Raw genomic sequence first — 72,089 nt, forward strand, 5'->3', positions numbered from 1 at the left:
TATAGTTGTTCCATATTTCTGTAGAGGAATAGTGAAAAAGACCACCCAACAGTACGGGTAACAATGACGAACAAATTCGTCTGTTTATATAAACATATGTTCCTGCAAAATTGGAACGTTAACAATTTCAAAGAGAAACATTTCTTCAGTGCCTGGATTTAAAGCGACAAATTGTGCAAATAGCCGCAAATCGGCAATTTTTTGGCAACAAATAGCCGAATCGAAGAATAAAGTCATGTTGAGTTCTGTTAGACTATTTAATGAGTTATTTATTTGTTGAAAGAAATATTTTTGATTGAGGAGTGTTATCGGTTCGATGCCGAGTGTCGGCGTAACAGGTTTTGGCCTGCTACTCGGTGGCCACGAAAAAACCCCTGTGGGGGAAACGTGGGTGCAACCCGGACCCTCGGCGGAGGTGCACTCCCCCTGAACCGATTTCCATTATTAATTGAGTTAATTTAAATGGGTTGGGAAGGGTGGGCAAGTCTGGTGTAGCAGGGTGTGTCGCTTGACCGAGAATGAATGCTTAGAACTAAAGCAGCTCTATATAAAGGAGATTAGGTGAACATTCTTGATTGCATAACCTGACGTAAGCGCTGCAACGAGCCAATTAGCATATCGTACAAAAAACGAAAAGAAATTCCACATTTTATGTATTAAAAAATGTAAAAAATTAACCAAAATACTAAAATGGAACGTTAAAATAGTAGGCTAGCAATTTAAATCAGGGGCCTGCCAAATTATTTCGAAAAAAAATATTCGTACATTTTATCACAACTACATTCGAACTTTTGATTAATTATATTTTAAAGTGGACTGTCACTTTCGAAAACTAGTTGGTTCAGTTTCGTTTGGAATTGTTAATTGCAGAGGCTATTCACAACAAAAAACTGTAGATTCTTAAATCTACAGTTGGATGTACATTCTTTAAATAATCTACAGTAAAGTGTACATTCGTACAAATAATTATCTACACTTATAACAATAGTGTGACGTCACATAAATAGTTGAATAGCTCTGAAAAAAACGGAGAAAAAAGTTTTTAAAAAATGCGCCGTTTTTATGGTTAGGCCTATAAGGCACGTAAGCGTGGAAATATGTACATAAAATGTATTTTTTTTTAAAGACCATATACTCGGTGTTTACATCAACCCGATGCAAATTCCATCTTCTAGATAGATACACATGTATCATGAACAGCGCCCCATATTGTACTGGGTATCCACCCCATCCCACCCCTCCCCCGCTTGTTGAATTTCCACGGCAGGGCAATTTTGGGATTTTGGTCAAACCTCCCACCTCCCCCCCCCTCCCCACTCGCCGACACACATAAGCCACTGCATTGGATCATTGGCATTTATCTCAGAAGTAACCTAGCGAAATATTATCAGAAACGCTTATTTTGATATCGTATTGCCGTGGTTTTAAACACCCCATGAAATTAGATGTGAAAGAACGTGCAAGGTTTTTTTTCACTGTTTTCTCGAAAAGTGTAATATCCACTGAGCTGAAACTTCAAAAGGTTCAGTTTTGAACATTCTTCTTTGCATTTCGAGTGGTGTTATTATTGGAAACGGAAACAATGCGTGAAAAGCAAATGCTCCATGTATGCCGTTAAACCGAGAGTTTTGAACCTTCTTCTTTGCATTTTGAGTGGTGTTATTATTGGAAACGAAAACAATGCATGAAAAGCAAACGCTCCATGTATGCCGTTAAACCGAGAGTTTCGAGTGGCGTTATTATTGGAAACGAGAACAATGCGTGAAAAGCAAACGCTCCATGTATGTCGTTAAACCGAGCAAGGCATCGGTGTGGACATGCATCACATTAAACTTTCAGTGTATAATCTACTCTTATGAAAGGGCGGATCCAGAACACATTTTTTTTGGGGGGGGGGGGCAAAATTGTAGGTCCCCCAAAAAGTGGGTCCAGAAAATTACGACCTGGGGTTCGCTTAAGGGCCCCGAAATCCTTTGGGTTATAGATGCTCTGTGGTGCGATCCGTGGGGCAATTTCTGACCACTTTAACCAATTGTCTTTTAGGAAACGATGGTTGTGTACGCATTGCCTGCCTTTATTGCGACGTCACTTAAAAAAATAAATTGGGGTCGTTTTTTTGGGAGGGGGGGGGAGGTGGTGGTGGGAGATGGGGGCATTGCCCCCGTTGCCTCTCCCCGGATCAAGTCTTTTGGTGTCAAATAATATCTCCAAGTTTTAACAACGGACGGGCAATCATGATAATGTCCATAATGGCACCATGCATAATCATTATCACCATCAATATCATCATTATGTCAAGGCTTGTGCAATTCATTAATCCGGGCAAGCCCTCTTCCAAATTTTCTTTAATCTCCAAAATAGAAAGGCAAGTTTCAAAGAAAATAATCTGTTCTTAGTAATATTTGTAAACCTACGTAGGACTTCAAGACAGACATTGAACGGAAAATGTTTTTTCTCCGTTAAGTAAAGAAAATTCGTCAGGAGATAAAAACAAAACAAAAATCAGATTTGTGTAAGTTTTTGGGGTAAGACATCAGGTTCATCGTAAGCCACTGCGGAGTTGAGTACAGTTCGAAAAAGAATGATTTCCCCGAAATATTTTGTAATTTGTATTAATATATTGGTTTATTTGATTGGTTTTATTGGTTTATATAATACATGGTTTGTTTCAAATTCTCTTGCAACATCAGAGCTTCTGTTTTGCTTCGGATTTAAGTTTCGAGACAAATCCTGAATAGCATGGTGTTGATTCACGTGCAGTTCCCAATCCTCCTTACAGTAGGCTCGGGACCATGAACCCGGATCCTGGCCGATCTCTGGCCGTCAAAGGTCCAACTCCTGTCCGCTGCAGGAAGGGCTTTCTTCCGTGTAGTTTCATATTTCTCCAAGAATTCATAGGAAACAGCACGCGTTGCACTATCGTATCTGGGGCAATGATCTCGAATACACCATATAAAAAAAAGTTCCCTCCGTAATAAAGTTTGATTTTTACTCAAATGTATATTAAATTGTATTTTGAATGATTGAGTGATTTACTATTTTTTTCGGCCACAAGTGGGTAAGTTGCAATCTTCTGTGTGTGTGAGTTTGTTTTTGCATTCAATAGGGGACGTTGAACAAGCGAGGACATTAGGGTCCTCAATTCCCGAAGGTCCACAATTGGCGATCGTGTACAAAAACATGAGACATCTTCCTAAAAAGTTACTTACAAACAAGGGACAATAGGGGGTCCACGATTGAAGGTGTTTACTCTTTGTGGACCTGCGAACACAAGAAGTCCACAGGATGCAGGAAGTGTGAACGTTTTGTGGATTTGCCCACGTCCACACAAGGTTCCCCCTCTCTGAAAAATAGGTTTAGAGGCATTTTGGGGTTAGGTTTATTCGTCGCAAAATGAAGAGGAACACTCAAGGAAATCGTGATAAATCAGAGAGTTCACAGTGGGAGAAAAAATTAAGTTTTTTTTCCCCCTCCAATATAGGAGGATAGGGTCCCCAATTTCCGATGGTTCCCAATTTGGCGAAAGTGTAAAAAAAACCCCACTTTGTACGCTCTAACAGTGGGAGTAAAAATTAAGTTTTTTTCCTCCAATATAGGAGGATAGGGTCCCCAATTTCCGAAGGTTCCCAATTTGGCGAAAGTGTAAAAAACACATGGGAAGTCTTCCTAAAAAAGTAGAGTACAAACAAAAGAGGGACAATGCTGGGTCCCCGATTGCAGGCAAATACACACTTGTATTGTGTGAGCGGGCCGTCACCGCGTTATGGGCAAGTTGTTTATTGTGAGGCAAATTAGGAGCGAGTTGTGGGGACTTTCTGCTGTCCCCACAACGCCTTCGGTCCCCATAGTATCATGGGACAACTCGTGTGTTGTCCTGTGTTCTTATTCCTCCATGGTTGTCCCAACTACGGAATAAGACTGTCTGTGCTTGGGATTGTGTGTTGCTGCATGTGTTACCTTCAACTATCACCCCAAAACAGATTAGTTTTTGAAATTGCTATAATATTTGGAGCAGTGGAAACAATTCTTATTTTTTTTTTATTGAGACAGCGAATGAAAACATTAGCTCACGTTCTCGGGTGTACTGGTTCCCGCCCTGGCCCCTCTCGGATTCCTGGTAGGGACTGGGAGCCAGTCTGCTCGCAGGGTGTATAGCGGAGTACCCTATATCCTGGCGCACTTCAACGTTTCCCCCTACTTTCTTTATGCAGTGTTGCCAAACTTCTTTGTTGACAAGCTTCAAATTCATTCAGTTATGGTACTATTATCTTAATAACGCTGGCTGCTAAACCTCTGTGTTTGAAAACAACTTCGTTAAACCATGCAAGTTGAAAATAGTATAAATTCCTCTACCACTCGCGACGGCCGTTCCCCCTCCCCTCCCTCCCCCTTCTTACAAATTTCAAAGGAGAAGACCTTTCCTGTCCAATCTTTTTCCAACTGTTGACGAGTCCAGACAGTAAAAGTAATCATAGTATTAATAGGGATCTACTTATAGCACAGCATATCTAGGTACAAAACATGAGTTTGTTGTTGTTGCTATAATAGGCAAAACTGTTTTATTCGGTTAAATACACAACGTTTACCAAAAATACTGATACAGCATCAACACTCAGCCCGGAAGCATGGGGCAAAGCCATTATTTACATAAAGCAAACACATCTCGCCCGCGAGATGTCTAAAACGAGAATCGACGAGAATAAATCCTAACCAGCTTCAACACGCAGGCTCTATGTCGAGCCTATTAGTACTTTAATAATTTAAACTTTCGTAAAATCACTTTTTTTTTATTGGCCTAAATAAGTGGAACTTACAAAAATACTGACGCCGTGTTTTTCTACTCCACAGCTGAACCACAATACAGACGGAATGAAGGCCACAAGGCAAGTTTTTAACATTTTTTTCAGCCATAATCGTCGAAGGTCTAAAAAATAACAACTGTTTTCAAACAGTACTGTCTTTTACGCTGGGGGCGCTGTTCAGGTGACGCAGAGACAGAACAACAGACATATTGATTGTTTGTCTTAAAGGGAAGATACAACATTTGCAACATCAAAAAACGAAATATCAAATTATCACGAAATATCTTACTGGATGGATTGTTAGGGAATGACAGTCTAAAGCATCCTGTAAAATCGCGGCTCCTGGTGTGCTTAACTTTTCAAGAAATAGTGTATTTTTTTCCCAACGCTGGTCGGCCGACCAGCGTTGGAGAAAACTGTTTTTGGTTCTCTTCAAAAACTGCTCTTAACTTTTCATAATTACGTTACCCGCATTTTCTATGCAATATGTTACACACATATAAAGGAGTACAAGCCTGCCGGACTGATTCTCTGACCTTACAATTCCCCGAAGTCGACAAATTGTTCCGTTTCATCTTAGGTGAGGTCAGGAAACCAGACTACAAGAACATGATGTTTTTCTTGGTTTTTCCTGCATCTTCAAGCCCAAAACGTGAAACAAGTCAGTTTAACAATATTTGCTATGACATTTTAATTCCCAAAATCCATTTACTACTGAAAATTGCAGCAAATGCAAATGTTGTACATTCCCCTTAATAAACATATTACGATCAGATCCCTTTAGGTTTACTGAATTAATTTAAATATGATGATAAAAACCTCATGGGCAGAACTGATAACCACACACTGCAAAGCATAAGTGGAATGAACGCCAAATTAGTTTCAGAAGACCTGAGTCAAGAATGCATAACGAATCAGTCTATCTGAAGACTCTCACAAAATTGATTCATAAGCTCAAAAGCAAAGCCATAGTCAGACCCAGGACGCTGAGGGCGCCCTTGATCCCTCCCGCCCCGTTCGCCCCCTCCCTGGCCTCTTCCTCCAGGATCTCCTCCAGGTTGCAGTTCAGGAAGTCGGACCCGAAGTAGCGTGGGAATCCCGGGTCCACCGATTTGGACGTGTCGTTGTAGCGCCAGTACTTTCGCCCGCGGATGAAGTAACCGTTGCCTGGGCAAGGAAAAAAAAATTGCCAGACCGAAATTACTACGATCGCACAGGGCAATGCATGCCTCTCTAGAACTACTTTCGGGAGCGAATAAAAAAATAACGAAACCCAAATGCCGGGACCATTATTTTAGTGAATTTCTGCGTGTAGCACTTACGAAATCTGGGATATGAAAGCCCAATTCATAGGCTTTCTTTTAGTGCAAGAATCATTCAAATCACTCACGTAATTTTCATGTTACGGAATTTTAAACACAACCACCGTTTTTAAGCTCTGTCCACGGATCACAAAAAGGTGTTCTTTCATCAAATCGAACACAAATCACATAGGGATGTGTGAATTGCTTTCAATTTGCTGAGAGAACGCACACCTTTTTGTGATCCGTGGACACAACTTAAAACGGATGTTGTGTTTAAAATTCCGTAACTTGAAAAGTAACTGAGTGATTTTAATGATTCTTGTACTAAATAAAGCTTATGAATGGGGCTTTCATATCGTAGATTATGAAAGTGATACATGCAGAATTTCACTAATAGTCCCGACATTTGGGTTTCGTGTTTTTTTTACTCACCCTGTTATGTATAGCATTTAGCATATTTGTACGCAAGAAGTTTCAGACATGTTTACACGAATTGCCTACAGTCTCCATAAGAGACTGAGAACAATGTAAAAGTAGCTTATGAGGCAGCTAAAGACTGTGCTCCAACCAATTTTAGCTCCATGCTCAAACTAAGGAGAATTATGTGAGGACTACATCTCTGGTACCGTACGGCACTGTAAATATACCTCGTTCGCTTCAACTTACCGTCTCTGAAACGGAAAGCAGATCCAAGACTGCTGGGCACACCAGGGAAGATATCCTTGGTGCGATACGGCCAATTAGCGTCCACCGTCTGGGAGACCTCGTCAAACCTCCACACCATGTTGCCCTGCACAAACCAAGCAGATATGAGACGCCATTCACGATTGGTCGAAAGAATACCAACAAATTTCGATTGCATGCAGTCGCGTATGCGAACTGGGAATTGGTGTTAGAAAAAAAGGACACCAAGTCAAAAAGTGTCTCGAACTCAATCAGTGGTGGTTAAGAAAATCCATATATATGGAAAAAAGAAGTAGTAAAAATACCAGTGAGGGCGCAACACGGGCCAAGTTCGGGCAAGGACCATTAGTCGACTAGTGGTTGATTTGTGACGTACCTTACGCCTGCGCTCTAATATAGCAACGTGCGAACGTCTCTTGTCAAACGCTGGTCAAAAATACATCGCAAAACTTCTGGACCATGGCTCCCTGCTGAACGTTACGAAGGCGCGCGGCTATTGGTTACCAGCGATGCAACCAGCCCCAGTAGGTTGGTTCCAAATAGTCGACTAGCGTAGTCCACCACCGTCGACTAGACAGAGTTCGGGCTAACTTTAGTCGAACTATGGTTAACCAATAGTCAACAATAGTTCTTGCGCGAACTTGCCAACAACTGAAGCATGGAATTGTGTTTCGTTGGTTTGCTTGCAACGGTTTGCCCAAAAGGAAGTAAGGACACCAAAGATAGCGCCACCATCAAACTTCGAGCGCCGTAAAATCTCGGCGCTAGAGGGCGCCAATCCGTCACGATGAGTGTATAATACAAACCTTGAAAAAGTAGGTCTTGCTGAATTCCTTCCACGTCATAACTGCGTCGATGTCAGTCGGGAGGTCGGGTGAAAGATCACTGATGTACCGCGGAAATCCTTCTTGTAGTGTAATACCATCGAACTGCCAGTACTGGTTTCCTATTTGTTACAAAATTATAAACAGGATGAATTTTAAAAAAATGATCGGTTTTGATTGCGCAATATAAAGATTTGTTTTTTTATGGCCTGTTGCGATTTGATGGGTAAAAACTTTTGCGAAAATTGGGTCAGCATATCCTTGAAAATGTTCTTCTTCCTTCATTGAATGTTCCGTCATTGAATGATAAAGCAATTAAAATTTCCAGTGTTTTTCACTAAACGAAAAACATCTAATTGTGATCTCTTTATTTCACAGTATTTGTTACATTACTTTTACAATTTAAACAAATATTTATTCTTTGTTATTATCTCTTATAGTATGCTATCTATTTTTACAAATATTGAGAGTTTGAAAATACGTGTTTGCTAAAAATCGAATTGGGCTTTTGGTAGGAGCCTTTGATGTACGATCGCTGAGAAACGATTTTTACAACGGGCAATATATCGGAAGAGTTACCTTTGAAAAACAGTGATTTCTGGTCGTGCCATCTCTCGTAACCGGCGTCAATCTTAGCAGGAAGGCCGACCCAGAAATACTTGTTCTTGTCTCCTTCGGGATGCGAGATCAGCTGGCCTTCACGGGCGATTCTCCAGTATCGAGCACCCTGTCGAATAGAAGACCAATAAAAAAAGGAATCGATCATTTGACTCTGGCGCTATTTGAAAGAAAACGTCACTGTAGAATAATTCAGTGTGTCGCAATTAAATTTTGAGACTTTACTCGATGATTTTTTCACACCACAAAGGAGGTCAAGTTCAGTCTGTGTCAGACTAGGCAGGCCAGGTTACAATAAAAGGTAATCGTGTAGTTTAGGGCCCCGTTCCATATAAGATGAAGCACGAAAAGACGCTTCTGTGTTTTGGGACTTAATACCTCAACATTACGTTGGAGATGACAAGCAGGTTAAGTTACTTTATGTGTTTGGAATCATCTAAATACTTCGCTATACCGTGTTGAATATCAGCTAGTTTAATTTTGTGGAAAGAGGGCAGGGTTTTGATTTACGAAAGGAACTTGTAAAGCACCAGAGGTGTCCTAAACTACACCATTACCCAATAAAAAGCTGCCGTTGTTAGGTCAAATTTCGTTCCATCCCCAGTGCATATAGCCGGGACAAAAATTTCGGTATGGTTGAATAGGCTGGTTCCGATCCCACCATAATATTGTGACATTCTTACTCAACATAAACGAGGTCGGAACCAGTATATAGTTTGTCACGGCTAGACGTATTCAAATGTTAATATGGCGACAAGAACTCTGCCCTATGGTACTTCGAGGGTGTATCTCTGATAATGTTTGTTTGTTTGTCTTTTTACCTGTGCGGTTTAAGTAAGATTTGGTTCTTTGAGTAGGCTTTGGCTTCATGAATGTATGGTATCGATTATTCGTTATTGGTGGCCGTTCGACATCAGACAGAATAGAATCGATACCGATTCATATAAGGATTACATTTGGATTCCACTCTCACCCTGAAACCGAATATCTCTCCCCTGATGTATGCCATAGCCGTGAAGGCTTTGTTACAGGTGTCCTTGTTAGGCCTGGGCACGGTGACTGGGGCTTGGGTCTGGTCAGGTATTGGGCGGTAGGTTGGGTCTGGGTTGGGTCCAGGCTGCGGTCCTCCGGATCCTGCAAACATAAAGACAACATTTAGGTCAAAGAAATATCCATGTTTAAATAGGAATTTGTGAAGATATATTAAAAGTGGCGTGAACACCTGCCATCAAGAATGAACCAAAAAGATACTTTTTGTTTTTGAGTGTTCACCATTTGACGTCTTTCCTTACCGTAGATGGTCTGAATGCCCAGGATGTCGTCATAGTGCAGCTTAAAATTAGGGTCGTAACCAGGAAAGAATGGCTGCATGAGGGCGCCCTGCACGGCCGAGTGAGACAGGCCCAGACTGTGGCCTATCTCGTGTGCTGCGACTTGGAGAAGATTTGTACCTGGAAAGACAAAAGTAATCAACAACCAATGAGTTAATCAATCAATCGATCCTACAGTCAGTCAAGCCAATTGATAAATCGGTTAAATGATCAGTCAGTCAGTCACTATCTAAGTCAGTCAGTGGTCAAGTGGTCGGGGAGTCAGTAAGTTACAGAAACTAAGTCAGGCAGTGAATCAACCAATAGGTCAATAATTGGTAAACCAATCTTTAAGTGAACCAGTCAGTTAAACAGGTAATCAGCCAGTCAGTCATCCCATCGCTAAGTCAACCAACCAATCGTTCAAACAATCAGTCAGTACATCAACCAAAAAATCGGTCAGCCAGCCAGTAAGTCAGCTCAAACAGCCAAATAATCAGTCAACGGGGAGTCAGTCAATCAATCCGATCAGTCAATCTGCTCAATCGGCAAACCAGTCAGTCAGCCAGTCAACCAGTCAATAACTCATCCAGTAAATCAATTAGTCGGTCAGTAAGCCAATCAGTTAGTAAATTAGTCAGTCACACAGTCAGTCAACTAATCAGTCGGTCAGTCAATCAGTCAGTAAACTTACCATCGTACGTATCGATGGTGAACATCTCAGAGTCGTCGAAATGCACATCGCCGTCCAAATCATTGAATCCGCTGAGGGGCGGGTAGGCGTGGGCCAGGGTACCGCCTGGCCCGTCGAACGGGAAGGGGTCGCCGTGATCGTACGGGGCGAACTTCAGGTAGATATCGGCGTAGTTGGCCCCCGTGATCTCGTGGAAACTCAGCGGGGTGATGTCACTCCAAACCTTGAAGGCTTCACGGATCGTGTTGGTTACCTCGCTGAATGAAAGCTCCGGAGGGTTGTTGAGGATTCTGAAGGGTACCGAATGAAAATGAAGTTATTGTTCGCGTTGTTAGTATTGCCAATTTCAAATATATAAGCTTGACCAGCCTCAGCTCAGCTATTGAGGGCTATACTGGGGTGTATGACCGAGTGGTTGGGGTTTGTGACTCATGATCAGAGGGTCAGGGGCTCGAATCCAGCTGCTGGCCATGTTGTGTCCTTGGGCAAGCCACTTCACCCCCACTTGCCTCTCTCCACCCAATAGTATGGTACCGGCATTAACTGGGGAGTAACCTGCGATGGACTAGCATCCCATCCAGGGGGAGTAGAAATATTCTCAGTCATTTCATGCTACTGAAACCGGAGCTAAATGCCAGCCTGATGGGCCACATTGGCTCGTGACTGACTTTACTTCAACTTTTGTACTTATTTCACACTTTCAATGAACTAATTTACTTCGTTAAAATAACACTAAAATGCAGGAATTTATTTTGTAAGAATTGCCGCCCATTTTGTCATGTATAGATAGGCCTATAAATGTACAATGTTTTGGGGCGGCAGCATTAAACCCATCTATGGTCCTTTCTCTGTGTTAGACCCAGCCAGAGATTGTGTTGCTCTCTCTCCTTAAGTAAGGCACTTTTTACTTTATCATTTCTCCAAATATTTCTCAGGGGCAAAATGTGCATTTCTGTTCGCACATTAATAACTTGCCACATGCTATACATGAAAAGATCCAGTGATATCAGTCACCCGCAATGACTTCTTCAAAGCATTCGACAAAGTCGGACATAAATGAGCAAATGAGGAAAGAGGTTTTGTATTCTAATAAACGCTGTTATGTATTCAAGCCCTCACCTGTACGTCAGATCCCTCTTGTGCCACCGGCCGCCGGTGTGAGCGTACCGTCTCAGCCGGCCGCCCAGTACCGTACCGTTCACGCTCCGTCCCGTGGGGTCCGGCACGCCGCACCTCGGCATCTTCATCGCCCGTAACGTGTCGTCGTCCACCGTGCCCGTCTCCGGTAGGTTGGCGTAGTACTGCACGCGGCGTATGGCGGACTGGACGTCGGTGATGGTCGCGATGTCTGCTTCTTCGGAGGCCGGGGTGTTCAAGTAGCCGTACCGTGTCAGAAAGTTCTGTAGGGGTTGGGGATATTTTGCATTACAAAATATCTCATTATAATTCCAATTAACTGTGACGAAGGTAGTTCCTTTGACAATGTTCATTGTCCTTAATTACAAGTACCGTAACTAGGGTCACATTTTTGTAGGGGGGGGGGGGACATTTCGAGTTCACGACCCACATAGGCCTACTTAATTGACCGATCCAGTAAGCTCCGCCCAGTGCGCACGTGGGCAAATTAACACGTGCTCCTCTCCAATGCGTCATACGCGCGTGCACGCATGTCGGGTTAGTGCACGCACGTCAGACATAAATTATGGCTGTGATTGGTCAGAACACCATGGGGCGGTGCTTACTGGATCGGTCCATTGTATGCGGGTCATTCTATAAATTTGGGGTCATCTTTTTTTCCCCCTGTCTGTCCCTGTAACATCTGACATCTATGATTTTATAAATCTGGATGTACTCCTTGATGCAGTCGTCGTCAAAGAGTGATTATGAATAGCAAACTACCAGCCCAACAAATTAAAAAAATCATTTGAAGTCATTATTAATGATATTTACGGCAAATTATAAATTACCAAGGTAACAGTTACAGGAAAAATGTCACACTTTGGACAATAAATTTAAAGAATGGCCCATATTTAACAAAATGTACTAATATGGAAATCTTGGAATGCGGTTTATAATTTCAATGAAGTGGGTACATCGAAGAATAAGCAGCTTGAAATTTCATTAATAAGATCATTTAGTCCTTTACGCGACATGGCACCAAACAACCAAAAAAGTGCAATCTTTCCTGTAAGTATGGTGGTTTCCTTTCCCTTTTTTGAAATACAGGAAGTTATCATTGGCACAATGTGTATGACTCACGCACTATAAATACTGATTTATATATTTAGGAAAGGAAATCGGCAGAGGGGAATTTTTTTGTCAGTGACCCTTGGTCTCTATAGCAACAAAAAGCGTGTCTTCCATGTACAATTTAAGCGCCCTACTATGAAAAGGAAGTACAACGTAATAAATCAGCACGGAAGATCAGCTTGTTGAGTTCAAATTAACCAACTGATAATGAAAAAGAAACAATAACAAAGGTCTTTTGTAGCGATGTAACAATTTTACAACACGGCTTGGCACAGTCTTTGCGGCAAAATAAATAACAGTGTTAACTGTGCGACAAAGATGTTCTGTTTACAATATGCGAATTTATCGTCGCTTTTAGCACAGAGTTGTACTCTCTGTGTTGTAAGCCTAATAGACTTACTAACTTATGCAAAAATGGTCTGAATGAGTTTTGCTTTGATCTGATTGAGGGGGAAAATAGATTTTGACCCAACCACAGCTCAGAAAAAAAAGCTTGTAACTCGGCAGCGAGGAGAGTCAGCTATGAAGCCCGGGAAAGGACAGGGTGGAATTGCTTTTTCGTTCCCACGAATTGCTAATTCGTTCCCACGAGTTACCAACTCGTTCCCACGAATTACTAACGCGTTCCCGGATCCACGAGTTAGCAATTCGTCCCCACGAATTAGGAAATCGTGGGAACGAAATAGCAATTCTTGCGAACGATTTAGCAATTCGTGAGAACGAATTAGCAATTCGTGCGAACGAGTTAGCAATTCGTGCGAATGAAATAGCAATTCGTGCGAACGAGTTAGCAATTCGTACGAACGAATGAGTAATTCGTGGGAACGAGTTAGCAATTCGTGGGAACGAATTAGCAAATTGCAAAAAAAAAATCCACCCTGTCCCTTCCCGGGCTTCATAGTCAGCCAATTAATTTCGGCTGAAAGATTATTGGGCCATAGGGCCTATACGAATCGGATGCTGCCCGTCCTTTCGATGTTTCCATGCCGACCGGTTGAGCCAATGAAAATAGGCCTAGCCGTCGCCAGGGGCAGTAGCTTGGCCATCAAACGCGTTAACCTCGGAAAATTTCTGTTAAAGCTGCAGAGGAAGTCACGAAGTTAAAAAAAAATCTTTTGACCTCTCAATGGTGTTTGGGTGAAAAGTCATTGGTGTGCGATGTCCGCAGGCTTTTACGGTTGGGTCGCAAATTACCAAGAATTGCGAGAATGGAAGCGAGTCAACTCTACTTTTTGATAACTCCTACGTGCATATTAGCATATCCATATCTGATTATACTACGAATGTAAATACGACTTTATCTATCACTGGACATAAAGTATCCCATCCCAAGCACAGCAAACACTATTACATAGGCCTATCTCATGATCTCTTGATAACATTCTTGGGTCGCTCTAGTTATACAAATGACGCAGATGGATTTTCCTTATTCTGATGACATTTGACAATGTACGTAAAAACATAAATATATTCACAATCACAAAGGTACCACAAACAAGCAACTGAAGCAACAAACTTTGCCACAGGGAGGCAATTACTTTCAACATCTCTATAAATTAAGCCAATGTGTTCTCTCAAGGTTACTGGTTGCTGAAGCAGCTAACCGTTAGCAAACTGCCGGCATGTCAGCAAACTCATAGTGGTACCACGAATTCTACCTCAATGATGGAGTATTTATTTTGGAGCATTTCTCATCGGGCACTCTTTACAAAATCCCGGCTCAGATTCGACCCAAATCCAAAGATTCGACACTTTTACAGGTCAAAATGACACTCCTCCGAGTCACCTTTCCGGCCATTCGACCCAGAAAAAAGTATCATTTGACACATAGAATTGTCTTTTTTTTTACTATAAGAAAATTCAACTTGTCTTTTTCACATGACAGATTGTCATGCAGTGACGCAGAAGATCAAATTGGACCCAGATTCCGGGTTGTCTTTTTACATGACAAATTGTCATGCAGTGACGCAGAAGATCAAATTGGACCCAGATTCAGTTGTCTTTTTACATGACAAATTGTCATGCAGTGACGCAGAAGATCAAATTGGACCCAGATTAAGTTGTCACTACATGACAGATTGTCATGCAGTGACGCAGAAGATCAAATTGGACCCAGATTAAGTTGTCTTTTTACATGACAAGTTGTCATGCAGTGACGCAGAAGATCAAAACTGACCCGGATTCCGGGTTGATTCCTTCCTCCACGATCAGGCCAGGAACTTTTAAGAGTGCACTCTGAATGTTTTGGACACACTCGAGTGTGACAAAAACTCTCACACTGCAAAATCAGTAGTGTTAATTTAACACCATTCGGTATCTATATAGGACAACACCAGTAAAATTTAACACCAGATACCAATGGTGTAAATTTAACACTCCAGTTTTTGCAGTGCAGATGCAAAATGTTGAAGAATGTAGAGTCATTTGGCTTCACTCTCAGATGCAAAATGTTGAAGAAAAGTCACCATTGAAACTTCAAAATTAGCGGGTGAAATACTGAGGACACTTGTCTTTGCCTCATGAAAATTTGGGAGAATTTTGTCGGCTAAAAAGTGAGTGAAGTTGGCCTGAATTTTGTTCCATGTTTGTCAGCACTCAATGTCCCAGTCTGGCCCTTTGGCAATGTACATATATGTGCATAGGGCCTACGTCACTTTATTATTATCATTATTATTTATTCATGCCACATAAAAAAAAAAATACATCACACTCAAGATACGGGCATTGGGAAAACAAAAGCAATACAAATCACTATGGTCGAGGACCTGTCATCCCACATCCAGATGCGAAATAAAAATTAGGTCACTACGTCTTCAAAGAAGGTTGATTTAATTAACATGTACATTTAAACACACCAAAATAGCTGTCAGTTTACAATATTTTATCACTGGGGTTGTAACTTAACTTCTTAAGTGTATGGGGCATATTAGAACCGCCCCTAAAGCTACAAAATACTACTGAGTAGAGTAGTAACCTGTAGTATCATTTATTTCCATACAAGTGTGCACAACACGTAGTATACTTTAGTCCTTGACCCCCAAAGAGCCTCTTTAGGGGGTTGGGTTTATAAGCGAAAGCAATTGACAGAAACTTAACTGAGTGACCCGTCACATATCGATTCGCAGCCATCGGGGCTCTGCTGTCAAGATGTATATAGTGCTCTTCTATCTGTGCCCCAACAAGACAGAATACAGCACTTATACTACTACTTCTAGTGAAACCAAACACTTAAAATAACTAAACTTACAAATGTCGTCTCAGCCACCTCGGGGTCATCGGATATACTGGGGAAACCCGTCACGAGAGCCGCACAACAGACGAGCAAAAACACCCATCGTAGCTTCTCAGAAGTACTTGTTAACATCTTGAATCGCTCACAATTGTGTTTATGAAGCTTACATGCACTTCCAATGAATGCTAGTCCCTAAACTTGACAAGATTATTTTACTTTTGCCTGGACTGTTGTTCCCTAGCGCGAGTTGGACTACAGCCTTTAAATTTGAGTGTGTGAGCGGTTGTGCGCGGTTTATATAGCCGTGAAATCCCCACTATACGATGACGCATGCCACCGGAATTCGCCAGTCACTCATTGCTGTATGCATAGGTAGCACTTGACATGTGTGGTGGTCGTAACAGAAAAGTTTGTCACAACGGGGGCTGGTTTTGGAGGCCGTCTGTTGGCGCGCTGTCATGTCTGTCGGTGACAAAAGGCTTGACCAACTTGAAAGAAAAAACACTGTGCAATAAAAGATGCTTGGGGGCTTGAGTGTTGTAGCTTTAATGCTACCCACAGACCTATTGATATGCGTGATCGGATCAACAATAATCAATCAATCCTACGCAATATTTCATGAATGCATTTCTTGGCGTTTAGTAATAACAAGTCTCAGTGTTGATTATCAATCCGTTGAACTTTTTTGTGTGTGCAAATAAATGACACCTACTCGTGAACTTGATCAAAGATCTACTTATATTCTTAACTATTACCTACGTCTCAAAACAAACTTCCGTTTGATTTGTTTGGCAATATAGCCCGAATGACACCACATTACACCATGGGGTGCTGTTCATAATACAGATGTCCATCTTATGCAATAATATAAAATAATATAATAATGTGGCGCTACATGTATAGCGATTTATATTATACCAAAGGTCTCTAAGCGCTTCACAATATTGGGGGCGCTTACGTGCCTAACCTTACGTCAAACAGATTTGTACTTTTCCTTCGTTTTTCATTCCTTTTTTTTTGCTGGGAAGTTCGAGAAATACCGCAAAATCAACATTTTTTTTGGGGGGGGGTGGACAATGGCCCACCCCCCTGGTCAAATGGCGGGGGATGTATCCCCATCCCCACGGGATTTACGCCCCTGACATGGACTCATCAGGATGCCCACTACACTCTTGCTTTTGTTTAAATGAAGCTTAATATATTTTTAGGCATGTGGACAGTTTTTGTTTTGTTGTTAGACTTTGTTGTACATGTAGCTATCCTGTAAAGCCGTAAACAGACAATATTTTATGCTTATGTTAACCACAATTTACACAGAAAACAAAATGTAGCCTTTGCCCAACACACTCTTCCCATCCGTTTTCAGAATTCAGCGGAAGATTGTTTTCCGTTGCGGACAAAGCAAACTCCTTAAAAGTCCTGTCAAGTGAAAAAGGGGCTTTAAATGTTAACAATGACATCATGCAGGACAGGGATTGGAGTTGGTACGGATGTGATTTTAGTGTTTGTGGTTCAACTTGCGGTTAACCAGGGGATAAGTTGACATAAAACTGTCCTTCACACAGAAAAGCTGAGAAATAAGAGAATGCAATGGCTCTGAAATGTGATACATGTATGTCATGTCTATGATATGAAGTGCTAAAATTAATGAGGGTAGCAGTTAATTTACGAAATATACAAATAGATACGTCATCATAGGCAGTAATCTTTTTTTGTCCACGAACAAAGATTACTAATCAAATCAAAGACAACTTAAATCTATACTGATTGATTTTGAGAAGACAATTGATTGTAATCAGCAGAACAGTATCTGTTAAATTGGTAGAATCCTCCAAGTGTCCAGCCCCTTTTCTTCTTTTCAGCTTATCAGCCAAAATTTTCTCTCTTGCATCACAACTACCAAAAGGATATGAAAATGAGCCTAGTCAGTGTCGGTGGTAGGCGTACGTTTTTTTGCGAAGTTACAATCGCAACTTCAAATCTGACCAATAATCATACACTCCAGATTTTTCTGGGAAAGTTGAGGTAACAGCAATTTTCATCAGTGGATACGTTAGTTTTTAGTAAAGAGCACAGTAAACGAAGAATCACTGAAGTAGTTTGCAGAGGTATACAGCTGCGGATTATCGCGTAAAACCGACTTCTAAGAGGAAAACGTTTTTAAGTTTTGAATTTTTTGATCACAAAGTCTGTGTCTGTATGCGTGTAGGATGCAATTTAAGAATGATAAAAACTACCTTTTATCAAACTTATAGACTTACTTAGCAATCACGTCTATCGAAAACACTCCTAATCATTAAAACCAAGCCCACATGTACACATTAAACGTTTCCAGGATATGAGGTGACGCATGTTTGCCGATTACGTAACATTCTGTGACGAGGTCTGTTGTGTCTCTATTTTGTTGTAGTCCGTTGCTCGGCAACGTTCTAGGCCTGTAGGCCCTAATCAGTTCCAGCCAGCACATTTTCTTTCCAGCGAATTGTATTTATGTCGTAGCCATTAGCTTGTAAAACATTGATCAATCTTGTAAGGAAATGTAAAAAGTGCATTTCTGTTTATGTAAGCAAGTCAAGCAGATGGAAGAGGCATTGTAATAATCCCGACCTTGGCGGTCATGCTTTTATTAGAGGGTTGCATGGGGCCGATATGAACGCGAATTGAACTTATATTATTTTAAGGGATGTTTTTGTTGTGTAGTGACCGAGTTTTTAACTTGAACTTCGGATAATTTGAAGGCCCCATCAGTATCCATTCTGATATAAGGCCATGGATAGTAAGCTTGGAGGCGACGCATGAACTGTAAATAAAGGAATCCTCGGAAAGTGCAACGGCCTTGGTTTTTTTTACCAAAAAGTCTTGAAATTCCTCAGTTATTAACACGGAATTAAAACCTGCATTCAAACATATGCTTCTCGGCCATTTAATTTTAAATTTTTCCCAGTCACAAATTGTTTCCAATTCAGGAACTCCCAACCCAAATTCTTCAATGCCATTTTCTTGGATTTCATCCGGGCACGAGGTCTGCCGAGCAGCGACAAGCAACGTGGCCCGGCCTGGCCGCTGCAAGGCCTCGCTAGCTCGGGCCGGGGCAAGCTTCATGGTCTCGCTTGCGGGGACAACCGAATGCAGGGTAACGATCTGCCCACCCAATGTGCACTCCAACTTATCCAACAGTCCGTGGTTTGCAACCGATTAAATAATGGAGGGACTTTCTCATGCTAGATAAAGGCGCCTTCAGAAAAACCCACAAAATTATGAGTCATGATTTCTGGTTTTAAAGTGGTCCATTATGGACTGAATTATAATTATGAACAAAAACAGTATCAATTTTCTGAAAAGGGTTGAAAACAAAACGGTACGGTTAGGTGTCCGGAATGCCCTACGGAATAGAAATAACTACAATTTTGAAGCACTATCTGTTATTCTTTGGCGTTCAGTTCTAAAGGCGATGAACTTGTGAGATCACGGTCGTGCATGTTAGTAGCTAGCTAACTGGAATTGTTTTTAAACAAACAAACAATGGAAATATTCGAATTGTGGCCAAAAATAAGAATACCAAACTGAGTAAAACCATGCGTATCAACATTAGCCCAAGACCAACAGAAAGAGTCCGTGGCTTGACTATTGAGTGTTTGGTACCAAGATATCACAAATAAAAGTGCACGAAAGAAGTAACTTTTAAAAGAAAGTGTATTTCTTAATTGAATACACTCGTATTTCTTTAGTTTTTGCAACTGTTTATTTGTCATTTTTTAAAAAGATTATTTCCATGGCCATTTCGATCATTCCCCAACCCCGATCTTCACGCTCATGATGACAAAGTACATAGCCCGATATACAACCAACAAAAGAAGTAGTTGTAAAAATGGAGCGGTTTAATTTTTTTTCTCGAAACACTTCTAAAGAAATCTTCTGAACATTTCCGCAAGAATTAGGTAACGGCCATGCACCATTTCTTATTCACCCCCGCCGGCGCAATGACCGCATCGTTCCATCGACAACTCGGAGTGACTCATTTCACGGTCTCACTTTTACGATACACATTCGGTACTTTAAAGTTGTCGACAGTGGTTGAAATGACCGCGAAATATTTCACGATTTACACGGTGTGTACCGCAGAGAAAACACTTGTGGTGTCGCAGAGAGTCTAATTATTTCGTAATTGAAAGTAGTGGGATGACGTTTTCTATAACTGTTTATTTGTGAAATCAATTATTATTTTTTTCATGGCCAGGGAGTAACCTTCTAAATCCCGAATCATAAGATTGAAAAAAGTTGGTCCCATTGTTAATAATCGTTATTTGTTTCCGCTGAATGTTTATAGTGTAAACCAATTAAACAGTAATTGGATGGACCGAGATGTTTGCTTTTCAAGTAAAAAAGTGTACTATTTGTCAAAGGTACAACAATATTTAGTTTTGTCATCATAAAGGAAAGACGTTTCGATGTTAAAAAAGTAAAAAAGTTGCACCTGTATTAGAGGGGTCAACTGATGACTTTTAGGAGAAATTTCCATCCGAAGATGATCACCCCTTAAAATAGTCCTGAAGCCCATCGCCATTTTGAAAAACGATGCCTACACTCCATTGCAAAATAGAGCGCTTTTAGGGCCCCAATTTCATCCAAATTGAACGGAACTACAAGCTCACAGTCCTGTGCACGGCTTCCACCCATATTTTTTACAAACCGTCCTGTTCATGGCCCACAGTATGCTCAAATACTGAAGATTTTGAGGGCATGCAAATCGTGATTTGGCCGGCGTAGGCAATTACGGACCGATTTACTGGTCTACAACCTATAGACAATAGACTTTATTCACGGGAAGCCATTTTCGATCGTGTTCCCTGAATCTAATTAATTGTAAACTGTTGAATTGAATGGGATGGTGCCAGACTATATTTTATGATTGGAGTGCGTCCCAAGCCTCACTTTCATTATTTTTTAAATGTGGCTTAAACATTAGGGAATGTTTAATCACAAAATTTAAATTCTTCATCAAGTTGACTGGGATTAATTTTGTAATAAACTGTTATTTCATGCTTTATCAATACTCACAAGTTCCAAAAATGAAGAGTTTACCTCGCTTTCAATTTAATATGGCCGACTCAGGAATAGTGTCTTTTATCTCTTGACAAGAGAATCGGATCAGGCCTTATATGAAACTTGCATACCCTGTACTTTTCTAAAAAGTTGATTTTTTTGTTCTCCTAACGACTTTTAAATTTATATATTTCTTTTTAGCGCAAAAAACTACTTTAATCTGATTTTGGGCGTCTGCAACCCTCTGAGCGAGAGCTTTCATTTTGCGCACAATTGAACCCACCCTGCGAGAGCCGAATTATTGTCTGGCAGCCAATAAATCGAATTTTGTGAAGAAACTGATTCATTAGCTGAACGTCGGTGAATTTTCTGTTCGTTCGATGTCTCATTCCTAAGTGAATAACTTTTGTATTTGTAGGAAAATAGCAATTGAAAAAAAAATCTATTTTTTTTAGGTGAATCTCGAAAATAAGCACGTGGAAGACATCTCTAATAATATCCTAGTTCCGACTGCCCGTTTACTTTTCACTCTTGTTTGCTTCGTTTGTAATGCACACTTGTTTGTCGTTGTTTTTTTTTGTTGTTTTTTATGGAGGGGGGCTACGTTTTCAACCTCCGATATGCTACACAAAGTTGTATCAATAGCTGTTTTCGTGTACTTAATTAAAATAATAAACAGGTTAGATCAAATCTTTTAGAAAATGATTGATAAGAGTTTCATTTAGAGCTAAAAACGTCCACGGACGTATCATGCGGTCATTTTAACGACTTTCAAATCAAGCACAAACGTCTTGAGTTACCCCTATTGTTTGTAACGCCTACGAGTTTGGACATCCGATCACAAACTCGGACGGAGTGGCAATATCACGTGACCACCTTTCACTGACCCAATTGTCTTGATCCCTGAGCCTTTTGTCATTATCGTGTGGCCTTTGTGTACAGGAGACAGGATCCGTTTGCATGCGATCTGATTGTTTTACCTCGTGTGGTTTTGTTGATGTAAACCGAATGGCACGATATCCTTGTCCTATGATGTAATATCCTCCGTTTATAATAAGTTCATTATTTTCCATCCTTTGCTCATGCAAGCAGATAACAGATGTCCAGCTGAATTTGAAATAAATGATGTGGCAAAATTCACATATAAGGTGTACCTTCAAGCGGTCACAGACATGTGGTGTATATGATTCTGAGAAATTCGAAATGAAGGCTTTGGGCCGGCTCCCGTATATGGAATTTACAAAATAAATATTGTAAAGAAAATTTCTTGTTAAATGCCACAAAGATTGGTAACTGTGATTCATTTTTTTTGGGGGGGGGGGGAGCGCGGGGGGAACAGTGTCTATATAGGGCAAACCAATTTAGACTGAAGTTGCTGGGAGACTATACCATTCTCCATTTAAAGGGAATATACAACATTTGCAAACATCGAAAAATAAAACTACCAAGTTTTTGCGAAATACCTTAACAGGATGTTGGTAAATGACAGTCTAAAGCATCCTGTAAAATTATGGCACCTGGTATACTGTCATTTTCAAGAAAAGTGGTATTTTTGTATCAATTTCCAACGCTGATCGGCCGATCAGCGTTGGAAACAACTGGCTTTTTTTCAAATACTAGCCCCAATTGACCATTGCACTTGTTTGCAATCGATTACAAACCTATAAACGGGTACGAGCCAGCTAGACTGGTTCCCTGACCTTACAATTCCCCCAAAGTATGTTAACTGCTCTGTTTCTTCTTATATGGAGTCAGGGAACCAGACTACAGGAAAATGATCGTTTTTCTTGGTTTTTATAGCATTTTCGAACCCAAAACCTCCAAAAAGTTAGTGTAACTATATTTGCTTTATATTTCCAACCCCCCAATTCCATCCATTTCTGAAAATTACAGCAAAAGCAAATGATGTATATTCCCTTTAAGATCTTCCTTGGAATTAAGTGTTGATTTATCCGAAGGACAACTCGCAATTAATAACTCAGTGAAAATGTGGCTTTGCTTGTCCCAAACGAAGTGATCAAACGAAGTAATATCCCCCCCCCCAATTTTCTGAACTTAATTCTGCGTAGTTCACTCCCTTACCTATTTCTAGATCAGGTCTAGCGTCAATTACTCATTAACACTGGCAAATTTTAGTTTCAAACGACCATAATGTACATGTATTCCAAATGCCAACTGTAATGTATCGTCTTCTAAAATGACGTCAGCCTCCTTTACCTCAACATTTGTGCCAGCGGTCCCCGAAGATTTATTACCTTCTTAGAAACGAAAGTTGCGCCCCTCGTTCCATTAATCATAAACTTGCCATAACCGCAGGGGAGGACTCAGACTTTGTGAATGTAAAGTATTCCTATTGTCTTACGTCGACAAGATGTTGGATCGAACATTTTAAAGGGGTGGTTTCAACAGTCTCACTGCAAAACTGCCAAGGAGGCACTAGAATGGAATGTACAATATTGCCTTTGCTGCAATTTACAAAAATGGAGGTTTGGTATGTTATAGCAAATATTGTTAAACTGACTTGTTTCACGTTTTGGGCTTGTAGATGCTGGACAAACCATGAAAACCAATCATGTTCTTGTAGTCTGGTTCCCTGACCCACTTAAGATACAACGGAGCAATTTATAGACTTTGGGAAATTGTAAGGTATAGAGAATCAGTCTAGAAGGCTTGTATCCCTTGACTGGTGTGTAATCAATTGCAAATAAAATGCGGGATAACTAAATATGAACAATTACTTAGGAGCAATTTCTGAAGAAAAAAAACAGTTGGCCGACCAGCGTTGGAAAATAAAATTTTTCTTGAAGATGTCAGCACACAAGGAGCCACGATTTTACAGGATGCTTTAGACTGTCATTTCCTAACAATCCAGTAAGGTATTTCGTGATAATTTGACCATTTTTTTCCCGGTTTTTTTATGTTTGCAAATGTTGTATCTTCCCTTTAAAGTAATTGGCCTTCGCACGGCGGGGTGTTTATTGGGGCAGTTCTTTGGTCAATATCGGTCAAACCATCTCTACTTCTCACAAAATCGCCATATAAAGGAATTTCATTGATTTTGTTTCTCCAACTTTTAATTTTAAAGGGAATATACAACATTTGCAAACATCGAAAAATAAAACTATCAAGTTTTTGCGAAATACCTTAACAGGATGTTGGTAAATGACAGTCTAAAGCATCCTGTAAAATTATGGCACCTGGTATACTGTCATTTTCAAGAAAAGTGGTATTTTTGTATCAATTTCCAACGCTGATCGGCCGATCAGCGTTGGAAACAACTGGCTTTTTTTCAAATACTGGCCCCAATTGACCATTGCACTTGTTTGCAATCGATTACAAACCTATAAACGGGTACGAGCCAGCTAGACTGGTTCCCTGACCTTACAATTCCCCCAATGTATGTAAACTGCTCTGTTTCTTCTTATATGGAGTCAGGGAACCAGACTACAGGAAAATGATCGTTTTTCTTGGTTTTTATAGCATTTTCGAACCCAAAACCTCCAAAAAGTTAGTGTAACTATATTTGCTTTATATTTCCAACCCCCAATTCCACCCATTTCTGAAAATTACAGCAAAAGCAAATGATGTATATTCCCTTTAAACTAAATGTTCATTTTTGGTCATTGAAAAGAAAGCTCCTTATTATTCAATCACGTATTGACTCAACGCTCACATAGGAGTATACTAGAGCTAGCAGTAAAAGGTTTTAAGGCATCGCATTTCAAAAATAAATCATATCAACCAAAGAAATTGTCATTTTAGACGATGGGACACATTTACGTCATTTTTGAGTAAATTTTTGCGCATGGTTAATGTTTTTAATTAGGATTTGTGAATTAATTCGTTTCTTCAGATCCGACAGGATGTTAAAATGTTATTAGATTCGAAATTATTTTAACCTTTAAAATTAAATGCATGCCTTACTGCATCAGCTGTTAAAAGAGAAACAGTATCCTCAAATACATTTACCACGGTGACTAATTTTTCCCTTGAGACGCTTGAAAAGTATATGATTTAGAACCTGCATGAGGTCAGACACCTGACCCTATAAGCCTCGGAGCCAGACTGTACCCCGTGGTTGTATTTTAGGGGTGGGACTTCTGGTTCAGTGGCTTTCATAGATTTTTTTTCAAGTTTTGCATGACTGTATATACGACTGATGCATGTTCCATTCTTGTAATATCAAACAAAATCAGGTCTAGAGAAATTGTAATTTGCCAACAGATTCAGTCTCATTGCCCCTTTTAGTCTGAAATGTCACAAACACAAGAAATTGTAACTGCTTCATTGTATAATTAGATTTAGTAGCAGTTTTGTATGCCGACATGCACATTCTTTTCCCTTGCTTCTCATAATTGTATAAATTTCATAAATATCACTAATGTTTGATTCAATCAAGTAAATGTGGATTTAGTGTCGGTTAGACCATGGAGCTATATATCTCCATGGTTAGACACAGACTCGCATAGTCCTGTTGTGACTGTGAAACGACAGTTTGTCACTCAAGGTACAGGGCCTGCAATTCACACGAGAAGCCTTGTCGATCATCAGTAATCAGCTGTCGTAACCACAGCCTTAAGACCGAAAACAGCCGTTGGCCCTGTCCAGCGCGCCTACCTGTTGCATACCTTACCGTTTACACACCGCCCGACCTTTGAGGGTATCCCACGACTTTACCATGTCTCCAATTTCATGAGTCACCACTTGGCATACAGCTTTGCTATTGTATTTAGAAAGCTCCACCACAGGGAAATCCAGGGTTCCATAGCGCCCCATGCACTGTTTCTGATTTCAAGATAATAATTGGATAAAAGGGAGTTTCTAAAAGGTAAACTGAACTACAATGACCTCCTCTTGATTCGTGAGATGGGTGCACTTATGGTAGCAGACCAGTAAATAAACTTCCATAGACCCTAATGGTAAATGCTCACACTTCAGAAATTCGGGAAAAATACTCACAACTCTCCAAGGTGTTCAAGACACACATCAAATTAAAGCTTATTTCATCATCTTTCATTTTCTTGTCAATTTTCGGGGGGTTAACTTATGACTTTTAGGAGAAATTTCCATCCGAAGATGATCACCCCTAAAAATAGTCCTGAAGCCCATCGCCATGTTGAAAAACGATGCCTACACTCCATTGCAAAATAGAGCGCTTTAAGGGCCCAAAATTCATCCAAATTGAACGGAACTACAAGCTCACAGTCCTGTGCACGGCTTCCACCCATATTTTTTACAAACCCTCAAGTTCATGGCCCACAGCATGCTCAAATACTGAAGATTTTGAGGGCATGCAAATCGTGACTTGGCCGGCGCAGGCAATTTCGGACCGATTTACTGGCCTGCAACCTTATGTGATCGCATCCTCTGGCAAGACTTTGTGGTTGATAAGCATTTCAGAGTAGGCCTAGCCTATTGACCATTATCATGTTGTGGCCATCTCATTTTTTCCTATTCAAATCAACGTAAACCAAAGCGAAGCTGGAAGGAAAAATAGTCTTGTTCCTGATTTTTGCACAAAAAAAACCAGTATCATTAGATACAGGGAACATGACTGAAATGGTGGCAGCATGATAAAGGTCTATATTCGTTCATCAAGAAATATTGCTGGGAGTCCATGATTCTAATTTTTATGAACTTATGCCTTTATTACATTTGAATAAAGAATACTTTCAAACAAGTGTAAGAAGTTAGACGAGGCAAGCGTTTCGAGTTGGCGCAAGTATAGGTCTACAGCTCAAAAAAAAATCCTATTTCAATTGAGGGGTAATCTTAATAGAAGACATATTTCTCCTCAATTAACTGTACGTTTTGAAAGTTCACTCTTCATTAGTAGTAGTTTCTTTTCGAAAAGATTATCGATGAAAATATAAATCAAGAGAAATCTAGAATAAAGCAAGCTTCTCGAATGCAATCATTAACCTTCAATTAGTAGACTCCGTATTTTTTTCAGACTTTTTAAACGGAACTAGTTCCATTATCCTTCAAGCTCGGAAGTTTTTTCACTACTGCGCTGCGCATGCGCTGTGCAAGTGCATCACGGGTAAATAATGCAGGTTCATTCTTATCATCATGATTCATTTTCATGTGATTCTGGCGCTTTGGGTAGTATTGTGTCAGAGATAAAACAAATTTCCAGGGGGTACGGATGCGTTGACCCTCAACTGAACCAAGGAAGTTAGTGTGGTCAGAGCGTCCCGAGGCCGGCTGAACGGGACGGTACTATTTCCATTCCCTTCCGGTCAAATTAGCGTCTGACAAGACTCGGTCAAAGGGAAAGACAATGAGAAAATGTGACCTCGTCTACTGTTATAGTTCTACAGCATTGGTCGATTTGATTTTTTTCAGCATCAAAACAATACTTGCAGTAATCGTAACCAGCCCACCACCGGAGTTTGAATTTCGCCAAACGCAGGCAGTTCGGAGTCTGCGCGTAATCACATGATTTAATATCGGATATCATAATTAGCCGGAGGCCTTATTTCTGCCTGAACGCCCGTACGTATTGTTTATACTGCCCTCTCGCGATGCACTGCAGTAGTGCAGCTATTCTGGAAATTAACGGCAAACGTAAGCTTTGTAAAAGAGGGCGCACTTCGTTTCACCTTCGCCGCGCCGCTTAGCATGGCAATTCGAGGGACGTTTGCTGAAAATGCTTAGAAAAAAATATTGTTTACATTGTCACTGTTTTTATGTACGATGAATTCCGTCTCTGTTAATGTTTACACATTGATTAACAAGCTCCAACGAGAAGTTTCAACATAAAAATTCAGTTTCAAATAGAAGTTTCGTCAAGGTCGATCCTCAGTGGATGAACATTGATTGCCTAATTCAGCCGGTTAATTAAACACTACATAAATTATTCTGTCTTTACATTACGAGACTTACATTTATATTTATGTATCTGTTGACTACTTGGTGGAGTTCACATGTATTGAAAGTTATATTCCTCAGGGTTCTTAACTAGCCCGCGGGCATTTTTACTCTTATAGAGTGTCCCATAAACAACAATGCGCATACATCTAAAACGTGTATCCTGAAGCAATCTTGTCAGTGTTTTGAATAACAGATCTAATAATTTAACCGTAATCAGTTAATACAATTAGACACAAATTGATACAGGTTTGCTTTCTGAATGTATTGATTTATTTCTTTTTGTCTTTTCATCTTTGCCGTAGCCCAATAATAATTTTTGACTCGCCAGCCGGGCTACTTAGGAATAGGCCTAGTTTGACTATAGCCCGCTGCAGTTTTGACTCATTTGGCTAGCGGGCTACCGCTCAAGTCGAACCCTGTATTCCTTCTTTCCAGATTAAAAATTCTGGCAGCCCGAAACAAGTCAAGCTTTTATTGCTACTTGGTCTCCTGCAGACTTCGGAAATAGACTCGACGGGACGCCATACTCGTTTTCCATTGAGTGAGTTACCTGATCCAAAAAAGGACCAACTAACACTATGGGGTTTCTATAGTACACGCTGTTGTATGACTATAGATTGTGTCATATTTAATATCCCCCCAATATAGTCGTAGACTTGACCCAAGTCGGAAATAATGCGTGGTGTTTCCCGCAAGACAGCGCATCGAAGTGTATCTATTTGATATCAGAGTAACAGCGCCCTCCAGCGTAAAGTATGATGACGGACATCACAGATTTTTGGTCAGTCGTGAAAGACGATTATTATAAAGGAAAAGTCGAGCGAAAAAGAGGCGTCTCATTTTCATTTTCATGAAATTCAAAGACAGAAGGTAGATGTCTGAACACTTTACAAACCCTAATCCAGACAGGGATGGCCCACAGTTACCACTGGTCCCAAAACTGCGAACATTGGCACCCACGTACGTCCCCGCGCATCAGCAAAAACTACTATCTTGTCAGAGTCAGGAGCAATTCCTTGACAAACTTCAAAACCTGCCACGAAAAATATCAGTGATTCGCAGCATTCACCATCAGCAGTTGTGAACTTTGTAAACTAATCGGTTAACTCAGGGTTAAAGGTTATTCAGTATAGGTCACAGAAGCTCATTCATTTGTCAAGGCAAGAAACGGTCACGTGACTGAATAAGCGTCTGACAGGATAAGCCGAGATAATACATGTATGTCTACAGGGGACTGCACTGGAGAAGGCATCAGTCACAATTAAATCCATTATTCTGCAATAATCAAGATCTTGGCTAAATAAATTGTAACAACTCCCTAATCCCTGCCGACCTCGGCCGGTGAATAGCGCAGACAAGGCCGGCCTGACTTCGCCTGGAGGAGAGGGCATTACACGGGGGACGACAAGTCGCACTTTCCGCTGTGGTCGGAGGAACAAGTGGCATTCTCGATGACTTTCAGTTTTGTCAGACACGTGTAGAGTCTGTCAGGAGTAATCTGTGATCTGTTACTGGACTTTATGTCGACATTTTGAGTTTGTAAGTTGCACTGGATTGTTGCAGCAGGGGTGAAGTCCTTCAAAAGTTCGTTTCGTCTTGCGGAAAAAAACAGAGGAACTTGATAACCTAGTATTTTGGTGTCTCGAGAATCGGGGATGGAGCTGAGAACTGTGTTTTCACTGACGCTGCTACTCCTGCTCGTGTGTGTGCATGAAACGGCTTGTGGGAAGAACAAAAAGAAGAAACGGAAAGATAAGGAAAATCTGCCAAATGTTGCCGTGAGTACATCACTTCATGATCACCTTTCAGTGATACGACTTCTTAACGTTCACGAGCCCGGTGAAGTGTTTTTAACTAGTGGTTCTTTATTTTGCTTTTGTTGTTTGAAAAATTTAGATTATTTGTGGTTCTCGGTTTTGTATTTCTCATTTGAAAATATAGATTTCTCAATTTCTTCCAATTATGAACGAATCTACAATATTTCCAATCGCAGGTTTTCCAGGGAGTTATCGCCTCATGTGCTAGGCCCTTTAGTTCTTATCTTGGTACAGGAAAACCACGTTGGCAGACGATTGCTACATGTCGAGGGCATTGATCTCTGTGCATGGAAATGAAAATTGCAATTAGGTCTAAGTTCGTAGTAAGTGGAGGACGAACATTTTTAAAAAAATCTTTTGTATCAATAACCGATGAACTATAATTAAGATTAATTAGTTAATTATCTATGTGCATGTTTCAAAAGTTGATATAAAGATAATTAGATTATCGGTGTCGCAACTTGCATATTTGGGTGAAGGTTGAATGCAGCTACGTGTTATTGGGCACCGTACGTGTTTATTTGTTTGCGTGTGACTAGCCAAGGTCTTCAATCACACAACGGTAAACATACAAGTGCTTGCGAGTAAACATGTCAGCGCTTTTACGACACGGCCGAATCATTGCTGTTACAGTGACTGACAGTGTTTGATAATATTTACCGCTTGGTGTCAAGACAAGGCAAGGCAATGCTGGTACCAGAGTGCACAGAATTCTATTCAAATGAATCGGAACGGCAAAAAAAAATATAAATGTAGTGATACTGATAATGGTGTACAGGTGTATATGGAAACAAAAATCAACTTCGCCGTTTTGGATGGTGACTTGACTTATTGCCTGCAATGTATAATGAAGTACATAAAATAAGCGGCGCCAGACTAATGCACACTGCTGTATATTGCTGCATAATATACATGAAAAGTCACGAATAGCAAAATAAAAAGTCTCTTCCTTCCAGACTTTTAAAAGTCACAATTAGCCGAGGTGACAGTTAGTCACTGTGATAGGTAACCAGTCTATTCACAAGGGACAGTTAGTTGTTAAGTGAGATCAAGCGCGGATCCAGAGGGGGGGGGGGGTTTGGGGGTCAACCCCCCCCCCAGCTATGTCAAAATGTTGTTTTTTCGATAGAAATCCGACACCCCAAATGTTTTTGCTAGTAATAATGTCCTTGCCTTGCACAAAATACGTACAGAGACAGCTTGGTTAGGGGGTATACGTACATTATTCTGTGATATAGTGTTAATAATCGTCCCTATTGAAAGTATAGTACGAGCCCCCCCCCCCTTTTTTTGATTTACGGAGGCCAAGTGTCCGGAGAAAAAAACCTGTCTACATTTCAGATTTTTTTCCGATAAAAACCCCACCCTGCGAAAATTACTGGATCCGCCCCTGGTCATATATTGAGTCAGTCTGCAGTCAGTCAGTCGAGTTCAGTTAATCAGTCATGTACAAAGCAGACACGTTGGGGCTAGCAAAAATGAGCCGTTTTGCAGCGCATATGATTGCAAATCACTCCATTCTATCTGAGAACATTTCAACGGAATCTTATTCACAAATCGATTTGGCTAAACAGCAAACAAAAGTATTCCATTCTCAGCAATTTTATGTGAAATTGGCCCCCGATAGAGCGCTGTAACTTGACCACTGCATGATTGGTGTTTTCTGTGAAACTTTCACTTTCGACATACCGCAAGTAATAACTAGTTCCTAAGTAAAAAGAAATCGACAAATAAGCTGTTGCCATTTTCCTGAGAAAAAAAACAACCTTGTAATTATACGGACTGATATTTGCCACACAATCTCCCTGGTGTGTTTGAACTGGTTTCCGATCGTCTTTGCTGGCCCGTGCTGGGACGGCATTCTACTCCAACCATCCTCGCCAAACTGACCCAGTTGTGATCGCAGAGGGTTGTCTCCTTAACAGATCGTGGGAAAGGTCTCTTGGGACCAAAGACTATCGCACTTCGTCGTAACCCTGGCCTACACAAGTTCAACCGCAAATCGAAAGACCTCATGAGATTTGACAAGACGTTCCTGGGAAAAGATATCACGTTTAAATTGAATTTCGAAACATGCCTCAGTCAAGTTCATGATATAAATGATTCCACAACATTAATTGTTAAATCAGCTTTTTCAATGTCCTCACTGTTTTGTGAAGATAAAGAACAGAACACGAGTTGTTGTTTCTTTCACGCCCATTTCTGCTCGGACGAAATCGATTCACGTTGCTTTTAGTTGACCAACACCCGAAAGCCATGCTTCAGCTTGGTACACTTTTCTCAATTATGGGCGTACAAAGCCGGTAAACACTGGGTAGGCATTACATTCACTGTGTGGACTTCCGAACAAAAGAGGTTCACATAAACCAGGTAGAGGCGACGTTGTGTGGACTTAGGCAAGTCCACACAGTGTTTCCCCATTTCTGGAAAACACTAGCTAGGATTTTTTTTTGAGTGGGGGGGGGGGGGGGCACAGGGGGCATCAGATTGGGGCACATATCGCAAACATACTATTGCAGTCTTTCCCAGTTGGCCCCATAATGCCTCGCTATATCCATTGACATAAGAAATCGTAAACAGTAAGGCTTTGGCTAACTGAAAAAAAAACATTTTTGGTTGGGGAAGGAAAAGGGCCATTATCAGGAAAATTTGTGGGGGGCACCCCGTGGCTTCGCCACTGCTGAGCTTGGCTTTGGCTGTATTCGCCGGTTCAAAAGTGATTTGAATTTATTTAGCTCAGTCGCTCGAGATGAATTTCTCTTTAACTTGGCATATGTAGCAAGATATGTGACACAGGGAACCCCACCTCTTTTTTTTGTTGGTCATTGTGTTTGTGTTGGTCATTGTGTTAACAGCATCTAAGGGGTGCTAGGTAGTATAGTCTAGGGTGTGTATATGACTATAGGGACAAGGGGGAAAGACCCGTCTGTCACAGATCGTGCTGGGTCACAACTTGGCACATTCCGTCCTTGTCCCCAGAAAGCCAGAGCCATACATCAACACTTCAAACTATTTGACCTTCCTTGCACCACCCCTGGGCTATTTTGCTTGGTACAGCATCACCTCCATCTATGACGTCACAGTTACCCTACTACGACTTCCCCAACAATCATACTTTTGTTGGACAAAAAACGATTTGGACAGTATTGCGAGACCGCGCTGTTTAGGGATAAGAGCTCCCCTAATGGGCTTTTTGGCAACTCATTAAGCGCCCAACCTTGGCAGGGCTTACCTAAAATATGTTGGTCGTTCACTTGTACGATGTCTTGAACAATCGTGAGCCCTTCGCCCTTGCGTGACCGGATCTTGAGACTCGATGTTTGTTTGCGTCTATCCTTCACTCGAAGAGTCATAATGTTAATCACCACCTCCCCCGGCGTACGCGTAGCGGGCGAGGCGAAGCCTCGTACTTGTAAACGAGGTTTAATGACACTTGTCGTTGACCGACTTTCGACAATCGATTACCCATTAACGTAACGGTTCATTAATGTAACTGTATGAATGGAAAATGTTTCCATAGATGGAAACAATGTATTTGCGTCTAAACATCATAACCTCGGTATTTATTTCATTCATCTTCTATAATTTGTTCGATCTCATTCTGGTATAGTCACTGGCAAAAACCCCATAACATAGAAAGGCACGTGATTTGTGAGTAACACCCTATAATTTGAATTGAGATTACTCCCCCTCCCTTCCCAACACGCCCCCTGCTTGGGATTTAGAGAAAGTACAGCTTTTTATTGTTTGAAGCTCAATAAACCGGGGAGTGTGCATGGCCCATATGGTAGGGTTCGAATCCAACTGCTGGCCCTATGTTGTGTCCTTTGGCAAGCCACTTCACCCCCACTTGCCCCTCTCCACCCAGGAGCGTAAATGGGTACCGGCATTAGCTGGGGAGTAACCTGCGATGAACTAGTATCCCATCCAGGGGGATTCGCAGTCGTTTCATGCTAAGGAAACCATATTGGCTAGTGACAGACTTTACTTACATTAAGTGCCTAGTTCCCACCTACTATAGTTGGACCCTTGTTTCAACTTGGTGGCATTTTCTGGCTGGTCAATGAATTGCCATGATGAAGCCGGCCTAAAAACGGGACACAATAATAATACAGGTTTCACTTGAAGTAAGATGTGGTTTGGGAATTCCTTTACGTTTTTGAACATATTAAAACGAAACAAAAATACATTTTCTGTATATCTTCTTGATTGTATGTGAGTCCTCTTGCAGTTGTCTGATTTCAGGTGTATTTTTTAATGGCATCATACATGTGTGTGTAATGTTCCTTTATGCCTAAAATTTCAGGTAAAGATGCCAGAGTCAACTTACATCCTTGATAAAAGAAGCGAGCGGATGGGATATTATAGCTTCACATCAGACAACCAAAATCTGTCAAAACATGCAAGAGATCAACCCAGTTATTATTTCATCAAGTAACAAATCAATTCAATTAATTAATAGATTAATAAATAGTTTTATTTCGGCTCATTTTGCAGAGTTACTTGGTGAAGTACGGCTACGTCGCCCAAGGCCCCGACGGCGCACCGAGCAACCCGGCCGATATACCGCGGGCAATCAAGTAAGTTTTACCCCGTCCAGTTTGCTGTCTTTCTTTGGGTTTCGTTAAATTAATTGGACAAAAAGATCCTCATGAATTATCGTTGGGCTGAAATAATTCCAATTTTGTTGAGGTAATAATTCCATAACTAAACGTGTGCAGGAATGTTCGTCCTCTCTCATTCAAAAGTGTATGACTTTTATATTGCTTGAACACTAGAAATTTAAAAACAAATTCGGTTTAGGGTGCAATTAGAAGTTAGTTCAGGGACAAGTTCATACATGCACATAATACCTATGTCCCAAACTCCCCCACTTTTCGAAATACTTACATATCTGAAATATGTCAGAATTTTCTCCATTATGCATCACCCTCTTGCAGGGGCGGATGATTGCCTTTCAAACTGGGGGAAACTACAACAAAAAGGGGCACTTGCTCAGAAAAAAGGGGCAACTTCCGTCGGTGTGAAAGTGGAGGAAAAGAATATGGTCCCATTCATTTCGCTATAAACCTATATGACGAGGAACACATTATGAATACGTTGTCCATCTTGCTCCTTGTGTTTCTTTTACCTAGTTATAGAGAGGCCATTATGTTTTTATCGCGAGAGGGGTCACTGGTGCTTTTGATGGCCAGTTCAGTGACCGTTTTATTCGCGTGAAGTGCACTATTATTTTTAGGGGCCAGTTTTCCATCTTGAGAGGGGGCACAATTTTAACATTGCGAGCGGGGCACTAATGTGCTTTCGAGGGGTAGTTTTCAATCTCGAGAAGGTGCACAATCTTGCGAGAGGGGTACTTGCGTTTTTGAGGGGCAGTTTTGCACTACAAGAGAGAAGACAATTTTATTTCTAGCGCGATCATATGCTTCCATACGTGTGCGTTTGAGGGGCAGTTTTGTTTTCATCTCGAGGGGGCGCACTTATAACCACAAGAGGGGCACTTTTGTTGGCATTGGAAAATCTGGGGGGGGGGACAATTCCCCTCCCCCTGCGCCCCCCTCCCCCCTCCCCCCCCCCACCGGTTCCTCCGCCCCTGCCCCTTGTCTTCGAAACAAATTCATATCTTTGCTACCGTCTTTTGTTTAGGACGCTGCAGAAGTTTGCCGGCATTCCGGAGACGGGGATCTTAGACGATGCGACGATCGAGCTGCTGAGCAAGGAGCGATGCGGCGTGGAGGATATCATCGGCTCGGCTAAGATGCAAGCCAAGCTGCGGAGGGGATCAGAGCCGGGATTCAGTCGATACAGTACCACGGAAAGAGAGAAGCGATATAACATTGATGGTGGGTTTTACCGTTGTGGTAACTTGCTCTTTTTTATCAATATCATCGAGAGGTCTTTCAAACCTCGGTTTGTTTTGGTCTCAGGTTTCCCTTCTTTAGCCTTTAGCTTCGTTATGTTCAGGCCTTTGAATGTAGGCTCTTCGGCTCCATGTAGCTCAATGTGTGATGTGAGACCGACGTTTGGTATTTCCGTTTAATTCCATGTCTTTTCCAAACAGTTTTGTTCCCGAGATAAAACCACAAGGCCGAGATTATTAGGGTGCAGGAATTTTACGGTGCGCTGTGTCATAGTAATAAACCTCACATTAAAATTCCTAAGACTTATAATGGTAACGAAATATCCATATTTGAATTTTACCGTCTCGGTGTAGGCCTACTGACTTAGCAGTTAAGAGTAATGTCATCTTAAATAAGGCGGTACAATTATAGTTCGCTGTTTCAAATCCAAATCAGACATTTGTTTGTTTAATTTAATAAGGAAATAAATGTGTTCTGCGTGATGTGGCGCAGAACGCAGCTGTGCCGGTGTTTTGTGAATTTAGGACTATGAAATGCTGATTCACTGGTAGTGTTGCGCATGCCCACGTTGGGATTGTGAACGTTCAACCAATAAAACGGTAAAGGCACCGGATTTTAGTCCAAATTTCATGTCACCCTGGAAAAGTGTTTAAAACCAGCCAGTCGGTCTTTATCATCCATTTAAATCCTGCCACGTGCGCGTGACGGGCTCTCGATCAGTAGGAATGGCTAAACTGTATTTATGAATATTGATTAAACGTGGAATTAGTCAGTTTCCCATTGCAATTTATTTTATTTCAGTGACTTCATTATAACTACAACCGTACTAAGTTGATTATCTGCGCCAGCAATCCACGCAATACTGTCTCTCAAAAAAATTGGACAATGTAATTTTCATTAAGGCCTGCACAATCGTTTAATTTTAATTGTGTAACTTGAAATCTCGCACACAGGAGGGAAGTGGCGCCAGACCAGTCTGAAGTATTACTACGAGAGCTTCGCTGAGGATATCAGCCGCAACGACATGCGGGAGGTCATCAGCCGGGCATGGAAGGTCTGGTCTGACGTCACCCCACTGACCTTTACCGAGGTTGGGGTCAAGTCGCAGGCGCACATCATCATCAAGTTCTCACGGGGTAACCATGGCGACGGGGAGTACGCCGCCTTCGACGGCCCAGGTGATAATTGTTGGGGAAGTTTGTGCTCCCTAAGGGGCACATTTCTCACGCAGTGCCAAAGCTTCTGCATTGGTATTGCACCAGTTGTCACTGTTGATCCTTCTACAATACCCTTAGAAATAGTGGCTTGTTGCAGGAAGAATTTATCGGAAACACAATTTGCTCCTGATCTTCGACTTTTTCCCTTCTTAGAAAGAGATTAGTGGATGACACAATGTGACTGTCAACCTCTTCTGTGAAGAGGCAATTGGTTTTGATAGAACAGGTTGTTAAAGTTTTTGACGCTTTCGGGCAGTATTTGGCATTTTCCTAAAGACAGAGTTTTGTTGTCCGAAATGACGAGAAAACACTCTAAAAACAATCAACATCTCTTCAAAGAAGATACTGATTGTCACAATAAGTCGACCACAATCTCATCTTACATGTAGTAATAATTTGCCTATGCAAACCTCACACCCCAAAACGGCATCGTTTTCTACGGCTACGACTAGGCTATTCAACGTAACTGTCTTATGGCGAAAACTGAAGCCGTAGCCTTATACTTTTCCTCCCTACATACCGACTCCAGGAGGCACCTTAGCCCACGCCTACTTCCCGGAAAACGGCGACGCCCACTTCGACGAGGATGAAGAGTTCTCGGTGGCGTCCACTGAGGGCGTCAACCTGTTCATTGTGGCCGCTCACGAGTTCGGTCACAGCCTCGGTTTGGCTCACTCCAGCGAGCAGGGCGCCCTCATGTACCCATGGTATCAAGGCTACGTGCCGGATTTCCAGCTGCCCCAAGATGACATCTTCGGCGTACAGCAACTATACGGTGGGCATACACATCCTCGGCCGGTATTCTTGAATTCTGCTAAGCTTGAGATAAAGTTCAGTAAAAAAAAAAAATACGTTAAGTAAGTATTGTGCAGCATAGCACCAATCAATCACGTGATGCTAGACCCGAAGGAAAATTTAAAGATTAAGATATTGACGCAATATTCAACATCAAATGTCACGACTCGTTGCTAGAATCAGGTTCGGCAACGTCAAATTTGACAACAACAAAAACATTGCTGTCGGACTCCAGTCCCGACTCGGACTCGACTCCGGACACGGACTCGACTCCGGTCTCGAGTTCATTTGTTTTGGACTCGTAACTCGACTCGGACTGGTAGCCCTTTGGGATCGGCTTAGCCCGGACTCGGCTAGTGGCTGACTCGGACTGTCTATCGGACTCGAATCGAGTCAATTTTAAAACAACTGTGTTTAAACTGGATAAAAACATTAAAAATCATTTTGTTTAACTGTCCCTTGTCTGTTATCTGATCACTTTTAACTCTTGCCTGGGAAAAGCTCCTTTAGATACCACTGTACTCGAAAATCACTGTATTCTCAGTATACTCATGCGGGCACGTATTCTGCTATAAAATCATTTCGTGATAGGCTCGGACGTGGGACTTGAGAGGGACGCGGACAAAATTGGATTCGGATTCGAGCATTCCCGGACTCGGCTTCGAGCCTTCGTGGACTCGGCTTGACTCGAATGAGGTGGACTCGACTTCATCTCTGCACAATAATTGCAGCTTGGGATAAAGCCGTTTATGACACGGCGATGTCCCGTCAGGGCCACCATATTAACATTAAGTGTATACATAAACATACTGTTAAAAGCCATTTGAAACTATACGCGAAATGCGAACTTGAAGCGACTTTGAAGTCAATGAACTGCGTTCAATTTCGCAAAATCGCTGCTCGTACACAAAATAATCGTTCTCGTTGGCTTTCGCGCTGAAAATGAACCGGTTCTTAAGTTCGGGTCACACTTCAGGCAAATGCGATTGCAGAGCGAAATTAGCATAAAAATCGCGCCGATTTTTACTGGAGTTGACGGTAGTACGATTGTTGAAAAATCGCAGGGCAAATGTTTTCCGTGACGTGAAATGTTCACAGCTTAAAACGCCAGTCCAAATGACACATTTTTCACGTTTATGTCACCAGGCAAACCCCAAGTGGACAGACCAGGGACACCAATGGATGGCGGCGATGGTCCCCGCATCAAGCCGGGTCGCCCCAATGCGTGCACCAGCGATTGGGATGCAGTTACCATGGGTGAGTGTTGCTATGGACATTTCGCTGGTTCCTGCATGCTGTTCACCATAAATTACGTTTACCAGCGTACATGACTGGCAATATGGCACCCAAGGTCCTCTAATTTGTCGGCATTCGTTATCAATTTCATAATTGATGGAATTACTTCTGCAGTGAGTCCCTACTCACAATAAACACGGTTCCCCTTAAAAAAATTCACCTTTCTGAATAAAAATTTAAAATCATGCAATTTTTTTGTGATGAGCTAGGGAATGGATACCTGACAAAATCAGAACCAAAAATGATGAATTCGTCTTGTTAATCGATACGATACCAGTGGCACAATACTCTTCTACACTGTCCCAGAATCATCCAAGTTAAAATACATATCTGTGCGCGGTGATCGTAGAAAATAGAAGGTTTTGGCATCAGCCAGAGCGAATGCTAGTACACATGCACATGTGACATGAATGCATCTTACTACTGTATACATTACACCCGTCCGGATGGCGCTCAAGTTTACTTAATCCTAAATTATCGATTAGGCTCTATATCTTTAAGCCTACAGATGCACGTACAATTCGGAATGGATTTGGTTTAAAAAGCGTCATTATAGCCGTAACAAAACGTACTTGCCTGTGGCTTTTAAAGGGAACTACGGCCTGGAAGTGCCCGATTGAGCAACGCGTTTTGAATGATGTTTATCAGAAAGAGCATTTTAAAGTAGGAACACAACCATCCTTTAAAACTGTGCATTTTGTGATATTTCGTACTAGAACGACCCAGCCCAAAAAACCCAAGCTATAGCCTATCCATAGTTGAGATTTCAGTCGTAAAGTGCTCGTCTTTTGGGGACGTGTGAGAAACGACTTTTTTGTGGGGGGGGGGGGGGGAGATTTGCGTTGGACAGGAAAAACGGTGCCCCTTTAACGTTGTCTGTACAGGAATGCACCGAACCCTAGTTGTACCACCGTGCCGGATTTGTTTACAAAATCGAGGATGACTGGGTTTGTTAAAGCATTTACGACCATTTTACGGGAGTTATTTAGAGGGCGTGTCCAAACACTAATTTTATGACTGACAGTAGGCTTTTCCGATTGTTAAACTGTAAGACAGCACTAACAAAGAAAAATACAACTGCAGAAAGTATATACATGATAACATTATTGCTTTATTGACGTCATTTCTCATTGAAACACTCGTGTTTTTATTTGTCTGTCCCAATGTATTTCTTCGCAATATCGTCATTGAAATGTTGACTAGTCTTTAATCATCACTGTCTTCCTCGCTGACGTCTTCTTCATCTCGTTGGGACAGTCCGTCAAATTTCATCTGGTGTTTAGGCATAATTCTGCTGAGAGCCTTTTGTACGTCGATGCCCTTAATGATTTTTTTCTTCGAGATTGTCCTCAATATCTTGATGAGTATCGTTATCTTTCAGATGTAGGTTGCTTGACAGAAAATCCTTGTACTTGTTAAATGGATTCGCTTGACTGCCCAGAGGGTCTTCCTATCGGCCTTTTCCTTGGCCTGATCTTCACCCATACCCTCGTTGATGTACTTTTCATGTTTTTCGCTCCACATTTCATGAGTTGCTTCTTTGGACTCTTCCAATCAGTCTCGAAAAGTAGCATTGTCTTCTAATTCAGAACTAGACTCATCTTCATACGATATATCGTCGTCGTCTACACTGAAAAATTGCCTGGGTTAATTTACCAAAGAAATGGTGAAAACTGGAACTTCCCAAACTTGGGTTGTTCTATAACCAATTGTTTGGGTTAGAATTTCTGCTACATTCAACCAAAACTTGTGGTCATTCAAGACCAAATTTAATTTGGTCTTGTATGACTACAACTTTTGGTTGAATTTAACATAAATTATAACCCAAACAATTGGTTACTGCTCATTTCTTGCTCATTTGCTCAATCCTGCTATTTCACTTATTCTCTGCGCCCTTTAATGTTAACAATAAAGTACATGTATTTGCAATGATAACACGTTTGAGATGGGTCATCTTTTTTATAGTACTCTTCTTTATTTCAAAATATCTTACAATACTATACACGATGTTTTAATATCCACAATAGGAAAACAACTGGAAACATTTTAATCTAAATCGAGTCAGCAAACAGACATTAGGTAAATTACTGTAAATAAACATTAATAATTCAGTTGCATTGCGGTGAACAGTGTACTCAGGTAGTTATTTCACCCGACTTAAAGGGAAAATACAACATTTGCAAACATCAAAAAATAAAACTACCAAATCATTTTGAAATACCTTGCTGGACTGTTAGTAAATGACAGTGTAAAGCATCCTGTAAAATCATGGCACCTTATATACTGTCATTTTCAAGAAAAGTGGTAATTTTGTATCAATTTCCAACGCTGATCGGCCGATCAGCGTTGGAAAAAAACTGGCTTTTTTTTCAAATACTGGCCCCAGTTGACCATCGCACTTGTTTGCAATCGATTACACACCTATGAACGGGTACAAGCCAGCTAGACTGGTTCCCTGACCTTACAATTCCCCAATATATGTAAACTGCTCTGTTTCTTCTTAAATGGAGTCAGGGAACCAGACTACAGGAAAACGATTGTTTTTCTTGGTTTTTATAGCATTTTCGAACCCAAAACCTCAAAAAGTCAGTGTAACTTTATTTGCTATATATTTCCAACCCCCCAATTCCATCCATTTCTGAAAATTACAGCAAAAGCAAATGATGTATATTCCCTTTTACAGCCGGGAGACAAACATTGTTTACAATGATTCGTCCATGCATCTCTTGTGTTTCTCTTTGGAATTATAGCCTACTAGACACGTATCACAAAAGTAACCCCTGTTCACAAATGCCTTCATCGATGTGATCAGATCGTAGTGGTTATCGTGCAAATACAAATATACGGTGTGCCGTCCGACGGGCCCTTTGAAAATACACGCATTAAAATGATCGGCTGATAAAACCATAATGCGATAATCGGGAAGGACGTCCTGGAATTTCCGTATCTCTTCGAGACCGCACTGACCTTCTTCTACATCGGCCTTAGCGTGCAAATCTCTAGCGAGATATTCTTGCTCTTTGCGACTTATTTTGATTTGTTTTAGTTTTGGATGTTTTTCTTTGATGGCTATCCCAGTCACTATCGCCCTGGCACAACACAATTCCGTCTTGTTGTCTTTGATCTGAATGACGGACTTCTTATCCCGTAACATGTCGTGAATTTCTACCAGGCCGTTTTTGTTGCTTGTCTTTCCCCCCTTTTGCAACCGCATGTGTACGAAATGGATGTCTACCCTGTCATCCAATCGAAGATGTTGATGCGACTGCAACACTTGTTCTATGCGCGCCAGAAATCTCTCTACCGTTAATTCGTCTACGCGTAAAAACGGCAAGGAAATTGGATAATTCAAGTAACTGGATTGAAACACCAACCTGACTCTGTCTTCACCGGGGAGACCATCCGTCAACCTTGCCAAAATACTCTCAAAAATAGAACCCAGGCGTGGTAAAAACTCACGTGGTGATAACTCGTCTAAGTCCCTGAACTGAACTCTATAATCATAGGTCGTGGCTTGATATATCTTTACAAATTTCTCTTGGACTTCTACAATATCGTAATAATCTTCTGGTCTCTCCACCCGAATCCTCTTCCTCGGCGGCTGATTCTCCTCGTCCTCTTCAAAGTCTTCCTCGGCCGCTGCCCACGGATCATCATCATCGTCTGAGCCGTTGTTGTTACCTTGCTCGTCCGCTTGAGAATCTTGCTCAGCTGCCGTTGCCCTCGGATCATCATCATCATCCGAGTCGCCATCGTTGTTACCGTACCCGACCGCTTGAGAGTCTTGCTCAGTCTTTACCATCGGACCGTCCGAGGCGCCGTCGTTGCCGCACCCGTATTGATACGGTACGTCTTCTTCTTCATCTCGGTTGCCTTGTAAAGTCAGCTCGTGCAGCCGATTAAGAGCAAAAGCCATTTGATCAGCATTGAGTTCAACGATGTCCAGGATATTCCTGAATTCTTCGTACGTTTGACAATTTTGTATTTCTCGGTAGATATCCATGATTTACCGCTCGGTTTGTGCTGTGTGCATCTGATGAGAGTTTGTCTATCTATCTGTGAAGATCTATGGATAAATGTACTCGCTCACAGCTATACACGTTTACAGTCCATTGTCCGGTATTGATCCCCAAACAACATCGGATTAACCACCAATCCATAGTCCACTGACCACATTCAGAGTTTTATACGGCAACGCTTCCCTTCTATTATTGTCGGGGGATTATCCGACCAGCTGTACGTTCACAGGGACTCGCCCAATCGAGTGAAACTCATATCTCGGTCTAAGGCCAAAAAAAAACAAATACTCGGTCTCTGGTCAGACCAAAGTTCCGGAATTGATGCGGCGACGCGGTTTTTTTTTTTTTGCTTTGCTTATTTTGTTCAAGCTTGGATTGTACAGACAAAGTGGGGTACTATTTTGCTTTTATTGGTGTCCTCATGTACATTGGTGTCCTCCATAATTTGCCTTGGTGCCCTCGATCATTTGCCTTGGTGCAATTTCCCATTCTTGGTGCTCTTTGGTACAAACATTCGACGAGGTGCGGGAATAGAGGGCGCTGTTGGAGCTACCGCGGACCATTTTGGGGAAAAAAAGATTGACGCGCATGATTAAAATCGACGCGCGCGCTGACCAGAGACCGGCTATTTTTTTTTTGGCCTAAGGTCAAAATGTACTATAAAATTTCATATTTTTCCACACCTTATGCAATCTTTCCCATAGAAAAGGTCAAACTGTGCTCAAACATTTTAACCTAACCTATTCCATGTTCATCCCATCCATACAAAAGTTCAAACTGTACCGAAAATTCCCACCTCCTTTTAATTAATATTTATATCTGTATATACATAAATTTACATATTTATGTGACCTTTCATATTTCTTTAGAAAAGGTCAAAGTGTGCCATACAGTTCCCCTAAAACTACTAATATCAAACATTTTGAGCCGACGACACATGTTCTTGTCTCCTTTCAGGTGGAGATGGGCGTGTCTACGCCTTCAAGGGGCGGTACCTGTGGGGCATTAATGACCAAGGCGTGGTCCATGGCTACCCTAAGAAGATAGGTCTAGTGTACCGCGGAGCCCCCAGCAGTATCCACGCTGCCGTCACCACGTTTGCTTACAGTCAACCCAGGACTTACATATTCAAAGGTAAACAGATGTCGGCATGTAGCTGCTATTAAGCAGATATAGCTCAGCAACTACACCGTGCCTGACATTTTGACTGGTTATCGGTTTTTGCTGAACAATAGTTCTGTGTGTGGCACAACGTTTTGCTTGAGAAGACGAGTCAATGGCCAGCCTATAGCCTGTCATGTGATTTAATATATCAGGTGACTGTCAAGCATACATGTTTAATAGGGTCACTCTGGAAAGAAGTTGCATTTTCATTTTCGTGACACGCCTGCATGTTGCCATCTAAGACATTGCTCATGTGGACCATTGACGTCATCTGCATGTCCCTTACAGCCCAATTCGCTTCAAATTACACTCACAGAAGGCAAAAATCAAATGGTAAGCAATGCTTTTGGTAATAGCAGTTCTGTTAGATATGGCCACAATTTGGTCATACAACAAAACGCAAAGTACATTGAAAAGCAGAGTTAGCTGACAAAGGAGTTTATTCCAAAACGCGATAAAGCGCCATTTTGTTACCTTTTAGAATCCCGCTCTCTCCTGGCTGCCCAAAGTTAGTTTTGGCGGCTATTGTATAGTTAAACACAATTTACGAATACAATCAAGTGAAAAATGAAGTTAAAGAAACAGCTGTTATATTGATTTTATCTTGTCCTCCTCCTCCTCCTTCATTATTGTTGGATGAAGCCCTCCTCAAGCAGTTTCCATTCTCTTCTATTTGTCATTCTACTCCATGTTGCCGTGTTCATATATGTGGTGATTTCATCTCTCCATCTCCTGTTTTGTCTACCTCTTCTTCTTCTGCCTGTCCTTGGTTGCATTCTGTGAGTCTCTTGGTCCATCTGTTGTCTTGTCTTCTTGCTGGGAGCCCTGCCCATCTCCATTTCATTTCCTTGATCTTCTCTACTTTCTCTTTTAAAGTTTCATAAAAGTGAAATTTTAAAACTTTTTTTTCCAATGGACAAACCGCGTTTTGAAAACAAACTCTTAGCCTATTTAAAGTTTATGACATCTTTCCGTACATTCTTTTTGTTTGAACAAAGTGCTTTCATACCTGTCTTCCATCCTGTTTTCTCTTTAACCAAGTTTCCCGTTTTTCACGCATTTTCTATCCTACCTTTTGTTGTATTTCTCAGGAACAAAAATGTGGCGATTCACCAACTTCGTTCTAGACCCTGGCTACCCGAAGAAGACTGCCCCGCGCGGCGTACCGCAGAGCCCCAACGCTGCCTTCGGCTGGGGCGGTAATGGTAAAATATACATATTCAAGGTACGGCACTAAAAAGGAAGCAATTTTCAGTTGAAAAAGGTATCCACATTTGTAAAAGGTGGCATCGTGGTGTTACGGGTTTTTTCATAACCTTTTAATATAGTAAGTTGGATACTCGTACTATTTACAATCAATATAATATAGAACTTAAGGAACCTTTTGATATGCTTCCCCGCGTATACGGGAGATGATGCGGTCCGGATAAGTTGCTGATTACATAATCGGGCTAACTATCGGCAATAATACATCTAACATTAAAACGATGACATGCAGATAATCCGGGTCTGTCGAAATCGTTATTATTTCTAATGGTCCCGGGTTCTTATACTAATCATGTTTGCACTTCGCATGAATAGTCAATTTCAGCAATTAGTTCTGTTTGCAAAACGTTCTATATCGACTGCTGGCTATGTCAGCTTGTAGTTAGTTCAAATCAACGATGGTGAAGACATAACTGGAGTCTCTATGTAAACCATCGATTGGTGACTCAGTTCCCAGGATTTCTGATGAGTAGCCGAGTTCGGGCGGTAGATCTGTTCTTGACACGGGTATATTGTTCTCGCGCTCGAACGGCGGGAGCACGACCCACGAACACTGTACTCGGAACAGGATCACACGATCACACACCATGATCACACGATCACACACCATGATCGGTCAGGGTTTTGCAAGAACAATATACCGCGTCAAGAACAGACCGCCCGAACTCGGCCATTGAAATCAGTATCTATGGTTGATCGCATTGATCGAGTTACCTGGTACAGTGAAATCTTGATAAGTCAAACCTCAAGGGAACAGGTTCAAATTTTGACTTAAGCAGAGTTTTGAGTTAAGCTGGGTTGATCATTGTTATATTACTGAAGGGAATGTATTCTTTGTTTGACTTAACAGTTGCTTTGAGTTATCAGAGTTTGACTTGTGGAGATTTCACTGTATAGTGTCTATATTTGGTCCGTACTAAAATGTGATGTTAACCAATGCAAATCAACTTTCATTTTATCATCGTTGGGGTAACAGGGGGCGCGGTACTACGAATTCAACCCAGATCGGGAAAAGATCGTCGGTGCCCCTGAGAAGATCGCCACCAAGTGGCCGGGCGTGCCAACCACGCTGGACGGCGCCCTCCAGTGGCGCAACGGAAAGACCTACTTCTTCAAGGGCGACAGCTACTGGAGATTTCACGACGCTAAGCTCAAGGTGACGCGGGAGTATCCGCGCTCCAAGGCCCTGTTCTGGATGGGGTGTGGTGTGGAGGAGGGGCAGGTGCTACCGGAAAGACTGGAGATGCCAGAGGGCCCGGCAAAATGAACCCCATCAAATCTTACTGTCATGAGGTCAATGTAACCACAGAGCCGTTTGTGTCATCTTTACGTCCCCTTCTGATCTCAGAAATTCAGGGATCGATTTCTATGAAATTTAAAGTTTCGCAGAGACATTCATGCTTGGTACATAATTATGCAAAGCTGTAGTTAAAACAAACAAATAAGCACTTTTTGCAATAATGGTCATTAATGTTCCACGCTTTTGTCCGTGAATGAGTGCGTACCACGCTTTTGTCCGTGAATGAGTACATTTTCTTGCTTGTGAGTCGGTCAGTGGAAAACAACATATGTTACAGTACCCGTGTCACCAGTCTGACGTGATGTGCACACGCGTCGAATTTTGTGAATTCGGGGTCAAAACCTCAGCAAAAAGTTAGTGTCAAAATAGGCTCGGCATGAAAAGGAAAATTCCCCTTGGGTGATTCCGTGCCGGGCAGTTTTCTAGTTATGATAGGCCGACTAATAACTTTGCATGCAGCTAAGTTTTCCTTTCCTAGAGAATATTGTGACTTTTTCAGAATGCTTCTCAAGTTAAGTTGAACTGAACTAATGTTCTGCTGTAGTTATTTTTTTCGGGGGTTAGCTGAACTTAAGTTAATTTTTTTCGGGAGTGGTGGGTTCCCGTAGTCTATGTGTTATCCCCTTGCACAGCAAGGGTCTATGACTTGCAAGCAGATTCGGCGATTAAATTATGCAAAACAAGACTGTGTCTTGACCTCGAGATTCTGACAATTCAGCGGGCGCCTTCTATGGGGTCGTCCGCAACCCGTTGATGTATTACAAAAACATGACAGCCAAATTGACCAACCAAAAGCTTAGTCCCAATTTCTGATCGAATTGACGTCACAAATTTCTAAAGTCGACTCCGGTTGGCTGGCGCGGGGTTGCATAAAATTTGCATTGCTTGCATACATTAATAAGATGTTGGTTAGGCTCCGTTGGACATTGGGTGATACTCAGACTAGGTTTCCCGTCCGAAATCCACCAAATTCATGAGCACAAAAGTGCCGGCCAACCAACAATGGGGTCGTTTGGTGACATTACAACCATTTTTTGTGGAGTTTTTAGCGAGTGTAACTCGTGTCATTCATTGCAGGACAAATCTATAATTGGTGTGAGCGTAGCCTTATTATGGTGGTATGGACTTATAGACATTTTATGATTAGTTTGATGCATTAATAATATATATTTTTTTGTAGAACTTTTATACACGATTAATCTTTGTATATTAATTTTACTTTCAACAGAAAACCTAAATGGTAAAAAAAAACCGAGCAAATGCTTATTTCAGATAAATGTCGTTTTGAAGCGGCCAGATAGCCTTTGTCCATTTCCATTTTGTGGTTTTATCACATAATGATTTTGGTCAGAATCAACGAAATTGTGGGTTATTTGCGCTTGTATTGGGTCACTCCTCTCCAGTACTTATGCAGTTATTAATTCCAAATGTGCTTTTGTGAATATTTACAATCGTTAATCTGTAACAAGCGAATGACGATTGACGAACTTGAACATTCGAAATGAAAAATGCCGCAAACTTGTCTATACGCTTGTGTAATAGCGCCCTCTGTTGATTTTGCTGATGAATTTTCCATAGACATAAAGAACCTATTCCCCGTCTCATGATGTTGAACAGCGCCCTCAATAGCAAGCTATCGATGTACGACGACTCGTCAACTCGGTGTTGAACTAAACACCTATGCCACACGATATCTCAAAAACTATTTCGCCTAGAGGTTGAACATGACCGGCAACATAAGCATATTTACCATTGAGAGAAAACACACAGATTATCGGCGTCAATATAATTTTTAGTAATACGGACGAAACCCATCTAAAGTGAAGTCACAGTCTACAGAAAATCGGCTTAACTATTATAACACAAAAACAATCATACCTAGCCTATTACGTTCCACGATAACTCAAAAACCATTAGTTTTATTGGATTGAAATGTTGCCTAGATGATAAGCATAACTGGCAACACAAGCCTGTTTAACATTAAGAGAAAATATAGAGTTTATCGGCGTCAATATAATTTTTGTGACACAGACAAAACTGCCAAAATGAAGTCGCGGTGTCCAGAAAATCGGCCTTATACAAAAACTATTAATTTTATTGGAGTGAAATTTTCCTATGGGTTGAGCATGACTGGCAACACAAGCATGTTAAATATTGAGAGAAAACATAGTTTATCGGAGTCAATATAATTTTTTAGGAACATGGACAAAACCCATCCAAAGTGAAGTCACGGTCTAGAGAAAATCTGTCTATAGGCCTACAGAAAAAACAATCACACACGATAACTCAAACACTTTTATTTTATTGGATTGAAATTTTGTCTAGATGTTAAGCATGACTGACACTACAAGCATGTTAAATATTTGGAGAAAATATAAAGATTATCGGCGTCAAAATATATATGTTTGTAACACTGACAAAACCCATCCGAAGTGAAGTCACGGTCTACAGAAAATCTGCCTAACTATGGCGTACGGGGAGTGAGCTCTCTATTCTTTTTTTATTTATAACTATATGATTGTAAAACCCCTTTGTTGATTATAAAACTTGTAAAGAGAATTAGATATAAAATATTTACCAAATAACGAAAGAATATCAGTCAGTACAGTGGCGGATCCAGGTTTGGCTCGAGTGAAGGGGGGGGGGGCTGGGTGTAAAGGAGGAGGGGGTTTAGCCCCTATCCCCCGTCCTTAGCTTCCTTCACTGCAATTATGTATTTCCCTTTGGGGGGGGGGGGCTACGAAAACAACAAAAATCTACCTCATTTGGAGCATGGAATACACGCCTTTATAAGAAAGATTGACGCAGTATTTTCCTTGCTTTGTCGTTGCCGAATGTTCCACTCTGTTCGAGTCAACTTCGCTTGGAGTTCGCATCAATATTTATGACGTTAAGTCCTATATTACTTCTTTTTTATTTCTCGGGGGAAGCTACGTGAGTCTCACCATTAATCACACTGATTGCCTTGTCCGTAATGGAACCCCATTCTTTATGCCAGTTCTTGGCCATCGTATATTATGATCATTTATTTCTGAGTGGAACTGAGCAAGGAACAGCCTAAGTTACAACTCCTTCAACTTCAAAGGTTCCATGTCTGTTACCGCGGTCGTAAAACGGCTGGATTCGCGACCGCAGCTGATGACTTATTAGAACTTGTGTGTGTTGTCTAGTTACGCGTTGCCATGGAGGAATATTTCTCCATGGTTGGATGATTCCCAAGTTAACTGCTTGGGCTAAGATAATTAAAAGGGGTGCATTGTCATTTTCTCCCGTGTTGCTGCCATGGCTTTTAATTTGGCTTCGCCTTCTTGAAGTAAAAAGGGTTAGATGATTGATATTCTTGGTTGAATGCATAGCAGTTCTTGCTTGATTACTTTATGTATAATTAAAATTTCTTGCCTGTATGATAATCTCTGTGTATGTTTTGGCCAGCCGAGCAGCTACGGTGAACGTGCTTTTGACGTCCAAGTTTCCAACGCGGATACTAGTGATGTTGGAGAACAAATTCCCTCACCTTCCTCCGAAATGTAGGTTTTTCTCTCCCTACCTAATTTCTAGGGTATGGCCTTCTCGGAAAATTCACCCGTGAAAATATATTTTAAAATGCGGGAGGAAAAAGTCCCTATTGTGAAATACTGGCACTGTTGATTCCCAGTACTCCTCACACTTCAAAGAGCGCAAAAAGGCTAAAGAGGCAAAAGCAGAAAATGGCATTGCTGTAGCTCTGATATTCTTGTAAATTGTGTTCTTTCGTAAACAAAAAAGGTTGTTCGCTTGTTGGTTATTGGTTGTTTGGGTTGATTGATTGTTTGTGAGTGTGTTTTTTGGGTTTTTTTTATGGGGGGGGGGGCTGCAAATAAGCGTTGCATCGTTGCAAGACCCCTGTAAAGCCACGCCCCATCTTTGGTGAAAAAACGGTGGTAAATAATATCACGTCATAAAAATTAGCATACAGCCGACTGCAGCTATGATTGCACTTTTTCTCACGGGTTATTGTGGTTGTGTCATGTTGTTCACATTTTTCTTCTAATTCTAAACCCTCTCGAAATTCCAGGGCAGCTCTTTTGCCGCGGTAGCTAATCTGCGGTTAGACGTTTCGGTAAACCATGGGTAAACCATGGGCGAATTTACGAGGGCCTATCGATCGCAAGTGAAGCTCTGAGGGGGGATGAAAACAAACTATTCCAAGGTACTTTTCATCCAGAACGTCAAGAAATGTAAAGTACATGTATTACAAAACCCAACTATTCCTAATTTGTATTCTTCTATATGTAATTGACATCATGTTTGCATAATGCGTAGGCTTACCTGATATTGTGGAGCTGTAGTAGAAAGCTATTCAGTCCTCATATTATAACTATGTGATTATAATCTTTGGACTTTCTACCCTAACGAAATTCCAGAGAAGCAGATGTTCATTATATCAAGGCAATTCAACTCTAAAGAGCTATAGGGGTCATGTATTCCGATCAGTTTTCCCCCTGGTATTTGGTTGTATATTGGTTTTTTATTGCTCTCCCCTTTTAGAGTCGGTGCGACACCTGCCAGAATGGAATAGTCCAAAGGTGCGGTGAGATACGATAACAAAAACAAGCCTGCACGTGGTGTTTTTCCCAGAACGTATAGTTCACGCCATAAACGTTTACTTTCGATTTTGGTTTAATTTAACCATAATTAGTGGTAAGTTTCAAAAATTAGTGAAAACATTTCATTATAAAAAAAACCCGGATAGACAATTTAAATTGTGTCATAATTGTCTTCATGTGCTTCAGCATACATGAACTACATGCTATAAATATTTGTGCAAATTGAATAAGCGCACAGTGGTGTGCATTATGCGTAACACGCATAGCAAGTGCAGTGTACGTAAATGTATGTGGAAAAATCAGCTGTTCGATTGCGTGCACTGTCGAGCTGTCATCGCACTGCACACATTGCAACACTTCTGAAGTGGGCCGTCAAATGGTCAGATCGCACTCGCTGACATCCCTTTTCACAGCCCCTTTCCAACTACAGAAGTTTTCCGCAATTTTAGTCATCTAAAAAAGACAGAAACATCACAGGATTGCGAAGTAACAAATCGCCTTCGACATGCCGGGGCACAAGTGTCGGTTTCACGAGAAGGTAGCGCGGCAGTACATCTGTCCGATGTGTCGCCTGCCGATGAACTCCCCGGTACAGATCACCACGTGCGGTCATCATTACTGCGACACCTGTCTGCAAGAATATCTCAGGTAGGATTTCTGTTTCTCGATGGGGGTTTGGTTCGGGTATTTGATGCATGATCTTTTTGTTTCGTTTTTAAGGATTGATTTTAAGTAAGGTAGTTTTTTATGTATCTTTTTTGGATTCATATTGATATTGATGTTTATAATTATTTTGGGGAAGGGTTGGGAAAATAGACTTTTGGAAAAATCGTCCTGATATGATGTTGATGCCGTATTGTGGTTTGGTATGAAATCTGTGGGGGTCGTGACATTTTTAAAGGTATTTTTAAAGGTAAATTGGGAGTGTTTCTCGGTCGCAAAGTCATTTAAAAAAAATATATTTGCAAAGACTGATCATCATTGAGCAATATGACAAATAATCTGGTGTCGGGATAGTACATTATGCTTTCCATCTGTAATACTGATACTCGTTTTGAAGTACCGGTTCCTCTCTTTAGGCAATTGTGTAGTTACGTGTCCCTCTTTAGTTTTTGTCAAATTCGAGTGGAGGATGTTTTTATCTTTCCAAAATGACTTGTTCAACCCCTTGCAGAGTCTTCTTTAGTTCTAATGACACCATTTTATGTCATTTTGAACAGTTTCTTGCGTTTATAATAATAGAAAATGCGATTTTCGTACGCGTGTTACGGTTGGTGCCATGCGAATCACCACATTTTTGTGTCGCAGTAAATTCGTGTTGCATTTTGTCGTCTTCATCGACAAAAATTTCCCTAAAAAAAATCAAAACCCAGGCCTCTACCGATACACTTATTGGTTTTCAATGTTGCTAACTATGTTGGTAAGTCAAATAACCTAAAAGTGGATTTTTGTTCTCTTATTGGAACAGGGCCCGTAACTACACATCACCCATATTTACATATGAAATCTAGACGCATCCCCCGCAATATTTGTAATTCTGTTTTCCATGGCTGGTTGCTTTCTTTTTCTGCAGGAATTTGCTCATTTCTCGAACAGAAAAGGTGTTTCCTTTATACATTGCTGGTGTGCGGCACCACTGTATTTATTGTCATTTTTCGTTTTTTTTTTCAATTCGGTCACAGAGTGTGATCCCATACATGCAAGCGGTGATGTCAAAATAAGTGTCAAGATTTTGTAGAGCTCTCGCTGTTCAGTCAGATTTTGTGGCATTCATATCAATTGTGTAGTTTTTACAATATGGTGAAGTCACAGGTCAGTGGCAAAAAAAACTTGCTTCAATTTAATGCATTGCAGGTGGAAAATAGATTCTATTGTACAATTGCAGCAAAATTCGCAGTATTTTAACACCCACGCTCTTCCCAACAATTTAACCGAACCCCCCCCCCCCCAATCCTTTAAAATTCATCAAAGCATTTTTGGAGTAGCCTATTCTGTAAGATTTAGGGAGTTAGATGTAGAGTACATGTAGAGCCAAACCACTTTTACTTGTGGAGCTTGGTGTCACTCGAAAACAAAACACAGTGTTTTAATACAATTAGTTTCCTTCACAGTGGTTGAATTTTAATGATTCAGGATATAGTTCCAAGCCAAAACATGGAAAAATGAAAAGGAGCAGAAAATGAACAAAACTCTGGACCGTTGAATTTTGATACCCTGAACTTTGCCCGGCCGACACTATTGTTTGCAGAGTTTTCTTTTGACAGTTCTTCTCTGCATGAAGGCAGTGAAGTAGAAACTTGTTCAGACATGCCCAGATTGTATCAGCCCTCCCTAAAATGACTCTCATATATTAGCTGTTCCCCTGAGCGTCCTTTAGGCCTATACACAGACCCTTAGCACAGAGCATTATCTCATACAGACGGCATGTACTGGCATGCTCTTATTTCTGCAGCTGCAGAAATTGCACTAAAGCAATTGCACTAAAGCTTTTGAAATTCCCTTCTTAAGATGTCTAGTCTTTAAGCCCAAGATTTGATTTGGTTTGAAAAGGATTAAACAGTCTAGGTTCTGGCCAGATTATAATCCGTTGATCTTTTGCTTGAATGCCCCTCCTTCGTTGCTTCTGCACTTCAAAGTCAGGGTATAGGCAACAGATTTGAAGATGTCGTCAAGGTGTTTGTGTTTAGGAACCAGGTGGAAATTATAATTGGCCAGCTGAAATGGATTGAAGATCTATAATTTATCAGTAATACAGGGTGTTAGAAAGGTGCTTGCTCCTTTTCAATCCGGTAATCATTTTTTTTTATTCTCGAGAAGGGTTGTAATTTTCTGTAAAAAAAAATTATTGTGAAGACTTAACTTGGCAGAATTTCGTTTGACTACTTTTTTGGGATGTTTTGCTTCCAACTGTACAGGGTGTGTAAAAAACAACAACTTAGCAATCAAACAACATTTGTTTCTGAGGAAACTTAAATCGTTTTTTTTTTTTTGCAAAAAAATACCATGAGATGATAGTGTTTCTTTACCCATGATAAGACTTTGTTTTCTGTGTGATTTGGACCTTTTGTAAAAGTTATGGCAAAGTAACTGTCAAAATCTGTTTGGGCCACTTTCTTTTCTTTTCTGGTATGTGAATGCCTTTCATTTACATGTAAGATACCAAGTGTCCCAACTTGGAATTCAATTCCTTTCATCTAATTAGCTGTATCTCTGGACTGGGGTGTCCAGATGAGACGGGATAAAGACCATTGTGTACATGTACATGTATGTAGAGTGTTTACTACTACACCTTCAAACTCTATGGGGACGTTTTGCAAAAACAGAGTGCTAGTATTTTTAATATTTATGGATTGACTGCTGCATTTATGGAGACACCTTGCATGGAAGAAAACTGCAAATTTGACTTCCAGTTGCTTCATTGGCACTCAGGATAATTTTCCCCTCCAAAACTTGCCCTTATATGCCCATGGATCCAAAATTTGGATGAAACCATTCATTCACACGGTTGAGAGTATTTGTTTCTTCTGTAGAAAGTGCTGTATACATATTACTATTGTTATCTTCAAGTTCTTGTTAAGCCAGATTTATTGTGACCTGAATTTTAGCTTGAATTTTTTTCTAATGAGAAAGGTGCTGAATTTTTGTTCAAGTGCAATTTGGCTGGATAGTTTGATTTATAGTTTTGCAAGCTAAACAAGTAGGGACAAAAGTACAACGCGGGACGTTAAACAGTCCCACACCGCCCTGTTTTCATTGCCGAACAACTGCCAGCATTGTGCAAGCTGGGAGAACTTTCTGCTCCGTTGGAAGCGAATATACTGGGAATTGTTGAAAAGTTGACAAGTTTTACACCTGATGCACTGGGCTGGGGTTGCGTTTTTTGTGGTTCCCTTGGGAAAAATTATCCAACTTTTGCCTCTGTGTTTTTTTTGGGGGCCGACAATAGTGAGGGTACCGTACATTGGTCAGTTTGTTTTTTTCTTTGTGTTTTTTTTTATTACTTTGTGAAAATCCCCTCACAAGACAAATTATGATTTGTTGTAAATTAAATGATTGAATCCCCTGTCCAAAATATAAATTCACGACAAATCTTCTGTACTGCAACTGTTTTTAATTTCATTTGCAGCTATCCAAAAAGTAACTGACTAAATTATTGTTAAAAAACTTACTTTGTTTAAAGATAGTAATGGCTCTAAACTCCCTGTGAAATTATTCCTGCCGGCATGCTGTCATTTTGAAGAAAACAATCAAAGGTCACTTCCAAAGATGTGTCAAGTGACACATTTTTGGAAATTTCCGTTTGTAGTTGGGCGAATCCGTGAATGGGATGCAAGCATTGACACAACACACATGCGGGCCCGGTTGCTAGTATTTGTTGGTTCAGTTGTTGACATGATGTAAAGTAGGGCCTACTTGTTTTACAATTAACTGTGAATGAGAATCATATTTTCCGAATGCTTATTTTTGGGAATGTGTCACGAGAGGGCACAATTCAATATATTAGGCCAAAAAAAAAATATTCGGTCTCTGGTCAGACCAAAGTTCCGGAATTGACGCGGCGACGCGGCTTTTTTTTTTTTGCTTTTTTTTTTTTCTTCAAGCCTGGATTGTACAGACAAGGTGGGGTACTATTTTGCTTTTTTTGGTGTCCTCATGTACATTGGTCTCCTCCATAATTTGCCTTGGTGCTTTCGATCATTTGCCTTGGTGCAATTTCCCATTCCTTGGTGCTCTTTGGTAAAAAAAAATTGAGGAGGTGCGGAAATAGAGGGCGCTGTTGGAGCTACTGCGGAACATTTTGGGAAAAAAAAAAACATTGACGCGCACGATTAAAATCGTTGCGCGCGCTGACCAGAGACCGACTTATTATTTTTTTTGGCCTTACTCGGCAACTTTTGAATTGAGACTGAGATCCAGAATATTGTGTTTTCTCAAAATATTCAATATTCACTGAGCTAAAACTTCATCAGGTAATACTAATTGTAAAGTAAGTACCGTGCCTTAAGATTTTGAGCACTTTTGCTGCTTCAAATGAAAAATATGCTTTAATGACAAATGGTCCAGTATCTTTAAAACAGATCTAATCCAGTGAAAACTCTTTTAACTTAAATATGAAAGTATATTGTCGCTTAGTTAGGAGCCATGAAGTTGGAAAAGGCATTAGACTGTTTGGAATCGCCCTCAGCTCCTCCACTGCCCCTCCCCCTAACTCTCCCATCTCCGCTTTTCTTTGAAAGTTATTCTTCCCAACATCCGTCGAAAAATTACCACAAACCCATTAACGCACTTTGAATAACCCTACCGAAAGAGAAAATTGTCCCCAAAATTTGTCCTTCCCCCTATTGTTGTCCAGTTTGGTCCTGTCCTGCCCTTATCGACCCTTTGTTGCCTTTGGCTGACTAATCATGTCGGGCTTTAGAACGTCGCCCGCAACGCTGAAAAGATTCTTGGGAGCACTGCCCTAGTATTCCTGAATGGGAAACAATGCCCACAATGACCCATTAAGAACTCCACTTGAGCACTTTTCGTTGAATGGGGACAGTAACTGTCATTGATTAAGCGAGACAGACAGATTTTCAAGGGGGGGGGGGTGGTTAAGCCCCATCTTTGCAGAGGATTTGTAGAAGGCCGGTAAATCCAGAAACTCACACCTTGCCATCTCTGTGCATTGTTGTCGTTTGAGCTCCTAAATCCAGCGGCAGGTTATGTTTTTAAATGTGCCATTTCACGCTGTGTACAATGTGTGTTTATACCTACACACACATGGATTTAGAAAATATTTTATGGGCACACAAAGGATATCTTTTTTTTGGGGGGGGGGGGACAGAAATATGCGGAATCAGAGGGAACTGACCTGAAGATAATAAGAAAAATACCCATACTCCAATTCAAGGTGTATGCCTTTATCTTCGAATTAGTCATGGTGAAGCAATTCTTGCACGTCGTACAGACCGAAAAACGGGCTAAAAATACCGTAACTTTTTCTCAATGGCCCGCATTGAGGTGGTTATACACCATAATGATAGCAGTGGCCCAATGGTGGGGGCAATCCCAACTACAGTTGAGGCTGTTCTTCGCCCGCGTAGCGGGCGAGGCGGCCGCCACCTACCCTATGAATGGGCCAGGTGGAGCCTCGTAATACCCCTAATCTGCTAATTAGCAGATTAATGAAATTATTTTCATATTATGGTAAGGGATTAGGATTAAGGTATTCCCTGCTATGTGCGGAGTAAAAATAACCAAAGCTGATCAAAGGATTTACTGTAAGCATTTTTCAGTCTGGTCAGCAATTGTTGTTGTAGTGATAAATGAAAGCTTTAATACTGGATGCATAATTTCCCCATTAGGATTTCCGAGCCATTATTTTTTAAATTGACTATTACTTTCATCAATTTCATCTGTGTCACATCTTGAGTTCATCCAGTACATACTGGGGCCCATTTTTGCTAAACCTTTAAGGTATCTTAATTGACTTGATTATAAGAAATGACCTTCAGTGGGACTAAACAAACTTAATCAGTTGCTTCTAATCACCTCTTGAATAATTAATTCTTCGTCCTTGGAGGGTTTGGCTAGACATATAAATTCCTCAGCTGTATAACAAGCAAAGGATCTACTTGGAAGTCATGCATAATTGCAGAGGTACTTATGATTTCAGTTGCCTTGAGGGGGTACCGGTAAGTGACATTATGCTTAGTAGACACAGCCTTGGCGCACGATTGCTCCAGATACGAATACGATAAGTTGCCATAATTATGCCAAAGAGCTACCGTCACATGTATACTAGAAACCCTTATTATACTAATCTGATTCCAAGCACGCGCCAGAATAACCATGCCCATTTGATCAGCATTGAGCAGTCAGTTTTTGAAGTTGAGCAGTCTCTCAGTTGTAACCACTTCGTGCCGGGATTATTTTTGCCGAAAAATTTCAATTTTCGCAAAAGGCAACATTTTCTAGCCAACTTCTGATATAAAAACCAAATGCCACAAATACTGATTGGCAAAAGTCATTTCAACAGTATTTGTACGATATTTCTTGCTGAAACCTCATATGTTTCAATAGTCCGGGGTGTGTAAATTGTAGAACAATTAATAACAATAGGCTGTGCACAGCAGCCAATTCAAGATCAACACACAGACAGACTTCTCGGACTCTGTGTATGTGTGTACAAAAGACACGAGGGATAAGAGTTTTAAGACGTCACCCGGAGGCGAGTCGAGTCGAGGCAATCTTGACCCGTCAGCCGTGCTTGTGTATAAAAACAGCCAGTGCGAGTTATCACGTCATCCTACGCGAACTGGTTATTTACTTAAAGTATCTAATACGCCTATATCCCAATAATGTTGAAAAAGAGTTTTCCAGTCCAGTGTGTACAGTAATCTTGATCCAAGACTGGAATTTGATTTTTTATTCCCCTAGTCCCGTGACAAACGCAGTAAATTTGCCGCGGTGGTGGAGGTCTCTATCAACAAGATGAATCAAATCCAGTCTCGGCAATATTGGCAGCGCTACCCGGGAATTTCCGAGCATACATGTACATGTACCTCACGTGCATGCAATAATATACGGTAGCTTGAATACAGTGCGCGTGAGGTATGCTCGGAATTAAAAAAAAAATCCAGAGAAAGTAATGCCTGAATGCAGCCTCGCTGTCCTAGCATCCTTATTATTGATAGTTTTTTTCAGCGAGTGCTGATGCTCACAGCTGGCCGGGCAAAAATAAACAACTTGGCTTCGACCACCCTGGCCTTGCTGCAGCGGCTTATTTTCACTAGATGGCAGAGTTTGTGTTTACAGCCGTCCCACGGCCAGCCAGCCGGAGAACCAGGGAATGAAGCACCTTGACCAAGGGAATAGATCCGATATAACATCCTTCCCTTGACATTGACTCACACCTGCAGGTCCTTGGGTTAGCTAATCTGCTTAGCTGAAAGGGTTACCAACCAAAAAATGTCATGCAGCTAATTTTTCCTTTTAATACAAGTATAAATTCGCTCAGCAAAATTTTCTGTCTAGCAGGTTGTTTAAATTGGGACGATTAAAATTGGGACAATAGACAATTATATTTGATTTGTAGCAAAACGAGCTGATTTACCCGATCATAGATCGGGTAGGGCGTATTTATACAAATAGGTAGCCTTACAGATGTCGTGCAACATACATGTATGGTGACTACAGGCCTCATAGCGAAACATATTTATAAACCAATGAAAATCAATTTTGTTATAACTGGGGAGCCTATTTTCTCTAGGGCTGCCTTTAGGTCCACCTTGCGATGACACAGATCAGTTGGTGCCTGACTTTTTAGGTTCAAGCTGCGCCTGAGCTACATAGTCGCCATTTTTTGCAACTTGAGTGTAACTGAGACAATATCAAGACGATCTGCATCAGTTGGGGCCAAAACAAAATTGACAGTCGCAAAAAGTACAACAATTTCCACTATTAGGCACTGCAAGGAACGTGTTTCCGACAGGTAGGAATTAAAGTTATGACGTCGTGGGCATTGTGTACCCAAGCATCAGTATAAGGCAAAAATGGTTGAATGAACAGACATGGCTGTGGAAGATCGTTTGATTATTATCAACACTTGCACCGCCATTTTGAAGACTTCACGTCGATGCCTAGGAATCATCGTCGCATCGTGGATGACAGTGTCGAGATGCCGCTTGTTCCACGAGAATCACACGATTTCCCAGTTTTGTGACCTGAGCATTGCTTTTCTGCGTAAGCAAATCTCAGGTAGACTTGAGACCGCCCTATGGTGATTGGTTCTCAGAGGATTCTTGCTTAGAGTATTTTCTCTTCAAGTTAAGCACTTAACTGGGACAATTACTCCGGGCTCTGCTAAGCAAGGAGAATATTTCTCTTAAGCAGATACCAGCTTTAAATACCCGGTACAAGCCACACTGTTTTGTCAGCTATATTTCCCGTGAGTGGTTCTCAGCTGACATTTTGTGCATAAATTTGCTAAGCAGTATTTTCAGCTTAGTAGCTCCGTGACACTGTGCCCTGGTTTAGAAATATTGATTGACGGAAAGGATATCCTGGAGCGAGGGGACAAGCTGTAAAGGTTCGATATCTGGACAAATTTCCCCTGATGCGTGCACTGCGATCATACATCTGTCCTACTCATTAGAGATGCAATCTGCTTTGTTTGCCTCTTGTGTACTTCCTCAGCATGAACATGAGCCATTGATCAGTATCAAATGCCGTCTTCAATCACGGAGAATTCTCTCGTGGAGCTCTTTTGCCTTCGACAGCGGAAAGCCCCAACGGCCAACCTGTGTGTGTGTGTGTTGCAGTCCCGATTGATTGCTCGTAAATTAACGGCGCAGTAAATTCAGCCCGCCTGTGTTTGTTGTGTGGCTGCAAAAGGCCGAGTATTTTATTACACAGTATCTTTGGATACTTCAACCATATTTCATATATAATAGCAACAAATGAAATTAATATTTCTGCATGTAGATCATGTTGACATTTCTATTGTACAGTGTCCTTGTGGTCGTGCAAAGGGCGAACTCCCCCGAAGGCAATCCGAGCAATATTATTAGCCATCTAATCAGCCATCTATACATGGTGTGTGAATTTACATAATTTGGTACATATGTACATGTATGGAAAACCTATCGACATTGTATACGTGTGTACTATTGTGTCCTTTTAAAAAAATTGACGACTGTAGAGCAAGGATTTGAATTGTAATGGTGTAGGCCTACCACAATCACATGGAGGAAATTATGTACGGAGAAATTTAAATGTTATTGTTACGTGGTTTGTCAACAACTGGACAATGCTTCGAAGGGAGAAACAGAGGGAAAAAAGTGTTTTTCGTGGAAAACAAGGTTTTTGTATAATAAATTTAAAGTTTCGAAATATGTCTATTTGAATCATACATCTTTGAGTATGTCAAGACTAAAAATGGCTTTTTGCCTGAATATGCGTCATTTTGACATGTATTGTATGGGCTTCGTGCACAAGTACCCCCTCAACGGTGAGAAAGGAAGAGTTGGGAGAGACCACTGGGAGAGACATTCGAATGCATTGTAGAATAAAATAAGTCATTGAGAATAAAATAAGCCATGCGAATACCGTACTTCGCGCTATACGAGCGCGAACCCAGTACGCGGTGTGTCCTGTCTAAGGGTGTCTCGAAAGTGGACAAAAAGCTCCCTCTCTTGTTTGCGCACGGAGCCCATACCACAACGTAACCCAAAATGTTCGCTTAAATTTGAGAATCGTTAAACAAAACAGTGCCTTTGATTCGTGCACACTTTACCATACCTTCTCTTGAAATGCTATAACCCAAGCTTGGCAGCCCACGGCATTGTTGTTCAGACATGAAAATATTTGATAAGGCTATCAGGTTTACCTTTGTCCTTTTCATTTCAAGTTCGTGTCCTTAAAATATAAAACTGTGTCAGATTTTGGTATCAGATACGGGATCAATTGTTCGTATTGTGCAAACAATAGGTGGCCGTGTTATTGAGGGGTGAAGTAGCGCTATTGTTATACAAGTACTTTCGCAATTCGCTTTATTTTGGAATTCAAAGTTCATTGATACTGATACTGTAGGTTTTGGGGTAACCGGCAACAGTATTTCCATATTATCTTTTGATGTGTGGTGTTTTAATAGTCACCAGTTCAAAAATAAATATTGCGTTATATTTTGCTGTCTTGTTTTCTGATGCCATCTTTGATTCTGATTATTGTATGAAAACAAAAATAATGTTATGGTAGAAAATTTGAGGAGGTGCTAGCACAGTGTTTCAGTGTTGCTGAAATGGTGGTTTAAATGTAACGTTTGTTCTGTTTCAAAAATATTGATGTTCTTAATTTGGTGTGCTTTTCAACATTTTTTTCTATTGAAAAACACCATTCAATAACACGTTGCTATATATCTCTCTGACAGAAGAGTTTAGAGTTGAGGATGAGTACAAAAAAAGAGGCCAAACCTGTGTCTCACAGTGTGAACCTGTACTACATCTACATCTTGAAGAGATGAAATAAATGTATTCAGCATCCCCACTTTAATTCATGAATCATCTAAAACTAAATTTCCTTCCGCAGTTTCTGTAAATCTCATCCATTTTGTTCAATCACAACCTTTATATTGTACATTTTGAAGGGAATGTACATCATTGGCTTTTGCTGTAATTTTCGGAAATGAACTATTTGAGGGGTTAGTATAATAGATCAAATAGGCCCTATTGTTACACTGACTTGTTTGAAATTTTGTGTTCGAAAATGCTGGAAAAAGCAAGAAAACAAAAATATTCAAGTAGTCTAGTTCCCTGACTCCACTTAAGATAAAATGGATCAATTTATAACTGCCAGAAAATTGTGAGGTAAGGGAACCAGTTTAGCTGGCCTGCACCCGTTCATGAACATGTAACCAATAGCAAACAAAATTTGGACTGAAAAAAGGTAAAATTGGAGCAGTAGTTGCAAAAAAATAGTTAGGTTTTTCCAACGGTGGTCGGCCGACCACTGTTGGAAATGTATACAAAATACCACTTTTCTTGAAAATGACTTCACACCTGGTGCCATAATTTTACAGGATGCTTTAGACTGTCATTTACCAACATCCTAGTAAGGTGTTTCGTAAAAAAATGGTAGTTTTGTTTTTTGATGTTTGCAAATGTTGTATATTCCCTTTAAAGCTCTCATCCGCCACTCACTGTATTCGTCATTGCTGTTTAGACCGGATCCAAACACCCATGTTGACGTTCCAACCTTTATTACGTCCCACTTCATGTCGGCATTCTCCCTTCAGGCTTGTTAGTAGTCGCCGGAGCGTATTGATTTTTTTCTGCCTGAACACGTCCCATCAGCTGTGATGGTGTATGAAATCAAGAACTAAATTGGAATTGATTAATTGGTAATCGGGCGTTCATTACTGCGAGCATTAGGTATTGATCGGCGATCCCTGACAAAATGTTGACTGACTCGGCGTAAACATGTTTTGAAATCAAGGACCTAGTGGAATATAATAAGGAAACGGAAAACAACATGGGGACAAATTGGTTGTTGTTACGATCTGAAGAAAATGTGGTTTTGGTTTTTGTATAAAAAAATGTGTGGGCATGACAAGTGGTGTTACAATTAAGTGAATTCCTGAGTGTTTTTGTTTCAAATTTCACAGGTCAATCAAACAGAAAAGGATGCTTTTAACCACTTTCTCGCTGGGATTATTTTTGCCAAAATTTTTTCGCAAAAGGCAACATTTTCCAGCCAACTTCTGATACACATCTACAGCCGAACTCACAAATACTGATTCGCAAGAGTAATTTCAACGGTATTCGTACGATATTTCTTGCCGAAACCCCATATGTTTCAATACTCCGGGGTGTGCACTGGAGCGCAAATTGTACAACAATAGGCCGTGCACAACGGCCAATTCAAGATAGCACACGGTCCGCCTCCACGGACTTCATGGACCTTGTGAGTGTACAAAAGGCACGAAGGATAAGCGTGTTTAGATGTCACCCGGAGACAAGTCGAGGCAATCTTGAAGGCTTCACCCATCCGTGCCTGTGTATAAAAACAGCCAGTGCTTGTTATCACGTCCTCCGGCATGAACTGGTTAAGGCTGATTGTGTAGTTACTGGCCCTGCACCTAAAGAGAACAAAAATCCACTTGTAGGCTTATTGCACTTATCAAACTAGTTAGCTACATTTTAAACCAACAGGAGTGTCATGGATAGAGGGCAGGGTTTGGATTTTTTTAAAGGAAATTTGGGGTAAAACATCGTTGAAGATGACAAAGGCAACATGAAAATAAAGATGGTGATCACCGTGACGCACCATTAATGCGCAAAACCATGCACTTTGATAGGCGTGGCATCAACTGTAAAATCACGTATTTTCTATTGAAGGATACTGTTCAAAATTTCAGAAAAATTGTATCATTACAATTACATTAGAATTACTTGAGAGAAGTCTGCTTCTGGTTGCAGAAATCATTTTAGAACATCATTTTGACTCAAGTTGACTCTATATTTGACCCCAACTAAAGATTGGCCCGTGACTACACAATCGCCCTTTTTAATTAAGCAGTTGCACCCTATTTCTTTGAAGCTGCTGTTAACATTGCGGCAGGAAATCAATGTACGTAACAAGATGACAACTTGTTTTGGTCTTTAAATTAAAGCTGAATTTTGCTGTTCTATATAGCATCTGTGTGTAGCATTCCCAATTTCATCGAAATGCGTTGCAGATAATAACTCAGTTTTTAATACATTCAGTGAAAGTCAGTTTATAGCCTGCCAGAAGCAATTCATACATTTAGGGTCACATGACATTTTGGCAGGTACGTATCCTGTTATAACCCCAGATATAAATTGTAGCCCACACTGCCCCACAGTGTTTGTCTCAGTTAGAAGGAAAACACAAATTCAGCTAGCCCATTGTACACAGGTTATGCCACATGCTGTTTCAGCACAGGACACTGTCAGCAGTCTGCACTGCATAATGTGATAATCCCTGGGATTTATGACCAAACCAATTTATGGATAATTGCCTCTCTCCCCCCCCCCCCCCCCCCCCCCCACCTTGGGATACATGTACCCGAAGGTTGATGACCCCATGCTTTTTACAAGGACTTGGCGTTGTTTAGTTATCAGATTTGCAAATATCGAAAATATTATCAAATATACATGCAATAGGATCCTAACTTGACAATCCTTCCAGATGCCTTTTCACACTAGACTGGCATTTCAAGTGTGAATCATGGCTTTATTTTCACCCCTGCATCGCCCGGGGCCACCCCGAGATTTTGTGAAAAGGCCTTATGTTGTTTATTCTGTATACATGGATGCACTGATGTAAAGTGCCGTGATCTAATCACTTACCTCTCAACACACCCTCATTCAACTTCCCCCTCCTCCGAGTATGATCAGAAAAGTTCTATTAAATACCCTAAGGTCAACACTCAACAAACAGTATAGTGTTTCAAATTGAAGACTTGACAATACCGGTACTCATTGTAATTGGATGAAAATAACTGCAGCTAGATCACCCCTCCCCTAAAAAAAGGGGGCTACAAGAATTTTGTCATTTGGATTAGTTGCCCTCAACGTTCTAAAATGTTCAGCTTGAAATTAATCAAGTGCGTTTAAAATGATTGTCCATTTTCAACAAATTGTGTAAGTTGGTCAGACCATAGATGATAGAACAAGGAACAGCTAAAGAGGCAGATAGATTATTTGCCCTCAACGTTCTAAACTTTTCAGCTTAAAATTAATTAAGTGCGTTTAAAGTGATTGTCCATTTTCAACAAATTGCATTGATCAGACCATAGATAACAGAACAAGGAACCGCTAAAAAAGAGGCAGATAGGCACTTCCCAAATTTCTTTACAACAACGCTTCTGCCATAGTTAATATGTCAATCACAACCAAGGCTTTGTACTTCCCATCCTTGCCAAGTGTTAATTGCTAATATACAACACTGCCATGGACAATCCCTTACAACTGCTAACAGTTGACTGTTATTTTTCTTAGCAAACAAACCAAATTGTCTGCCTTCCTCTCACAATGAGCAAAAAAGAAAATCCTATCGGTGGTTGAGTTTAGACCAGTTGTTGACTGGCTCCCAGTTGTTATTGTTGCTGATGCAGTTTCAATTACCAGTAATTGGCATTCCCGCCACTGGAAAGGATCTGTAATTTATTCCTCCAGTTTTGGGGTTGCAGACCACTTTACTGAAGTTTACTCTGTTTTCTTTGCCCCCCAAACACCTGTGTGTAAGGAATGTTAATGAAACCCATAATTTCTCATACTTTTTTGAAAGACCCTTCTTTTTAGTTGTTTGTTCATTTTGAAGGCCTGGGGATAAAACAAAATCCTTGCTAGTTTTAAAGGGAATATACAACATTTGCAAACTTCAAAAAACAAAACTACCAAATTATTATGAAATACCTTACTGGACAGTTTAAAGCATCCTGTAAAGTTGTGGTGTGCTGTCATTTTCAAGAAAACTATTTGTGCATCAATTTCCAAAGCTTAAGTCTAAACGTTTTTCCAGCATCTAAGAACACAAAACTTCAAACAAGTGTAACAATATTTGCTATAAAATACTAACCCCCAAATCCATCCATTTCTGAAAATTACAGCAAAAGTACATGTTGTACACGTTATGTATATTCCCTTTAAAGAAACAAGGCCCATAATATGGAATCATTTACAAAAAACCCAACCAGATCTACAAAATTAGTAAGAAATCTATACTTGGTATCCTAGATAACATTTTTTATTGTACTCGTTACTTAATTAGTTACTAAGTTAGTGGAACAGTTCAAATACTTGTGTTGATCTTAAATTAAGGCTAAAAAGAGGTACAACTACAAGAACACATTCCTAGAATTCCTAAACATTAACACCCCATTCTCCCCCCTGATACTAAGAAATGAAAGGCCATTGAATCACCAATACTGACTTTCTTCCTGTCTTCAAATTGTGTGGTTTGTGAAGGCCAGACACATTTTATCTTCCGGTTGATTGTTGACAACACTGTGATAACGCCGCCATTCAAATACTCCCACATCATGTTTGTCCAGTCATTCATGTGTGTGTTCTGCCATACATGTAGAGCTATGACTGCCAACCACAGACAGGCCTGCGTTGTTGTCTCCCACTCTTTCCAATTCTTTCCAATCCCCGTTTAACTTCTTTTGTTATGCTGTCATTCATTGAAGGATGATTCATACAGCAGTCAACTTTAGTAGCACATTGATATTAAACTTGTACGTGTAACAGTAAAACAGTAAATTTGCTCTGTTTCCTAGTCATTGTGCAGCACTTGTTAAACATTCCTCGCACGCCTACTAGAAACACAAGTCAGGTTATTTCTGTCAAGTGTGCTAATACGCCTACTGCATTGCATTACCAACAATCTAAGGATTTAGGGTTTATGTTTCCTCCGAAATCTGAATTGGCTCTAGCAGACATTGTTTCATCATTGGCACAACAAAATGCATGGTGAAAATGGTAATAGTTTTTAATAGCTTTTCAGTCAATATTTTTGATGTATAAGTCAATAATAAGCACACCAACACCTGTACAAACTGCTGCAGGCTCAGGAAGTTTATTTTTCCAATTGCCACTGGGCTTGTCCAAATATAGCACAGAGAAGGAAAATATATGTGGCAAAGGAAGAAATAGAAAAAATATAGAATGATATATTATTAACATGAGAAAAGTCAGAAGATACCCATGCACGGAGCTGGCATATAGGAAGGAACCTTTGGTAAGCCTACGGTACATTTCACCATACTTTTTTGTCCTGAATCAACCAAAATCCCCACTGTGTAGAAAAATCAATGACACAATATCTGTACTTAAATTTTGTTAGTGGAATGTTCCAGAATGAGTGGGGCCGGGGGTAGGGTAGGGGCAGTGGATCAAAAAAAATTCAAAAAGTTGGGTATGGGGGAGGAAGTGGATTTTCTAGTGTGTAGGAGAACTAAAATGCCTAGGGATATTAAGGATGTGACAGTTACACGTTTAAACAAAAACAATCTGTTTGCAAATTTTCCAGAAACGTTTAAACCCGGGTTATAAAAAGGGACCAATACGTTCACTGTTCACACAGTTTTCCTTCGAGTTTAACCAATATAGCACAAATACCAATGAGGTTTTCAAACCTATTTCATTTACAAAACCTTTGAAGCACTACAATAGAAATTCAGGGCACATGTAGTTAAGTTTTTACGTTTTCATTGACTGCCATTGTTGGTTTATTGTGTCAATCACACTGGTCTGCAGACATAATGAGCATGCTGCCTTGCTGAAAATGGCTAAACGTTTAAATGGTTCTTAAAATATTTGCAAAATGTTTACAGAATTAAACTCAAAGTCAAATCCTTACTAGGGAATGACAAAACATGTAGCCTACGTGTACTATTTGCACCTCAGTCATAGTATCTTTATGGCCAAGCCATAGGCCAGGCTACCGTAGAACAGACACCTCGGTCATTCACACCATACCACCTCATCATCATCGGTCGGGTCACAGTACAGCCTTGTTGTGTTCCTCAGCTGGCTAAAATCGCACCGCCGAAAATATAACATAACAATTAAGGTACACCTGCAAAGGCTTCACCACATGAATAAATGAAGAGGCACATTCCTGTCGGCCTGCACTATTGTTACACGTGGATAATAGAGTGAGAGGTTTAAAATCAATGCACAAATCTGCCGACCGGGCAGGGTGTTATGTGAGAAAAGTCAGAATGTTGTTGGGGATAAATGCACAAGACAATCAGCCAGTGTGTTGAACTGTTTGGGGGGGGGGGGATGAAAAGAAAGTAAGGTTTATAGTATCCATTGGAATTATATGCCCCTTCCCACTCTTTGGTGGGGGGGGGGGGACTGTGGCCCAGTGGTAAGGGAGTGTGACTTACATGATCAAAGGATCAGGGGTTTGAATCCAGCTGCTGGCCATATGTTGTGTCCTTGGGCAAGCCACTTCACCCCCACTTGCCTCTCTCCACCCATGGAGGAAGGAATGCTCCACCCAGGAGTATAAATGGGTACCAGCATTAGCTGTGGAGTATATGGAACGCCAAAGAGGCATTTAATGTGATCATCGAATCGGTGATGGACTTTTGCAATCGATGATGCATATTCACGATCGGTGATGGACTTTCGCGATCGGTGATGGACTTTTACTGGTGATGCATATTCACGATCGGTGATGGACTTTCGCAATCGGTGATGGACTTTTACTGGTGATGCATATTCACGATCGGTGATGGACTTTCGCGATCGGTGATGGACTTTTACTGGTGATGCATATTCACGATCGGTGATGGACTTTCGCGATCGGTGATGGACTTTTACTGGTGATGCATATTCACGATCGGTGATGGACTTTCGCAATCGGTGATGGACTTTTACTGGTGATGCATATTCACGATCGGTGATGGACTTTCGCGATCGGTGATGGACTTTTACTGGTGATGCTTATTCTCGATCGGTGATGGACTTTCGCAATCGGTGATGGACTTTTACTCAACGACTGGTCATCGCAGCTTTGATCACCGATCGCGAAAGATCATCACCGATCGCGAAAGTCCATCACCGATTAAATGCCGCTTTTGGCGAAACAGAAACGCCAAAGAGGCATTTAATGTGATCACCGAAACGGTGATGGACTTTCGCGACCGTCAAATCTGTGTGTTGCGTCGTAATCATTTGCACGTATTATACTTATCTATGTTCCTTGCTCTGGAGCAAGTTAAATTTAATTGCAAATGCGCAGAGCCTTTATTTTGCTCTTCTGTTTTTTTAATACCTTTCGCGAAAATCTGATAAATTTTACTTCCACGTAACCGATGTAATTTTCGAACCATGGTGTGTGTGTTTGATAAGAGTTAAATTTAGATTAATCATTTTTAAGATTAGAAAATATTATCATTGTTTTTCCAAAGAGCAATGATTCGATGTGTACATTTTTGTAATGCAGCATGGTACTCAATCTGCTAAGACCACTGTGGGAAATAGAGCTAGCTCTATGGTTTGTGCCAGCCATGTCTTCTTTGGCAATCAATCACCTTGTCCCTTTAGCCCTCGCAACAACACGTGCTTCAGGTCGCCACTTACCAGCTACCATTTTTTTTTTGCAGTCGTGGAATTGGGGCACGATCGAGGTCAATCATTTTTACATGGGGGCTCACAAATTGGGTGTTCCACATGCAAACGCGTTCCATGCACCAACTGACGTTCAGCAAAATAATGGAATCCTTTTCAATTTTAAGAACATACCTTTACATCATGTACATGATGTATAGGCTACAACGGTCTACAATCGAGCCGCAACTTCTGAGATCTTTTCGAGCTTGTCTTAAGTGGCCTTGTCAATTGTATAGTGCACAAACAGAACAGACATTCGCTATTTAACCCAATTGGTTACATTATTCTTTAACTAATGAATAATATATTATTCACCGTTGTGCACAGTCTTTTTAAACATCGGAGTTATCAAAGGAAAATATTGAATAATGTTTAAATAAAAACACACTAAAATTTTCCAATAGGAGTACAACCGCAACAGTTACCTATGTACCGACAACCTAAACAAAGCTTAGTCTGCCCATGACGCCGGCAGCCTCCGTCGCCCAGAAATCACAGCATATTTAAGTTGAAGAAAGGGGTGGGTTTTTTTGGGGGGGGGGGGGGGGGTTGGCTGGGATATTTTCACCCACTTACTTTGATAATATAAAAAAAAAACCTCTGCACCGATAGCAAAAGTCCATGCAAGGTTGATCACCGATCGTGAAAGACCATCACCCATGGGCGTCACAAGGGGGGGGGGGGAGCACGGGGGCGCTTCCCCCCCCCCCCCCGGAAAAGCCCCCCCCCCCCAAAAAAAAAAAAGATGGGGGAAGAAGACAGAAAAAGGGGCGCGAAGTAATATTATTTGAAAAATGCCCACCCTCGAAAAAATGATAAATCGTGAATATGCTGGAAAAATCCAGGTATTTCGAGGAGAAAAATGTTTTGCCCCTCTGCAAAAAATTTCTGGCGACGCACAAATCACGGTGTTTTATAGCCACATTACCAATGATAGGGAAAACCGGTCGACTTATCAATTGTTATGGTTATATTAATAACGGCAACACCAAACCGTAGTGGGCAACAGCGGAGACTCAAAGCCACGACATACACAATATGCTTGACAATAAATGAAATACATGAACATGAGATATGTGGCAATAATAACAACAAATGAAAATCATACTTGAATTACAAAAAAATAACTTCCCACATCATAGCCTCGTGACACTTGAGAGCGCTACGGCAAGTATCAAATTAGCCTAACAAAATAGAAAAACAAGGGATTGAATGGTTTCATTTGCCCCATAAATATGAGGAGCAGGCTGTCTGTATCCTAAAAATTGCGAACATTTTAATCCTTGTAATTGATATAGTCTCTTGAAACCTTGGAGCACTATAACTGGCGGATGTAAGGGGTGGTGGTGGAAAAACATTTGCAAGGAAAGTTCCTCTGTGTACTGTCCATCATGTGCTCGCTTAAGTGTGCTTAAGTGACCAGAGGCCCCACATATCTATACCAAGATTGGCTATTAGATGGATTTATGATGATGATGATGATGATGATGTGATTGCATTCCTGTGCCCCCTGGATGCCTGCTCAGACCCTTCAATAACCCCGCCATGTATGCTGTCTCCAATGACCCACACATCAATCATCATATTATGCAAAAACCTTTTATCACGTATTGGTAAAAAAATACTCGGACTCAAATTTAAGGACATGAGAAACACATTGCTGAGATGATTGGTAAAGCTAATAGAAAATTATTCATGTTCAGGAAACTGAAAGAAACTGGTTTTACTCAAAGAACTTGTTACCCTATGTTAGACCAGTCCTAGCAAACGCATCGCCGGTTTGGCACTCAAGCATTACACTCAAACAGACCAATCTAATTTAGTCGATCCAAAAGAGTTTGCCGTATACTCTATCTCTGGATCACCTTCATGATAGAAGAACCACTATGTGTACAAACTTTGCTCTAGGTGCTTTTAAATCAGGCAAATTTAATGAGTGGTTTCCTCAATCAAAAAGTTGGCACACTATGAATCTTAGATCGAGTAGAACACTCAAGGAGTATCCCAGTTCATCCAAGAGATTTCGAAATAGCCCAGACTCATCAATAGTTCAACATAGGATTTTCAAATGTATACAATTTTAATTGCTATTATCCGAGTGTATATGTTTTTGAGAATAATGGATTGTTGTGCATTTTGTATGTGTTTCGATTTCTCGTGAAATGTGTTTATTTTTAATTCATTTTAATTTTTACTGTAAATCACTGTGCAATTCAGCTTCTGAGCTGCTTGATGGTGATAATCAACCCAAATAATAATAATGTTAATAATAATGATAAAACGTAATAACTTATAATAACCCATAATTGGCTATTTGGGGAACATTCCCATAAACTAGTGCACACATTTCCCCCCCCCCCCCCAACTTTAATGACCCGTAACTCCAATTTTACCTTAATTCGCCGGGTAATTTTTACTAATTCGACCACGAGCAATCGAGTCTATTTGCAACGATAATATTTTGCCTCTAAGTGTGTGACGCCAAAGTGTCTCCCG

At 40.9% G+C, this 72,089-nt stretch overlaps 3 protein-coding genes across 3 annotated transcripts in view; 1 reads left to right on the top strand and 2 right to left on the bottom strand.

Moving 5' to 3' along the window:
- Nucleotides 1–13, bottom strand: part of LOC119732717 — a 987-nt gene extending 974 nt beyond the window's left edge. The window contains exon 1 of the mRNA XM_038206367.1: nucleotides 1–13. This exon is cut by the window's left edge and continues 974 nt beyond it. The gene's annotated coding sequence lies outside the window, so the exon portion shown is untranslated.
- A 5,407-nt stretch (nucleotides 14–5,420) lies between these two features.
- On the bottom strand, nucleotides 5,421–15,908 carry LOC119728352 (matrix metalloproteinase-17-like). Its single transcript, XM_038200564.1, has 9 exons — nucleotides 15,734–15,908; nucleotides 11,356–11,636; nucleotides 10,237–10,526; nucleotides 9,525–9,683; nucleotides 9,206–9,366; nucleotides 8,194–8,341; nucleotides 7,597–7,736; nucleotides 6,773–6,896; nucleotides 5,421–5,969 (listed from the first exon to the last, which is right to left on the bottom strand). The coding sequence occupies exons 1-9, from the start codon at nucleotides 15,848–15,850 to the stop codon at nucleotides 5,749–5,751; spliced, it is 1,641 nt and encodes a 546-aa protein (XP_038056492.1). The 5' UTR covers nucleotides 15,851–15,908; the 3' UTR covers nucleotides 5,421–5,748.
- A 12,954-nt stretch (nucleotides 15,909–28,862) lies between these two features.
- LOC119728359 (matrix metalloproteinase-14-like) lies at nucleotides 28,863–47,781 on the top strand. The gene is made up of 9 exons (XM_038200576.1): nucleotides 28,863–29,415; nucleotides 33,952–34,034; nucleotides 35,101–35,297; nucleotides 36,269–36,493; nucleotides 37,062–37,307; nucleotides 38,474–38,584; nucleotides 43,600–43,776; nucleotides 44,898–45,031; nucleotides 46,049–47,781. The coding sequence occupies exons 1-9, from the start codon at nucleotides 29,293–29,295 to the stop codon at nucleotides 46,337–46,339; spliced, it is 1,587 nt and encodes a 528-aa protein (XP_038056504.1). The 5' UTR covers nucleotides 28,863–29,292; the 3' UTR covers nucleotides 46,340–47,781.
- Nucleotides 47,782–72,089: the final 24,308 nt, after the last annotated feature.

The sequence above is a fragment of the Patiria miniata genome, unplaced genomic scaffold, assembly GCF_015706575.1.
Source record: "Patiria miniata isolate m_02_andy unplaced genomic scaffold, ASM1570657v1 HiC_scaffold_1, whole genome shotgun sequence".
In the NCBI taxonomy this organism is placed as follows: domain Eukaryota; kingdom Metazoa; phylum Echinodermata; class Asteroidea; order Valvatida; family Asterinidae; genus Patiria; species Patiria miniata.

Excerpts from the sequence above, each read along its gene's own strand:
- LOC119728359 (XM_038200576.1), top strand. The coding sequence starts at position 29,293 with ATGGAGCTGAGAACTGTGTTTTCACTGACGCTGCTACTCCTGCTCGTG. Across the intron at positions 35,298-36,268 it reads GAAGCGATATAACATTGATG|GAGGGAAGTGGCGCCAGACC; the intron begins GTGGGTTTTACC and ends TCTCGCACACAG. Across the intron at positions 43,777-44,897 it reads CAGGACTTACATATTCAAAG|GAACAAAAATGTGGCGATTC; the intron begins GTAAACAGATGT and ends TGTATTTCTCAG.
- LOC119728352 (XM_038200564.1), bottom strand. The coding sequence starts at position 15,850 with ATGTTAACAAGTACTTCTGAGAAGCTACGATGGGTGTTTTTGCTCGTC. Across the intron at positions 8,342-9,205 it reads GAGAGATATTCGGTTTCAGG|GGTGCTCGATACTGGAGAAT; the intron begins GTGAGAGTGGAA and ends TCTATTCGACAG. Across the intron at positions 5,970-6,772 it reads TGCTTTCCGTTTCAGAGACG|GCAACGGTTACTTCATCCGC; the intron begins GTAAGTTGAAGC and ends TTCCTTGCCCAG.